Source organism: Magnolia sinica, chromosome 6 (genome assembly GCF_029962835.1).
Source record: "Magnolia sinica isolate HGM2019 chromosome 6, MsV1, whole genome shotgun sequence".
Taxonomy (NCBI): domain Eukaryota; kingdom Viridiplantae; phylum Streptophyta; class Magnoliopsida; order Magnoliales; family Magnoliaceae; genus Magnolia; species Magnolia sinica.
In genome coordinates this window covers 23,533,330-23,605,418 of record NC_080578.1, presented here as the reverse complement: position 1 = coordinate 23,605,418, position 72,089 = coordinate 23,533,330, and the positions used below count along the sequence as shown (strand labels likewise).

The 72,089-nt window shown below is 41.3% G+C and overlaps 1 protein-coding gene across 2 annotated transcripts; it reads right to left on the bottom strand.

Annotated features, from left to right (window-relative positions):
• Positions 1-33,762: 33,762 nt before the first annotated feature.
• LOC131248547 (uncharacterized) lies at positions 33,763-58,819 on the bottom strand. Of its 2 annotated transcripts, none has more exons than XM_058248871.1 (8): positions 58,318-58,816; positions 53,729-53,860; positions 53,019-53,142; positions 50,494-50,936; positions 39,286-39,362; positions 38,998-39,133; positions 35,113-35,316; positions 33,763-34,207 (listed from the first exon to the last, which is right to left on the bottom strand). In XM_058248871.1, the coding sequence occupies exons 1-8, from the start codon at positions 58,726-58,728 to the stop codon at positions 34,148-34,150; spliced, it is 1,587 nt and encodes a 528-aa protein (XP_058104854.1). In that variant the 5' UTR covers positions 58,729-58,816; the 3' UTR covers positions 33,763-34,147. The 2 variants fall into 2 exon arrangements, 1 of the variants encoding a protein (XP_058104854.1); XR_009172292.1 differs by lacking the exon at positions 33,763-34,207 and adding an exon at positions 38,600-38,899 and having other exon boundaries at positions 35,186-35,316; positions 58,318-58,819.
• Between the last annotated feature and the right edge of the window lie 13,270 nt (positions 58,820-72,089).

Genomic DNA, 72,089 nt, shown 5'->3' with positions numbered 1-72,089 from the left:
GGAATAGTCTAGCGCAAAAGCATAGACTTGGATTACAGCAAAAAATTATCGTTACTAGATTATGACTAAGGATTACCTCTACTCCCATGATAGAGCTAAGAGATGATAAGGAAAGAAAATTCAATTTGTTTGTTAGATTGGTATGAGACAACTTACTTTGCTCAACTTCTTGCTATTTATAGATCTTTATTGTAACTTCTCTTCAGGTGTTTCTGTTCTTTATTTCAACAGTTATAACAGCTAAACTTTTGACAACGATTATTTCATCTTCTTTATTCCATGTTGGTCTTCCAGATCCTTTTGTCTCTTTGTGTCTCTCTAACCATTCTTTTTCGCTTGACCGCTATTCGCCTCTTGGACTTCTCAATTGTGCCTCGTCATCAAATGACATGTACATCCAGTTCAGTGTCAGTTGTACTTTCATAAAAAGTGCTCCAAATATCTATAAAGATTTTCGCATGCTATTTCTTTCGTGTGTAATGACACGTGTCCTTTCCTCATTGCCTATTTCAGGAATAATCCAAAATAGGGTATAACACCTGTAGCCCTAAGGTTTGCAGGCCCATGTCTTAAAATGAGCTAGCGTAATGGATGGATGGAGCGAATATAACATACACTATCATGTTGGGCCCTGTAGAGATGTTAAAGCGTTAAGATTGTAGTATTTCTTCTTAGCCAGTCTTTTTCCAGGCCAAAAATTGACAGATTAATTAAGATTGTACTTGTTGTAGACTAATTCTGGTCGAACCAAGAGTAAAGGACACATGTCCTTATAGGGAACAATATAGCATGTGAAAGCTACGGTCGAGCTACTAGAGGCGGTCAAGCTGAAAAATAGGGCCGACCTAAACAGCCGACATGTGGTTGAAAAGTGAGTGGTGACCAAGAGACATGGAGCTTAGCCAAGAGAAGAGGAACAGTTAAAAGAGGAAACGTAACACGAAAATCATCTAGAGATAGGATCTTCAACTACCATAACCATTGATAATAAAGGAAGAAATCTGCGATAGAACTCTATAATATAGTAGAAAAAATCAACAAAGCGAATCATCACAATCCAACATACAATCAAATCAAAACAAATCTAACTTTTATCTTAGTTTATATAGGAGTAGCGGTAATTCTTAGTTATGGTTTTTAGTCGTAATTCAAATCTCTGTTCATACGTTGGATTTATCTTTTATCCAATATTAAGCAATTCTTTTATGAGATGCATTTTTGCAGTCGCTCCTAATGATCAATTGTGAGTTTTTTCTTTTGTCTGATTTCACTGGTTTATTTAAAAGTCATTTCTTGTGAAAGGCAAAGCTGTAATGACCCGAAAAATTCCGTGCAAAGACCCAAGTACTACCTCAAATTCGTTAGAAGGTATATGTGGTTAATTAGCGCTAAACTCGATTGCTTGTGAAATTAGTACCCATCACTTTAAATTTGATCTGCAAGACTCAAAACCTGCAGAATCGTTAGCGCTATGTTACCCTGAAATCTAGGATTCAACGCTAAATCCAATTGCTCTCAGGAGTACTTGGAAACTTTGTATCGGACCTGGACCGCGCATTGGAAGTCTGATAGCGATGATCTTAGATAATTATAATCATCTTGTTGGGCTTGACAATCACCTCAAAAATCAAGACCAGATGATGTCCTGAGACGATTTGCTTGAGTCCGGAGTAAAGAGTGTGAGAAAGGTGAGAAATTAAATATGAATTTATGAAATCTGAATCATATCGCTTTCGCACCGATTTTAAGCATTCTGACCGTTGGATTCTGACCCAAATTTACCCTCGGATCAGGGAAGATAGCCCAGGCATGTTATAGTGTCGGTGGACCAGATCGAGTTTCGGTGACCGTTGAATTGAAACTAGTCCGCCACGGCTGATCTGTAAATCCGATCGGTACAAAAACTTAGCCTGAACTAGATCCATGGTCAGTGAGCTTAAGTCTGACCGCACGTGGAAAAGGGACCACCAGAAGTGCTCCATTGGATCGAAATAGACCCGATTTGGTTATAACCTAAGTATAACTTGGCCCTGGGGCTATTTTCATCTATATTAGGCCTATATAAAGACCTTAAACCCTCACTCTCAAATTCCATACGAATTTTCTAAATCCTAGCTAAGAGAGAGAGAGAGAGAGAGAGGAAAAGAGAGAAAGTGAGAGAGAAGTTGGTAAATCATCTTGAGACTCTTCCCTGTTATTCTGCGTCCCTAAACCATCACTTCTGAATCATTATTCCGGCGATTCTAAGTTTATTCTTGGGTAAGTCAATCAAACCCTAACCTGTTTTAAAGTTTAGAATAGTCTAAGTGTTGATGTAGCTAATTTCATTCATGCCTTAGGTTATCTAGTCGCCATTGACGAAGACTTATCGTCTGAACCAGATCTGTTGCACATTTTCTGGTTTAAGGTACGGACTATATTCGTATAGGTTATGGTTTTCAAGGCTTTCAATGTCGGTTAACGGTTTTTTATTGTTGTGGGTGCAATTTCACATGCCAAATGCGATGTTTATTTTGCGTTCCTGATATATATGAGCTATATTGAGATTTGTGTATTATATGTATAGGTAGAAAATATCGTATACGTATGAAATACGAACATGTGTTTGTCATGATTAATTGTCATGTATTTGTGCTAGTTGTATGTGTATCAACTCCTTGGCAAAAAAATTGTTCAAATGTGAGTTATCACCAACATACGTCATGTAGGTTGGAATATGTAGTCTAAGTTTTTGTAAAAATGTCTGAATGATCAAGTGTGTAATATATTATCCTATTTATAGGCGTTGAGGAGAGATTCTCAACTATCTTATTGATGTGTATGATTTCCTACATGCAATTTACATTCTTTGTTGTTTAAATTCAAGCACTACTTATGTATAAATCCATGTTAAGTTGATATTCACCAAATGCTCACATACTGTATGATTAGAATTGTTGATCCATTACTGTTCTAAATTGCTGGTATGAATATCTGTTATACTTGAATGTGTTTGGGACTATGAAATAGTCCAGGAAATCGGTAATAAACCTTGTGTTCGTGGCCGAGGTTATTTTCACCACGTACGACGTGTTTGACGAACCCGAGTCGTATTAGGGTTGTCGGCAGTGGTTTGGCCACACGGAGTGTTTGTGCACTCTATGTCGTTCAACTCAACGTGCGCTTGTGCTAGTCGAGCTCGTCAAGTAACCCGATTGTCCTGGTGGATGTGCACCATGTATGGACGTTATTGTTTGAATCTGGGGTACCAAACTTACCAATGTAATCCCATTAACCATTGTACCTTAATCCGCTAAGACTCATGAGCCGGGCATGGTGGTATAAGACACCGTGGTCGAGCTGTCGGCCTACGCTGGGGTGACAAGCCTCCCCATAGTGACCAGTGAGCACACCAGACTCATGAGCCGATTATGGTGGTATGGGACACTATATTCGTGCTATCGACCTACATTGATTGGTGACGAGCCCTTTGTAGTGACCTCGAGCATACCTTGATACTGCATTGAGGCGACGAGCCTTAGGGTAGTAACTAAGGTATCATAGGTATGCATTAATTAGTGATGAGCCCTTTGCAGCGACCTAGAACCATATGATCGTATAAGATTGTCTAGGACTGACGACTCTAGAATAGATCACTGTGTGGAAATTGATATGAGGAAGATACCTTAGCTTCCCAAATCCTGCTATATGAAAAGACTAATAACAACTTGGTAATCATGTTCATGCACCGCATTGCATGTGCTTTGACGTCGTGGGCACTGTGGGAGGTTGTCATGCGTACCGTTAGATGAAGACGTTGAGGGAGTGCAGGCGAGAGCATGCATTATTTCTACATACATCCTTGCATTAACAAGAGTAATTAGGACGTGTTTGATTGTATTGCTTTATCATTACTGCTTGATTGATTTGATAACATGTTAACTTTTACTGTATAGTTCCACTGAGTTGATCACTCACTCCCACATTCTGGGACGGTGTTTCAACACCAACTAGACTATATCTTAGATGTAGATGATGATGTGACCCCCAAGGCAGAGCAGGAGTATGAGGATAACGAGGACGCGTTTTCTTTTATGCAGTTCTCAGGCAGGTTCATATGAGCCGTGTCCTGATCTACGGGGATTCTTGATTTTCTTTGTGATAGATGATTTCATTTTGATACTTATATTTTGAAGACAAATACTTGTAATTATGACCTAGCAGAGCATACATATCTCAGAGACTTATATAGATATACATATATATTTCTTTAAGTCTTCCGCTTGCAGATTTCACCTATCCCTGGATTATGTCTGTAGTTTGGCTTAATCTATTCCATATTTTATGCACTCATACAGACAACATACATCCATCATTACATATGTTGCATAAGTGATGTTTTAAAACTCGGGAGCTGAGTTATGCTTGACCCCCGAATTTCAGGGCATTACAAAAGCGCAACCCACTTTTGGAGAAAGAACTTCACCCTCTGATTATCGCATGATGATTACAAAATTATATAAGTGGTTGAGTAGGTGACCAATCTTCTCAGATTTTGGTCATATATGTTTATATTAGATATATCTGCTTATTTTACTGCTTGGGGTTAAAGTTTATCGGTTTGAATCAAGTCGCTATATTGATTCTGGCATGCCCGTAAATACCACACTTGATAGAAAACAAACTGAGTGCCAACAATTTTTGGCACACCTGGTGGGAATCAAACAACTGCTTAGTTGTCATACATATCATTTTGCACTGGCTGTGTAAAAACAACAATTTTTTGCATACCCGATTGGACTTTGATTATAATATACTTATTGGTGCATTAATCATGTGAAATCATGAGCTGAAGGGATAGTCATAATGCTTCCTTAGCTGCTAATGTTATTATAACTAACGAACCGGTTGTTGTTGCTCAAGAGGAAGAGTTGTATGTATAATAGGTGCCTGAGCAAGTGAACCTACCACCCAATCGAGTGCCTATTCCATCACCACCAAACCTATATAGGGCATCAACATCTTGGGTTAAATCTCTTGATATTATGTCAACGGGGATAGTGGAAGTTCAAAGAGGATTTCATTATTTTGCAGAATTATCATGTCTTCAAGCTGAACAGACATGATTTCAAATAGAAGCCTTTAATAAGTGGATGGTTAGCCATGCAAATAGCATGGACCGTGTGATGAATATGTTTGCGAAAGGATACCTGTTGTGCCTTAACAACAGGTCGACATTAGTTCTGGTTGAGAATCTAGCACCAATACCCCTGGCACAGCCAGTGCCACGAGCTCTCCCTTCACGACGAAACACGCCACCTATCCCTATTCCAGTGTAGAACGCAAAAAATTGACCTCACATGTGGATTTCAGGCATCTTGAGCATGAGAATAGGAACCTAATCCCTGAGGTTAGGAATTAAGGAATACTTAAGGGACAACCTTTGCCCAGGAATCAACCTTATAATGAGGAGCAATATTAGGTTGGTCCGGAACCACCTCTAATAGTTGCATAACAACATTAGGACCGTAATCAATTTGTACAACTAGTCTAAGAAGTAGCAGGCCAAGTTCTATGTTGTACTATTACCTCAGTCTACCATAAACCTTATTCAGAATGGATTGATTGACAATCTTTATTGCCGTGGCCAAGTTTGATGTTTTCGACCAAGACGGCCGAGTTTAACCAAAATGACCGACTTTAAGATTTTTCGATCAGGACGATTGTGTTCGACCAAGATGGCTGAATTTGTTATTTTTTTGACCAAAATAGCTAATTTTGCTATTTTTCAATTAAGATGACCGAATTCGACCAAGATTGTTGATTTTAATGTTTTTCAATCAAGAAAGACAACTTCAACAAAGATGACCGATTTTGATGTTTTTCGACTAAGATGGCCGAATTCGACCAAGGTCGTCGAATTTGCTGTTTTTCAATCAAGATGGTCGAGTTCGACTAAGAAGGCCGACTTTATTATTTTTTTGATCAAAATAGCCGAATTTAACTAAGATGGACGAATTTGATGTTTTTCAACCAGGATGGCCAATAGAGTTGGGCATGTCTGACCCGATCCGGTGGATCCATCCAGATCTGACCCGATTCGAACTGAACCAACGGCCTGGATCAGTGTGGTTCAAATAGGGTCAGTCTGATCCGACCGTTCATCGGATTGAGTTCGGTTCAATGCCAATCCAAACCGATCCGATCCGTAATCCGATCCGATCCGATCTGATCCACTTAGATCCGATCCGATCCGGTCATGTAGTATGAAGTTAAAATAGATTGAGAAATAAAGGGCTGAAGTATGGCTTCTACCACTCATTTTTCTCATGTGAAAACATCTCCCCTCTCATTCTATTTCTACCACTCATCTAATCCCACCAATAAAACAATGGCTGAGATGGCAGTACTGGCGCCTCCATCATCGGGAGAAATTAAAGATAAGAAGCAAGCCCAGATGGATGTGTTGAAGGTAGTGGCTATCCTTTTAACTGTGGTTTCAGCCATTGGGATTGGAGATATCTCTGTTGGGGTTGGGTTTTATGCATACCCAAACTAAAAATTTCTCTTGAAAGTCTACGCCATAGTGATTCTCACCACCTTTGAATTGGGAATGGGACTGCTTTTAATCTTTGTGGTACTTGTACAGGTGCCTACATCGGTTGTTATAGTTAAGAAGCTAGTGTGGGTAGTTGTTGCATTGGTTTACATTTCAAAATAGATCCAATCCGGTCAGTACTTCTACTTTTTCCATGGTATGGTCCACTTGAGCTTTGGATATGCATAAATTTTGGGTTCAACCACTAAAATGATCTAGAAAAACGAATGGACGGTGTGGATCAACCACATGCATTCACGATAGGCCCAGATGCATTCATGTTATATCACACCAACTATACAGCTATGTTGCCTGGATAAACTTCAAATTAGTTTCTTGTATCACATGCAAGCTATGACAAGTTGCAGGTTGAGTAGCCAGCGAGACTCCCTACTGAAGTGACGTCACCAGGTTCTGTGGGACCCACCATGATGTATGTGTTGTATCCACACCGTCCATCAATTTGTAGAGATCATTTAGGCCATGAGACAAAGAATGAGTCAAATCTAGATTTGGAGTGGACCTCCCCACAAAAAATAGTGGGAAGAGTCACTCCTACGGTTGAAACCTTCCTAAGGTCCATTATGATGTTTATCTGAGATACAACGTGTTCACAAGTTAAGACAGACATGAAAGAAGGGAAAACACAAATTTCAGTTTGATTGAAAACTTTTGTGGGCCTTAGAAAATTTTAATGGTGGGCGTCACTCTCTCCACTGTTTTCTGTGGTGGGGTCCATTTGAGCTTTGGATCTGACTCATTCTTTGACTCCTGCCCTAAATTGATATCTCCAAATGAATGGACGGTGCGGATACAACACATATATCATGGCGGGTCCCACAAAACTTGGTCACATTACTTCAGTAGGGAGTCTAACTACTCAACCTGTCAGTAGCTAATCTGCATCCCACATGCAAGCTACACAGGTGATAGGCTATTGTAGATACGTGTCGTGGGAAGACGGACGCGTACGCGCCTCGAGCTCCTAGTTGTACGTACGGCTCAAATGAGATCAAAGTTACATGGGCCCCACCATAACGTTTATTTTCCATCTGATCTGTTAATAATGTTAAAAATACATGGATGAAGTGGAAAAACAAATTTCATATTGATCCGAAACTTCTGTGATTTGAAAAAGGGTTTCAATGGTAAACGATCAATCCTCCACTGTTTTTTGCAGTGTGGTCCAACTGATCTTTAGATCTGTCTTATTTTACGGCTTAAGCCTTAAGACAAGCTCTTCAAATGGATGGACGGTTTGGATATAACACATACCTCATAGTTTGACCCAAAGAACTTGCCGACCTCAATACACCACCACCAGCCAATCCGCTTCCAGTTTATATCACCCACTTCTCTCTTTCGATCCGAACGGTACCCAACCTAATCCGATTCGGTTTTCCTGACCGAGTTAGACTCGGTTCGGGTCAGGGTAACAGTGCATCGGATCGGATCGAGTCAGATGACCCGGACTTGGTCCTGAAGCGGATCGAGTTCGGGTCAGGCCATGTAGAATTCGGACCGAGTTGAGTTAGACCCAATCCAATCCGACTCGGTCTGATGCCCAGCTCTAATGGCCGAGTTCAACCATGATAGTTGACTTTAATGTTTTCCGACCATGGTGACTGAATTTGATATTTTTTCAACCGAGATAGTAGAATTCAATCAAGATGGTCGAAATTGATGTTTTTGCTCAGTCGAACAGTTACATTTATTGCGCCAAAAGACAAATTAACGTCTCTTTAACCTTTTTAACTAAAGGTGGGGCAACATGGGGGTAATGTTGTAGCCTAATTCTGGCCGAACCAAGAGAAAATAATATGTGTCCTTGCTTGGAACAATGTAGCATGTGGAAGCTACAACCGAGCTATGAGAGGCAGTGGAGTCGAAAAATGAAGCCAAACTGTGAGAAGTGGCCAATATGTGGTTGAAGAGTGAGTGACAACTGAGAGACACATCTTGGCTGAGAGAAGAAGAACAATCAAAAGGAAAAATGTAATAAGAGAATGATCTCCAGAGAGGCTCTTTGACTATCATAACCATTTACAATAAAAGAAGAAACATCTGAAAGAAAGCTGCAACAAAACTCTATAAATAGTAGAGGAAATTAATAGAGAGGTGATTCTTGATTATAATTTTTAGTTGTAATTAAAATCTATGCTCATATGCTGAATTTGTCTTTTATCCAATATTAAGCGGTTCTTTCAAGGCATATATTCTTGCAATTGTGCCTAATGACCGATTGTGAGTGAAAAGCAAAGCATAACCCACTTTTAAAGAAAGAACCCCACCTTCCAATTATCACCTTATCATTACAAAATTATGCTAGTGGCTGAGTAGGTGACTGATATTTTCAAATTCTGGTCATATATGTTTATATTAGATGTATTTGCTTATTTCAACTCTTGGGATCAAAGTTAATCGGTTTAAATCGAGTCATTATATTGATTCTAGCACACTCGCACACACCACCACATGTAACAGAAAACAAACCAAGTGCCAACAGTGTGAGATTTATAGGGAGTGGCCCATCCATAATTGGATTCTAATAGATAAATGGTGTGGATCATAGGTACTTGGCCCCCCTAATAAACTGAAAACTCGAGTACACAGTGCCATTGTCCATTTTACTACAATGCAAGTTTGCCAAGCCGATATGAGTGTGAAGCCTGCCATCCACACGCAATCACACGTGCTAACATCCCAAAACATTGCCTATATCGACCACATTGTTCAGATCTTATGACCTAAATGGGCTGTTTCACTTCCCAGGTACAAGAAAAAAATGGAGAGCTAAAAAATAAAAATTAAAAATTAAAAAGTAATAGCATGAACCTTGCACCCACGAACCTTTTCCTGTTGCTGTCTAGAATTACAACTTGTTTATTCTGTGCACCGTGGCCCACCTGAGTAGAAGAACGGCTTGATTTTCAAGTTGTGAGATGAAACGTCTGCATGTCACGTATGCCACATTGGCATGTGGGTTTGTTCATGGGGCGCGCCCTGTTACCACCTTAAGCTTACAGTGGGTTGTATCAGAAAGATTTGGGGCCCACATATTGTATCACTTGGACCTGGGCTACAGCAAAAAGGAACGACCAAAGAGAGAATGCCCACCGTTGAATTTTATAAGGGCTACCTTAGTTTTTTTTTTTTTTTTGAACAAAAAAAAAAAAGCATTCTGAATTTTGGCATGACATCTCGCAGCGACTGGATAAAGGGTCTGAACGGCCTTGATTATATACAAAACAAGGTCGAAACCCCATGTTAATCAACGGTGGGCATTCGCATTCCCTGTCAGTATGTTCCGGTGGTGCGGCCAGCCTGGAGTTTTTGAGGTGATGCATCACGCATGTGACCTTACCGGACATCAACCTTGATGTAATAGCTCCCACTTTGAATAGAGAATATAGTATACTGGTGGGCCTATGTTCAGTGGGGCCCGCAAGTGGGCAAATGTAGCCGCTCGGGCAGCTACTTCCTCTCAGTATAAAACGAAAGAGGAATGGTTTAATAACCCTTAGGACCATCTAGAATTGTAGCCCTGGTCCCACACCTGAACATGAGTTGGCTTCTTCAGGAGTCGACTTATTTTTACTGATGATGACTGTTGTAATGTGCACAAGGGACCATTTGGGAGTATGTAATCAATGGTAATTGACATGAATCTATAGTAATTAATGCGTTTGAGAGTATTTCATGTGAATTGAAATTAGAAACCATTTTTTTAATCATATCAAAATTATGTAATTTTATTTCAATTATACTAATCCATAAGTAATAGTCATCTCTCTCTCTCTCTCTCTCTCTCCCTCCCTCCCTCCCTCCCTCCTCTAATGCATTTGAAATACATCTACACGGATTCTAATCAGTTTTGAGTCCGAGTTGTTATGCATATCGTGCTACCATGTATCTTGCAATTCACTCTCTTATTGCTTGATGTGTTAAATCTGTCTGTAACTAGGTTTGTCAATGGGATTGAGATTGAGAAATTTTTTACTTTTCTTTTATTTTGCTCATTGGATAGTTTCTAAGCCCAAATCAACATTATTGAAGGTGGCTTATATCTTATCGACAAACATCAAGGCATTCCAAATGATCAAAGTTCTCACCAACCCGCTTGCACAATTTTGAAGAATTATGAGTTTATATATATATATATTTCGTTTTTTAACCTAGTAAAAAGTTTGTAATCAAGAATTAGGGTACGGAAAATGTATCTAAAGCTTTTGGGGAGGAGGAAGTTTATATTTAAGGTTTTTATGATATTCGGATTGTATTCTTAATTAATAAGATCTTCTATCTTTTGCAAATATTGATTTTATAGTGGATTTATTGTTGATTTGTTTGGTGGTTTACTTTCATACGAGTGTTAGCACATAAAACTTTGTATTACGGTTATACTTTGTTTGATTATTACTTGGAGCCTCCACGCATCCCCGTCATCTCTCACTCTCTCCAACAATACATAATAAATGCAAGCTTCCAAATGCATTTATATGAATTCTAAATAATTATGACCTAGTTTTTATGCTATTTTCAGCGATTCCGAAAGAAAACCACAGCATTATCCATCATTCTCATACAATCAACTATGATGCGCTGGCATTTTTACATAAGATCACTATTTCATTGCACCCCACCATGGTTCCATTGACCCCACCAAGAAATCTCCTACTAGTCAAGTTAACTTTTCAGTTACTGGCCTACAAATAAACAGTTGGAAAGCGATACACCCAATGGCCCACACCTAATTTATAAAGAGGAGAAATATTCACATATATTACCTTCCGATCTAGGATATTTTCAACATCGGATCCCTACACGGTGTGAAAAAACACATCAACGGTCTGGATTGCCAGATTATGGACGGCACTCGTTGAAAATGAAAATGCACGTATGCTGCAGAAAACATGGGCTCGCGTGTACCATAGTTCCTCAACTGTTTTGGATTTCTGTATCAGCTGGCTTGGCAGTTGAAGTCAGAAGTTGAGCCGACCTAGCCGATGAATCGACCGACACGGAAGAGGAAGTGCGGGAGTGGCGGCGAGTAGCGGCCGTCAGATCAATGCTACGTGGCCCAGAACAGTGAGCCATCTACGCGACACGTGTCCTTGATGTGGACAGTGGGAATATTTGGGACCCCGAGAAAGAAGCGCGTGCGGGCCCACGTGCGCGTGCCCCTCTCAATTCCTACCCAACAAAGCAAAGAATCCGGGGGACGGGTTACGAAATTCCCTCCCTGACGTCATGTCATTGTCTTTCCGACGTGTACTGCACGCTGCGGAGGCGGATTGGGTGGTGACCCCAACGCAACCCTGGCTAGGTGGTGTTGGTGCTATGGGGCCCACAGTGATGTATGTGTTTCATCCACACCGTTCATTCGTTTTCCCAGCTCATTTTAGTACATGAACCCGAAATGAAGCAGATCAAAAGTTCAAGTGCACCACGCTATACGAAACATTGGTGACTGAACTCTTACCATTAAAAACTTCTTGTGGGCCACAAAATTTTTGGATGAAGCTGATATTAGTGTTTCCATTTCATCCAGATCAGTGTGACCTTATTAACGGGTTGGATGGGAAATAAACATTATAGTGGGCCTAAGGAAGGTTTCAACGGTGGATATCATTATCTACACTTCATGTGGCGTGGTCTACCTAAGCTTCAAATCTCCTTTATTACCGTAGAATAATTCAGCAAAATGGATTAACGGCAGTCTAAGGACGCGGATTGTTGGGGACTTAGATGGATATTGCTAACAAAAAAACTATCAAACATACGTTACTTAGGTTTTATTTTTCATAAGGGTCCGCAGTCTAATTAAATCCCGTCATGCCATGTGGCAACTTTAGGCTAATTAATCCAAGTTTATTATGTACTGATCCCAATATTGCTCTAGACCATTGAGTTTCGCAGGTAGATTTGAAAAACAAATTCCACTTGAGCGGGTATGATATCATCTACTCATGCCATTTATTTTAACAGGATGGTAGGAAGGAGCAGAATTGCAACATGTGCACAAGTAACAGCAATGTTATTGGTCAGGCCCATGTTAATAAGTCCAAGCATGGATAAGCCCCCAGGGTTGTTGAGCTCAAAAGTGCAAAAATAGTGTAGAGGCAAGATTTGGATAGATCTTAGGATCTCTCTCTTAAATTTTCTTTCCTAATATTAGTAAAGAAAAACCAGCGGTTGGAAAGTAATTTCATTGTTACTCAAGGTAAAATAACTATTTTTTTCTTATGAGGAGTGAAATTACTTATTTTATCACTTGTCAAAGTAAATTTGTGACTATATGTGCCCTTTAATGACTTAGATCATTCCACATAGCATATTTGTTATCCAAATTACTACAATAACCAGAAAATCGGACCAACCGATCTATGAATAGTGCCTACTCTCTTATTTCACAACAATAGATAAGAAGAGAAGAGAGGAGAGTAATAAACAATAGACAATAAGGATACCAGAGAGGGAAAGCAAGAGTGAGTTGAGTAGGAATTAAGTGTGAAGGTAGAGTAGAGAGTAGAGAAAGTGAGAGTATACCCTGTTCAAACCCTCTAACACGGTTTACGCTAGTATCTAAGCCATTTTTATTGTTCGAGATCGACAGAATAAGGTTAGAATCCAAGATCTACAATCATCTCCTCTTGAGGTGAGTGTCCTACCTATCTTTTCTTTCTTCCACATCTCTAGATGCACAGGCGACAATTCAACTATCCATTTATCTTTTCTATTTACACTTTTTATATCCTCATTCTCATACTCCATTTGCTTATATTTCGAGGGAGACTTGGTTGTGTGCTCCGCACCTTGTTGAATTTTTGGATCCTAATGTATCAGAAGTCAAATTTACTCGAACATTTTTTATTCTTTTTATCATCGGCATATTACATTTGTTTTCCTCTTTTTCTATAGCTATTATCTCCTCAAGGCCACCTTAGGTTAAGAAATTACGATTTATTTAAAGGTGATTTAAGTAGTCACTTATTAGTTAGTATTTCATAAACTATTGAATCATTAGCATAATGCATGTCCTTTTCTTACTTTTCTTGCAGCTACTACCTTCTCTAACTCACTTTAGATGGACACAATGTGATCTCCTTGATGGTAATTCGGAAATATGGTTATACTAGTTGGTTTCTTACATTGTTGGTAATCGTAAGTTAATTAGTATAAGGCATTTTGAAATTTCAAAGTTTTCCAAAAACTCTCAAATCCTATAAAATAAAAACAGCACACGAGTGCAAGCCATAGAAGGTGCCTAACCTCTTCCCTCAATATTACCAATGTCCTTATTAAGAATTTTCGATTGTAGACCTTATCCAAAAGTCATCTTAAGTCGGAAAGTTCTTGATTTCCTAACGCAAGACGATTCTACGAGTTTTGCCGACCATAAATTCTAAATTTGTATCGACTAATAACGACTCCAAGTATTTCAAACATATCATTCTAATTCCACTTCATATCCATCCAAATCCAAGTTAGCAAAGAGATTCATGAACTACATCCACAACCACATACCACCATAGAGAAGAAGCCAACAAACCCGGATTGCATGATTATCCCAATGCCACATAGCTTGGTGGTCTTAACATGTAGGGATTTGATTAGGTCAAGTGAGTGTGGTTAAGTACTCACTCAAGGCCCCGCAGACCTTGTTGGAAGTCCAAAGGGCTATTCAAGCCATGCCAGTTGATGGCGTCCCTGGCCCTGATGGATTTTTACCAGCGATTTTTTGCTTCTTGTGGGGACGTGGTGGCCCATGATATCCATAAAGCAGTGCTGTTTTTCTTCCAATGGGGTAATCTGCCAAGAGCCGTAACGACTACATCTCTGATTTGTCTTATCCCAAAGTCTTATTCGCCAAAGAGGTTCACTAAATTCCGACCAAGTAGTCTCTGTAATTACTTGTATGAGATTTTTGCCAAAATCATTGCTTCAAGGCTGAACCAAATCCTTCCTTCTCTGATTTCAAGGGAGCAAGGGGCCTTTGTCCCAGGCCGTTTCATATCTCAGAACATTGCGCTTAGTCAGGAACTATTTAGAGACATCTCCAGGATAGTTCGGGGTGGGAATATGGTGGTCAAACTAGATATGGAAAAGGCCTACGATAAGGCGGATTGGGGTTTTCTGAAGCAAGTTCTTCAGCATTTCAGGTTCAGCAATGCCTAGGTGGAGATGGTTGAAAAGTGTTAGGGTAATAATTGGTTCTCAGTTCTTATGAATGGGGATGCAAATGGATTCTTCAAATCGTCTAGAGGGCTGCGGCAGGGAGACCCGCTCTCCCCAGCCCTCTTCATTATCTTGGTTAAGGTTCTCAGCAGGGGTCTCAAATAGTTGTTGGACCAAGGCCGTTGCACGCCATTTAAGATCCAGAGGGGATGTCCTTCCATATCCCACCTCTTGTATGTCGATGATACTCTTCTTTTCCTAAATGGGGGACTCGCGTCCCTCCGTGCAACGAAAGATTTTTTGGACTCTTACCAGGCGGCGTCAGGTCAATGCATCAACCTCCATAAGAGTTCTTTTATATATTCAGACAAATTGCAAGCATCCAGGGTTAGAGCGATTGAGAGAACCATCGTAATTTCCAAGTCCTCCTCCCCTTTTACATACCTAAGAGTTCCTATATTAGTAGGCAGGCTGAAATCCAATGTTTTCCGACCTCTGATGGAGAGGATTGAAGGCAGAATTAGAGGATGGCAAGCCAGGATTCTCTCGCAAGCAGGCATAGCAGCTCTAATTATGCATGTTCTAACTAGCATCCCAATCTATTCTCTAGCAGCTACCCACGTCCCAATGCAAGTTCTGAATGCTCTAGAAGCGAGTTTCACTAATTTCTTTTAGGGTTGGTCGCAGGGTAAGAGGAAAGCACATTAGCTGAGTTGGAAGAGGCTTGCAGTCCCTACAGAAGAGGGTGGTTTGGGTTTCAGGAGATTGGAGGAAGTCATGAGGGCCTTTCGTATGAAGATGGAGTGGGGAATCTTGTTTTCCAAGAAGAACTATTTATGAGGCTCGTTCATAACTAGCAAATATTGTCAGGACATTGCGGCAGCAGGGTCCGCTCCATCTAGTAGTTTTGCGTCCCTGATGTGGAAGCGCATTCAGGCCCAGTTTCAGCAGATGTTTCCCATGGTCCAACAGATGATTGGGGAAGGAAGATGTAAGCTTTGGAAGGAGAATTGGACAGGGCTAGGCCCTCTTATTAGTCTGGCTAAGGGTCTCATCCCCGTGGATTTGTTGGAGATGGAGGTTAAGCAGTTTCTAGGCCCAACCGGTCCTCTTCCTCCATCAGCGGTCTACAAGTACCTACCTCAGGAGGTGCTCGATTTCATTTTTCAAGCTGGATTCTGTTTAGCTGATGGCCCTGATTCATTCTTCTGGCCTCTCTCCCCATCGGGAGCTTTCACAGTTCGATCTGTTAGGGACGTCGATAGAACTCCTCGCCCGCCCCTAGAATGGTCTAAGAAGATGTGGAACGCGAAGCTCCCACCCAGAATCTCCTTACTAGCTTGGAAGGTGATTTAGAATGCGGTTCCTGTAGATGGCGCGGTCCAAGCGCGTTGAGTCTAGATGGTTTCTGCGTGTGTCTGTTGCAGCAACAGTTCGGTTTCGTCTAAATCGGTGGAAACTGTTGTACATCTATTCATGGAAAGCTCGATGGCGCAAGCAGTTTGGGATCAGGTTGGTTCCATCTTTAGCGTTAATGTTATGCCTGCTTCCTCCATTTCAACAAGGTTTTCACAATGGAGCAGAGCCTTATCTGATAGAAAGTTGGACACTCAGAAGTTCCCCCCTTTCTGTATCTGCTGGGAGCTCTAGAAAGCCCAGAATGTAGCCAAGTTTGACGGTAGACAGGTCTCCATTCCTATTGTGATCTCCAAGGTAAATTGATGGTTGAGCTTCATCAATGGCGGCAGCAAGGTATATGTTGCCCCACCATCATCAATTCCCAATGTTTCTTCGTGTTTTGCTACTGCGGCTGCAACGACTTCTGCCCACTAGTCGATAGTCTATTGGTCCAGACTTTCTCCTATGTGGGCTAAGATCAACGTCAACGGATCCTCAGGAGGGAATCCGGGTCTCTCTAGAGGTGGGGGGATATGCAGGAAAGATAGAGGGGAGGTTCTATTTGCATTCGCTTGTGGTTACGGCCGCAATACCAGCACAGGTGCGGAGATCAGAGCTATCCATGACGGGCTTTCCCTCTGTCTAAACAAAGGCCTTGCTATGGTGGAGGTTGAATCCGATTCCCAATTAGTGGTAGATATTCTGAATGGTATATCCAGACTGGGGTGGAAATGGGACTATTGGCTAAGGAGGATTGAGAATCTCAAGTGTCGGGGCAAGTGAGTTTTGGGCAGACCTTCAAGGAGGTGAATTCACTGCCGACGCACTGGCCCAGCTGGGTAGTGAAATACAAGACGGCCATTTTTTCTCGTCGCTAGATGAGCTCCCTCCCCACGTGAGAGGGCTGATTTTCCTTAATAAAACCGGGCTCGGGGCGATTAGAGGTTTTTTTAAATGCCTCCCCTTTGTATGTAGTTTTTCGCTTTCTTGCTTAGGATCTCACGATGGATTTGCCTAGCCTTTTTTCTAGGCATTCACGAATGTATGTTGACTTCCGCATATATGATATGAATTCAAGGCCCCTAAGCCTTTTTGAAAAAAAAAAAAAAAAAGTACTCACTCAATCACCCTGATCCATATTTCAACTGGTAGACTGAGTGGAGATACCTCGTTTCAACACTTGAGATCTTGGCATCGATCCCTAGTGGGGGTAGCTAACAGTGGAGTGTGTGTACTGACATGGGTGTATACCAACAAGCTAACCCAAAAGAAAAAACAAAAACAAAGAAAAAAAAAAAATATGTACCCGCTCAACCCATCAACCTAAAAACTTTCAAATATATATGCTATGTGTGGAGTGCGATTTGGCTTAGGTGAGGCTATTATAATGTTAGTTAGATATCTAATCCGTAGTTAATCATGCACTTGACCTTACAGCTTAAAAACTTTCAAATATGCTCTGCGTAGGTGCCAATTGCCAGCGATTATAAGACGCTACCACGATATTCGTCAAATATCCACTCTATTTATCAGTTTTGTTGGCTAATGTTAGAACATAAGACAAAAAAAGAAGAAGATCCAAAATTGAAGTATACTACACGGCAAAAAAATGGGTGGGGGATTGAAGGGTTACAGTTGAAACAATCCTAATGTCATAGGAGTTTTGTATCAGGCTAATGTTTTGTGTTTTTAGCTCATGCCAGTGGGAATGACTCTGTGAACGGTTTGGATGGCATAGAAACATCAAGGTGGACCCCGTAAAGGTTTCAACGGTAGGTATTTCCGTTCCCACGCAGTCAACGTCGTTGTCGAGCCAGTGAACTTTCTGGCTAAATCTTACGCGTGCGCGAGATCCAAACCGTTCACATTGCCAGTTGTAATTACTCGTCTCGTAAAAACAGGACTGATCCACATGGTATGATGTAGAAAGGTTTGGCAGTTTACCGTCCGTTCCCTTTGAAAAATGGCAGCTGTCTACGGTGGGCCCACCTGATGAGCAGATCAGATATGGAACACGTGGCAAATGTCGCCACATGTGAGACAGAAAAGCAGACTGGCTACAGTGGAGTTAGCTCCCTTCTCTATCTACAATGCAAGAGTGACCGTAGATAGGGAGGAACACAGGCCGTCGTAGGCTTGGCATACATGTCCAAAAGTAAACGTCCAACGCACACGTTAAAGTGTGTACAATACTACTGTTCTAGTTTTAATGTTGTACAGGTGAAGGCCACTGTTCAGTGATCCAAACCATTGGTATTATGGGCCCACCGAGAATGACACGTACAAAAAAAAATCGAATGCTAACCCTTCGATAGGTGGCCAAGAAAGAAAATAAAGCAAACGGTTCGCTTTTATATATATAAAATAAATAAATAAAAATAAAAATAAAAAATAAAAACAATGTCCTATATGAATGATAGGAAACGGATTATTACATCCTGCCCACAGGGGCTTTATGTGCCCACAGTGGTGTATGGGTTTTATCCATGCTGTTCATTCATTTTATCTTTTTTCCATATCATTTTAGCTTATGAGCCCAAAAATGAAGCAAATCAAAAGCTTTAGTGAACCACGCCATAGGAAGCAGTGGGATAATGGCGCCCACCGTTGAAACGAGCCGAGTCGAGCTGATATTTTTAGCTCAACAAAAATTTCAAATTCAGTATGAGCTAAACCAAGCTTGACTTGACCCAAACCTAACTCAGTTCAAAACGATTCAACTGGAATCAAGTTAGATCACCGTCCACAGGATTTTGATTCATACCTTCATTATTTGTCATCGGCCCGATGAGAACCTGACTTTAATACCAATTGACGCGAGGATGAACGTGATGAGGATAACTACTCCGAATCCACGGAGCTTCTTTGGACTCTTTATAGAGACTTTTCGAATCCACGAGGGAAGAAAGCAGAAAATAAAAATAAATTCTAAAAAATTCGAAATTGATTAATTGATGAATAAAAACAAATTCACAACCCTTTAAATAGGAGTACCAAGCAATGGGAAAGAAATTAGAATCAAACTACAACTCAAACATCTAGAATCCGTGACTTACTATAAATAGTAAACTTTCTATTTATAAACGATCGTGATGTCTACTAGTGCGCAAGGTTTTCGGCCAAAAATAGTAAGCGTTCTATTTGGCTTCACCAAACCATTCTCCTAATTATTCTAAGCTCTTTTCACGTTGGGCACAACTTTAATAGCCCGACGGATGAAGAGTTATAATCAAACTAAAACTTACTATTTATAATAAAAATGAAATTAAAACAGGAAAACCATCATCGAACAAAGTTATTTACGCAATTCCGGGCTCTGAAACCCCAAGAAGACGGGTTGGTTGGCTTCAGTAGCTCGTTCTACCCCAAAATCATATATTTTACGTCAGATAACTCATTCCGAATTGCAAGATACGCCGGATTTAAGGTTCGATGGTCTGGATCACTTCTGTCGTCAACTGGGCCTTTTCTGATCCATCTTGGCCATGTAACTGTCCGCGACCCGCTCTACATCAGTCTCCTCCACTTCAAAAGAACTCGTCCTCGAGTTCTCGTCATGCTCTGGTTCATGATACTCGGTCAGGTCCGCGACATTAACAACATAAGCGTTGTCATTGATCTTTTGGATGATTGGTACCAGTCCAACCTTCTTATTTTTTAACTTGTTGTATGTCCCGGTCGGAAATCTCTCTTTGCGCAGATGGACCATAACTCGGTCGCCCACCTCGAACACTTTTTGTCGCCGATGCTTGTCCGCTTGTTCCTTGTACTTCTCATTCGAGGCATGTAGCTTGGTCCGCACTTTTGCATGGATGCCCATGATCTTATCTACCATATGTTCTGCTGCAATGCTTGTGCCTGGGTGCTTAGGCAGAGGGACCAAGTCAAGTGTGTGGCGAGACACTCGTCCGTAGATAATCTGGAACGGTGATCTCCCTGTCGAGCGGTTCACCATATTGTTGAATGCAAACTCTGCTTGAGAGAAGGCCAAATCCCACTGCTTCGATTTTTCTCCTGAAATACAGTGAAGGAGGTTTCCTAATGTGTGATTCACAACTTCGGTCTACCCATCAGTCTGTGAGTAGTAAGCACTGCTGAATTGAAGTCGTGTATCGAATCGATTCCATAAAGTCCGCCAAAAGTGGCTAATGAACTTCGTGTCACGATCGAAAGTAAAGGTCTTGGGGACCCTGTGTAGCCATACGACCTCCCTGAAAAATAGATTCACCATGTGTGTTGCATCGAGGGTCTTCTTACATGGGATAAAGTGCGCCATCTTTGAGAAACGATCTACCACCACGAACACTGAATCCATGCCGCGTTGTGTTCGTGGGAGACCAAGCACGAAGTCCATTGATAAATTCTCCCAAGGACCGTTAAGTACAGGTAATGGGGTGTAGAGGCCCGTATTCTGAGATTGCCCCTTGGAGGTCTGACAAACATGGCAACATTGTACGGCTTTTCCCACATCGCGTACTAATTGTGGCCAGTAATACCGCTCTTCTACAAGAGCTCACGTCTTATCTCACCCCAGGTGTCCACCAAGGCCACCTCAATGTAGCTCCTGAATAATCTGCTCCCTTAGAGAACTTTCGAGGATGCACAATCAATTCCGTTTGAAGAGAAAATCATCCTATATATGAAGGTCATTGGGGTGACCTTCTTGGCACTTCGCCCAAGCATCTTTGAAGTCCTCATCCTTGGCATACAGCTCCTTAAGACAGTCGAAGCCAACCATTTCCTTGCTCATCGTAACAAGTAGTGATGCACGACGACTAAATGCATCTGCCACCTTGTTCTGCTATTCTCACTTGTGCTTCAGAACGAACGTGAATTCTTATAAAAATGCAACTCATCTAACATGCACATGATTCACGTTAGTCTGACTATTAATAAACTTCAATGCTTGATGGTCAATGTACAGAATAAACTCTCTTTGAATCAGATAATGTCGCTAATGTCGCAACGCCTGAACAACTGTGTACAACTTAAGCTCATAAGTCAACTATTTCTTTCGGGCTTCGCTGAGCTTCTCGCTGTAGAAGGCTACTAGCCTGCATTCCTGTGATAATACTCAAATTCTGACATATGAAGCATCACACTCAACCTCAAACAACTTGTCGAAATTAGGAAGAACCAAAACCGGTATTGTAGACAACTGATGCTTGATCTCATGAAAGCTCTTGTCAGCTTTATCGGTCCACTGAAACGGTCTTTTTTAATGCAATCTATAATAGGTGTAACTATCATACTAAAATTTCCTATGAATTGACAATACAAGGTCACAAACCCGTGGAAACTCCTCACTTCATGAATGTTTATTGGGATCGGTCATTCCTTAATGGCTCACACATTTTCATCATCCACACAGATGTCCGTGGACGTTACAACAAATCTTAGGAACAACAAGTTGTTTGTTTAAAAACTACATTTTTTCAAGTTGAGGTACAACTTGTTAAATTATACGACCTACAGCACCTGCCTGAGATGTTCCATGTGCTGTCTCATCCTAACTGTATATCAGGATGTCATCAAAATATACTACCACAAATCGACTAGTAAACGATTTTAGGACTCGATTCATCAAACGTATAAAAGTGCTTAGTGTGTTCGATAAACTGAAAGGCATGACCAACCACTCATACAACCCTTCATTGGTCTTGAATGACATTTTCCACTCATTACTGGGTTAAATACGAATTTGATGGTACCTGCTCCTCAGGTTTAGCATAAGAACACCTTGGCCTCTTCTAGCATATGAGCATGTCATCTAACCACGATATTGAGAACCGATATTTGATGGTAATTTTATTGATTGCCCGGCTGTCGACACACATGCGTCAGCTTCCATCTTTTTTTGGTGTTAATAATGCTGGTACGACACATGGGCTCATGCTCTCTCTCAACAGATCCTTACAGATCAATTCCTCCACTTGCCCCTGAAGTATCTCACACTCCTTCAGACTCATCCGATAATGAGGGTGGTTGGGCAGGCTAGCCCCAGGGACGAGGTCTATGTAATGTTGGATGTCCCTCATGGGGAGCAATCCATCAGGTAAATTTTTAGGCCAGACTTCTTTGAATTCGTTTAGCAATAGTCTTAAACTTGGAGGGATGTTTAAGGGTTCCTCTTCCTCGCCCTTCCCCACTACAGCGTATACCTCGCCGGTTTCCTTGGATTCCTCCATAAAATCCCGAATGGTCAAGAGGGAACTCACCTCCACTTTAAAGGCTTCAGGGTGGTTCTCTGGTGCCATAGGGGCAATGATTATTTTTCAACTATCCTTGATGAATACGTAAACATTATCTCGTCCCCGATGGGTCGCATCACAGTCAGATTGTCAGGGTCGACCAAGTAGCATATGACAAGCTTCCATGTCGACCACGTCACAAAGTATTTGATCTTTATAATTTTTGCCAATTGAAAACGAGATAGTGCATTGTTTAGTTACCTTGGTCTCGTTCACCTTTTTTATCCAGCCAATTGAGTACGGGGAAAGATGCTTCGTCGTTGGTAGCTGCAACTTGTCCACCATCACTCTTGAGACGATGTTCTTGCTACTACCACTGTCTATGATCACATCACAGACCTTTTCGTTGACAGTGCACCGAGTACGAAATATATTGTGTCGTTGTAGATGTAATTCCTTTTGTGGGGTATTCAGTATTCATCTCACAATTAGAAATTCGCTATGATCCTCGCCCATCACTTCATCGCCACCTGCTATTTCTTCAGTGGTTTGTTCATGTTCATCAAAGTCATGGTCTTCTTCTGCAGCCTCATCTTCAGTGCCACCTTCGTTTATAGTCAAGTGTGCTGCGGGACGTTGAGGACAAGTGTTTAATAAGTGGCCTGGTTGGCCACATCGGTAACAATTGTTCGACCTTGGCCGAGCATAAGGATTTGGAATCCTACTCAGACCCGCTGTTGTAGGTGCTGCACGTTAAGGTCTGAATGAGCCGCTCCCCATATCACGGTTTGCGGTTGTAGGAGGTTGAGGACGTTAACCTACTGGATCTTTTCCTTATGCCAGCACTGGATCCTACGTGGGACCCACCATGGGGGGTCAAGTTGAAGGATATAAATGAGTAGGAGCTCTTGCGAGTTGTGTTTCTACCCTACCCACTAATTGAACTGCTTCATCCACTGTCCCGACTGGATACATCTGAACTCGGTCCTGAATTGTCGGTCGCAACCCACCTATAGATTGTGCCACCTTCTGTGAATCAGATTCTAACAGATTGTTTCGTGTAGCCAACCGCTGGAATTCTTCAGTGTAATCTATGACGGTTCGATTTCCTTATCGGTAATTTTGATATTGCTGGAATAATATCTGCTCATAATCACTGGGGAGAAATCGAGATCGAAGAAGACATCTCATCCGTGGCCATGATGAGATGGGCGCCTTGTTCTGGCGGGCTCGTGAGAGTTGTAATTATTTTCGCCATGCAGAAGCACCAGATTTTAATTTAAACGCTACCAATTTTACCCTTTTATGATCTGGCACGTCCATGTAATCAAAATATCTCTCTACTTCGGCTAGCCAATCGAGAAAATCTTCTATACGTAATAAACCGTTAAAACTATGAAGTTCAGCCTTACCTCAATAGTCTCTTTCAGCACGATCTACATGATCACCTCCATGGATTGGTCGTCGGGCAAAACCCTCATTAAGGTCCTCGTCGCTAGAGCTTGAATCATCTGGTGTAGCTCTACGGTTTGCCACTGGTAGTGCTCTACGAAATTGGGGTTGCGTCGTACAGCAACCACGAGTGGTGGAGCAACCATATGTGGTGGAGCAACCAAAGGTGGTGGAGCACTGCAAGACGGTCGAGAGTTGTCTGCAGCCCTTACATGTCAACCGACTCTCCCAATGGAAAACTTCTATTCTTTCTAAAAGATAACACGTCCTTGGATCATCGTCCAAAGGATTTTGGTTCATACCTTCATTATTTGTCATCGATCCGAGAGAAGTTCTCGCTCTGATACCAAATTGACGCGAGGATGAACGTGATGAGGATAACTATTCCGAATCCACGGAGCTTCTCTGGACTCCTCAGAGAGACTTTTCAAATCCACGAGGAAAGAAAACAGAAAATAGAAATAAATTCTAAGAAATTTGAAATTGATTAATTGATGAGTAAAACGAGTTCACAACCCTTTAAATAGGGGTACTAAGTAATAGGAAAGAAATTAGAATCAAACTACAACTCAAACTCCTAGAATCCGCGACTTACTATAGTTAGTGAACTTATTATTTATAGATGGTCACAATGTCTACTAGTGCGCAAGGTTTTCGGCCAAAAATAGTAAGTGTCCTATTTGGCTTCACCAAATTGTTCTCCTAATTATTCTAAGTTCTTTTCACGTTGGGCGCAACTCCTAAAGCCCAACGGATGAAGAGTTATAATCAAACCAAAACTTACTATTTATAGTAAAAACAAAAAAATAGGGAAACGACCGTCGATCTAGCGGTATTTTGCAAATACGGCTTGCCCAACCAGCGTAGCTGGGTTGGTTGGCTAAAGTAGCTCGTTCTTAGAACATAAGACAAAAAAAGAAGAAGATCAAAAATTGAAGTATACTACACGGCAAAAAAATGGGTGGGGGATTGAAGGGTTACAGTTGAAACAATCCTAATGTCATAGGAGTTTTGTATCAGGCTAATGTTTTGTGTTTTTAGCTCATGCCAGTGGGAATGACTCTGTGAACGGTTTGGATGGCATAGAAACATCAAGGTGGACCCCGTAAAGGTTTCAACGGTAGGTATTTCCGTTCCCACGCAGTCAACGTCGTTGTCGAGCCAGTGAACTTTCTGGCTAAATCTTACGCGTGCGCGAGATCCAAACCGTTCACATTGCCAGTTGTAATTACTCGTCTCGTAAAAACAGGACTGATCCACATGGTATGATGTAGAAAGGTTTGGCAGTTTACCGTCCGTTCCCTTTGAAAAATGGCAGCTGTCTACGGTGGGCCCACCTGATGAGCAGATCAGATATGGAACACGTGGCAAATGTCGCCACATGTGAGACAGAAAAGCAGACTGGCTACAGTGGAGTTAGCTCCCTTCTCTATCTACAATGCAAGAGTGACCGTAGATAGGGAGGAACACAGGCCGTCGTAGGCTTGGCATACATGTCCAAAAGTAAACGTCCAACGCACACGTTAAAGTGTGTACAATACTACTGTTCTAGTTTTAATGTTGTACAGGTGAAGGCCACTGTTCAGTGATCCAAACCATTGGTATTATGGGCCCACCGAGAATGACACGTACAAAAAAAAATCGAATGCTAACCCTTCGATAGGTGGCCAAGAAAGAAAATAAAGCAAACGGTTCGCTTTTATATATATAAAATAAATAAATAAAAATAAAAATAAAAAATAAAAACAATGTCCTATATGAATGATAGGAAACGGATTATTACATCCTGCCCACAGGGGCTTTATGTGCCCACAGTGGTGTATGGGTTTTATCCATGCTGTTCATTCATTTTATCTTTTTTCCATATCATTTTAGCTTATGAGCCCAAAAATGAAGCAAATCAAAAGCTTTAGTGAACCACGCCATAGGAAGCAAATCAAAAGCTTTAGTGAACCACGCCATAGGAAGCAGTGGGATAATGGCGCCCACCATTGAAACGAGCCGAGTCGAGCTGATATTTTTAGCTCAACAAAAATTTCAAATTCAGTATGAGCTAAACCAAGCTTGACTTGACCCAAACCTAACTCAGTTCAAAACGATTCAACTGGAATCAAGTTCACTTAATGTAAATATTTTGTAAATATGTATATATTTAAATAAATAATATAGATATTGTTGATGCAAAAATCTGATGCGCCCTTTCCAACATCCATTTACCTGCACAAGGAGGAAGTAAAAGAGACCTTAACCACAGCCGAGGACTCTCCGATGCCAAAGTCAGGACTAGGATCGTTTAGAAGGGTTTTAGGGTTAGATTTTTTGCGTACCTCCCATTGTTGAAGGTCTTCATAATTTATAGGAAAAGGAGGATCCCATCGTACCAGGATTCTTTTCCTGATTTATTGGAGATCTTGCGTGATTCAATTTTGAATCGCAGTCGATCCCGATATCTTTGGAATCGAGGATCTCTTCATTGGATTTTCGGGCGAGCGTTCCGCTTTGCACCACTTCCATTTCACTCGGATCAGGCCCAGCAAACTCAACTGATGAGCGAGTCTCGGCTGGCTACAAAAGGTAAAGCTTATTGCCCTCTATCGGATGAGATGACACCGATCCGTAACCAGTGTACTTTCTTAATCCAATTACTAACTTAGTAACCAACCATGAAATGGGTCAGTTTTATAGTCGGTCATGTGGCATCTAAGCTTCAGGCCTTAGTCGACCTCTTTGGATGTTGTTGCCTTGCTTACCGAATCAACTTTGTGCATCCCACAAATTCTGCCTCATGGCTCTGGACTTTATAAGCTTCAGTCAAGGTTTGCCTTTTATAAAGAGCTAAGTCTCTCCTTAAGGCTTTTTGTACGCTTTCCTCGATCAGGCCTGTTGCCTCGGGATCTTGGGTGGCGTTAGTAGAGTTGATCCATTCCATAGCCGAGCTTTCAAACTTGTACTATTTTCTTCCCAATAGATATTATATATTAAAAACTTTAAAATCTAAACTCAAACTCAAACTCGTAGGATCGAGCTCTAACTTGACTCAGAAAAATTGAGCTTGAATTTGACTTGAACTTAACTCAAGCTAACTTGAGTTAGTGGCCAAGCTGACCCAAGTCGGTCAGTCGGTAAGACCGGTCTAAGTCAAGTTTAAGATAATTAAAATAGCTTGTTGGCCGAGCCGTTGTGGGCCAAGCTCAATTCGGTTCAACTCGTGTAGAACTCTACCCTTTATATAGCCCAGTACAATGTTTATTCGCCATCCAACCTGTTCATAAAGTCTACATGGACCTGGACGAAGGGAAAACACAGATACCAACATCATCAACATTTCTACAGCTCCCAAGGAATTTTGAACGCTAGACATTCAATCCCCACTGTGGTCCACTTGAGCCTAGGATCTGCCTCATTTTTGCGCTTATATTCTAAAATAATTTGGAAAAAAATAGATGTATGACATATATAAAACCCCTACATCACGGTGGGTCCCACAGAGTCCTTCCTAACTCCTCAAGGCTACCCAATCGGCTTCCGGATACTAACCTTTTCAACTCAAGGGGACGCGCGGGGGAGAGCGGATTAGCCGTTCTTATTAGATGTTTCTCTAACCGTGTGGGGGCCATCTTGATGTACTTTTTGTATATCCATGCCGTCCATCTGATTTTTCATCTTATTTTAGATTACGTCCCAAACCTTAGGAAGATCAAAATCTTAAGTGGACCATACCTTTAGAAACAGTGATGAACAACCACTAAAAACTTTTTGTAGGCAAAAAAAGTTTTTAGATCAAGCTGATTTTTATATTTTCTCTTCATCCAAATCTTCTTGACATTATTAACAGGTTGTATTGCAAATAATAATTACAAAAACCTTACAATGGCCCTCTAGAATTTTTAATGATGAGTCTCAAACCCCACTCTTTCCTACGGTGGGGTCTACCTGAGATTTGGATCTGCATAATTGTTGATACCCCATCCTAAAATGACAGGGATAAACAGATGGACGGCGTGATATACAACACATCATCAAGGTGGATCCTACGGTCAGGATAACACCGACTAAGCTGTTACCCTAATCCGCTCTTTAAATCATTTTAAGTATGTGAGCTCAAAAATGAGGTAGATTCAAGGTTAGTGGACCACACAGCAGGACTTGAATACCCATCATCAAAATTTTCTTGGGTGCCACATAAGTTTTCCTCACTTCAGGTCTACGTGGCCTTATGAACAGCTTAGATGGAAAATAAACATCACAGTGGGCCCTAGGAAAGTTTCAACGGTGGCCATCACTATAACCACTACTTCTTGTGGTGTGGTCCACTTGAGCCTTGGATCTAATTCATTTTTTGGGCTCATGCCATAAAATGATCTGCAAAATAGATGGACGGTGTGGATAAAACACATACTTCATAGTGGCCCCATAGGCCCCATAAGCAACAAATATACAACTAAGAACGAAAATAAAGCAGCCATTCACATTCAACCATTGAAATGGCAAATTTTCTAAATTGAGGATCTTTTAAATTTGGGTATTGGAAAAATGGGCCATCCAAACGAGGCCCATCAATCAACTGTTCAGATAAACGTGCGCCTGCAGACTAGTGGAGAAATTGTACAATGACTATTATATTTGTGGCATCAGTGGCCCACAAATCGACAGTGAAAATGAAAAGAAAGTCAACAGCCAACAGTCGATTACTTAATAGGGTGGGATCATCAAATGATCATATAAGTGGGGCCCATGGCTTGATGATCCAGACTGTTGATATGATGACCCACCATGGAAATGGATGGCCCAAAAATCTCCCAGCCCTAACTCTTCAATGGCATGGCTTAATAAAATCTGTCTCTGTCTGTAATCTTTCTTATATTCTTTCATGATTATTACATTCGATATAATCTTAGACTCCGACGGGTATTATCATTGCATAAGATTTTAAGTGTCCCATCACATGACTTTCCCTTAGACTCTGGTTTTTTTTTTTTTTTTTGGGTTCGTTCCTTCTCCCTGCTACAGGGCTTTGTAGTTAAGCTTAACCTACAACACCATGTATGGGACCTACCATGATGTTTGCATGACATCTAATCCATCCATCATGTCAAGTACTCATGGCCCAAAAATCAGACAATTTAAAATTTTGGTGGGTCACACAATAGATAAGAGTTGAAATGGAGTACCAACCACTAAAAATTAAAATCTGCTCAATTGTATTAAATGTGGACCAAGTTCTGTAATTACCATCCAATCCATTCAGAAGATTAGCCCCACCAGTATGAATGGCACCCCAAATGTCAGGCAGATCCAAAATTCAAGTGGACAACACCAGGTGATTTTATAGATTTTCAGTATGATTTTACATGGTGTGGCCCACCTGAGTTTGGATGGGCCTGATTTTTTGGGAGCCAAGGAGAACATGAGGGTCTTACATGATGGGTGGATTGGATGTCATGCATACATTAAGGTGGCCCCACACATCGCACTGTATATTAAGATTAACCTACCAAGCTTTGTAGTGAATCCTGCCTCATTATCTATTTTTTTATGGATGAAAGTATGCTTAGTTCTGGAACGTTTGCAAATAATAATTTTATTGCAATGTAGGACTTAATATTCAAAGGATCCTCCACACTCAGTTTTCCAGTTTGTGGAAGTAGGGTACATGATTCAGTGATCCAGACCCTAGGTCTGTTGGGTCCCATGCCCTAAAAATGAGTTTGGACGATCCTAGCACTCCAATATTGGGTCTTTTGAATTATCTATTTTAGGCACAAAAAAAAAACAAAAAATAGAGAGGGTAAGATTGTTTAAAGGTGATTTTCAAGGCATGGCCTATCCAATGCGAGGCCCGTCAGATCAATGGTATGGATCGCTGAACCAAGGGCCCCACTGCATACTGTTTGACTTTGATTGAGGGTCATCAATCGTCTTATAATTCCTCGTGTAGAAGAGTGTCGGTTTCTATATGGAGAAATGATCAGCTACCAGCAACGGTACCGAAACTTGTGGTACCTTACAATCTTTCCTGCCCACGTGACACTTCTGTAGGGAATCTGTACAGTGAAAACAATAGGCCCCACCACAAGGATCAATCCTCTTGAAAATCACAGCAAGCCGCTCATTTGGAGGGCCACACCAGTATGTTGATTTAGACCGTTGGTTGTTCGTTGATTCCAATACTGTAGCACACCTGATGAGTTGAACTGATTCTTTCTGCATCTGAAATTATCAAAAGGGCCATGGACTACAAAAATGTGACGTGTAGCTGAAATATATGGAGGCGTGCATGCGAAGTGGGGCAGTTGTAGGACAATCGGAGCAGTTGAGATGGTGGGCCACCTTATACCAAAGATCTATGACCATCCTTATCCTTGAATTCTTTCAAGTTGAATGTAGACCATTCTGCTGTTATTTGTTCTAACTCTTCCCTTGACCGAAAGGACTGCAGGTAAGAATCCTGTTCCGTGACGTTGTGATTGTTGAGATACAGCTCCTAACTATGGTGGCCCATCAGATCAACAGTCACAATCAAAGTGCGCCTTTATGCAAAGAAGATGCTGGAGATGTACCATTGGGTGATCCAAACATTCATATGGTGGGCCCATGTGGATAGGGACGCCGTAAATGTGATTGAGATTAGAGGTAGGCACGGTGACTCGTTCAGACCCAATTCGATCCGAACTGAGTGGGTGAGTCCATCCAAACTGAATAGACTTCGTCCAATGCCAACTCAAAGCAAGTTCACGTCACCCAGTAACTCTCGACTTGAATCGACCCAGAATCTAACTTGGTACTCGATCTGAAACTTGACTTGTGTGTGCGTAGGGGTGTACATCGGGTAGAGCTGGCCTCAGCTCGACTCGAATTTAGCTCCACTCAGTCCTCGAGCCTGTCTGGCCAGCTCGGCCCGGTTTGTTCAGCAGCTCGGGCCGAGTTCAAGCCAAGATTGAGCCGAGTTTGCCATTGAGGCATTTTCCACAAACACCTGAACTGTCATCTTCAAAATCTCATTGTATTTGAGATAGCAGTAATGGTTTTACAGGTATTTTATCAAACACCTTCTAAGCAATATAAAAATTAAGAAAAAAAATGGTGTTGATTTCATATACATCCCTTCCTTGCCACCAGCCATACTTCTTTGAGTCATTTCATCAAATACTTGGTGAGCAACATCAATATCAAAGTAAACAAGTCACCGAATTGGTTCAATCCAAGTTTGATTCAAGTTGGGTTCGCTCCGAGTCAAGTCGAGTTAGGGCCAGCTCAAACTCATTTTCGAGCTCAAAAAATCAGCTCGAACTCAACTTCGAACCGAGTCGAATCGAGTTGAGCAAGCTAACCGAGCTAGCTCGGTACGTGTACACCCCCATGTGTGCATGTGTGTGTAGAGAGAGAGTCATACTCACCTGCGCACATGCACACCTTCGCACACGTGTCATGGGTGTCTAATTCGAACGGTCTATATGATGTGGAATCCCATGAAACCGCAAGGGACAAATTTCCCCCGATCTAAAATTCTGATGGGCCATAGAAAAGAGAAATGCAAATCAAGGGAGAAATCTGTTATGGCCCACCAAAGTTTTGGATAGAAGTAAAAATTGGGCCGAGGAGTTTCATGAGGTGCTACTTCACGTGGACCGTTTAGATTTTGGAGTCACATCATATATGATGAGTTCTCAAAAAAGTTCGTACCAGTACCGTGTGAACTGGTGCGCAGTTGAGCGTGCGCGCACACACACACACATATATATATAGGAAAAGGTTCTGAGCGGTCGAGCTCATGGGAACTTCCGATGAGGTCAAGTTGTGTAGGCTCCACCGTGATGTGTGTTGAACATTTACCCCATCAGTCAGATGCACCATTCCATGGTCGGCCTAGAGCTTAAAAATCAAGTCAATCCCTGACTTGTATTAGCCACACCACATACAAAAGTTGAGAGGGGTTACCCTCCATTAAGACATTCGTAATCATTTGTTGGGTCCACCAAGATATATTTCACAAATCCAGCCCATCCATTATATGTGTCTTGGATGATTTTAGATGGTATGGCCCACCTAAGTTCCGTATACGGCTGATTTGTGGGATATCCCATAATTTAAAGGGGACCCATCAAATGCACATTGTTGATGTTTGACACGCATCACGGTGAGGCCCACACAGCTCGACCTCATGGGAAGTTTTTTTTTTGTTTTTTAGGTTAGCTTGTTAAGTACACACCCATGTCGACACACATTCCCATGAGCTATATATATATATATATATATATATATATATATATATATATATATATATATATATATATATATATATATAAGGTAAGGCCCATAAGGTAAGGTACTATGTGCTTGACCTCACGAATCCGTCCCATGAGGTCGAGCTGTGTGGGCCCCACCGTAATGCGTTTCAAACATCTACCCTATCAGTCAGATGCACCATTTCATCATGGGCCTAGGTCTCAAAATTCAAGTCAATCTGTGACTTTTGTGGGCCACACCACATACAGAAGTGGGGAGGGGTTACCCTCCATTAAAAAATTCATAATCCTTTGTTGGACCCACCGAGATGTGGTTTGCAAATCCATCCCATCCATTATGTGTGTCCCACTTGTATGAGGGTTTAGACCAAGTTTCAGCAGCATTCAAAACTCAGGTGGGCCCCACCAAGTGCTTTTATGTTTTAATGGTGTCTTCACATGATTTTAGATGGTATGGTCCACCTGAGTTCCGTATACGGTTGATTTTTGGGATATCTCATAATTTAGAGGGCACCCATCAAATGCACGGTGTTAATAGTCGACACGCATCACGGTGGGGCCCACACAGCTCGACCTCACGGGAGCTTATCGTGAGGTTGAGCGCATAGTACCTTTTCCCTATATATATATATATATATATATATATATATATATATATCAGCTAGACGTCATCTCATATCCGAAACGTTAAATCTCATATCTAAGATGACGTGTAGCTGATGGAGAGGCTACAATTCTGGCTAAGTGCACGTAGATTTTGAATTGTGATTTTAGCCGGTGGATACCAGCAGCACCACACTTGACTCAACCCAACTTGGTACTTGTGACTAAGTCAGACTCCGTCCAACTTAGTCCAGGCCAGAGCCAGACTCGGATCAGATCAGGCATGCTGGACTCAGTGCTGGACTCAGTACTGGGTCGAGTCAAGTTTGGATCAGGTCTATTTCAAAAGTGGATGAAGTCACGTCAGCCCTAAATCGGACCGACTGGACTCATGCCCAGCTGTAACTGGGATCATGCAATTTTAACCATCCAAGTACACCTTTCCCGTGGACTATGGATTAGTGACTCTTTTCTAACCATCCATTTGCAGGTCCCCAATCAAACGGTTAGGATCATCGAATCATGAGAAAGTGGATTATGTCTCATTGGACCCACCAAATGCTTGCCTGGCAAAGAACTGTATCATAAGTAAACAATTCCTAGTTGAACGAATGAACAAATGTGAAATAAAGATGTTATGGTAATCTCAAAACCCATCCTTTAGAGCCGTTGGATACGAGTTATTAGCCCCACCCGCAATACCTTTTTCAGGCCATTGGATGCAGTGGCCCATCCACCCCATCATCCCCATCGTTTCTCGCCTGATCCCTCTTTCACTTGGGAAAAACTGCCATTGCCGACGGCAATCCAAGCCGCTAAATCGGGTTATTATCATCAGAGATTTATACATGCATGACCCAGTCCTTTGTCTGAGACCTCTTCACTTAAAAATAGTGCATCCAGTTTCAGCCAGTCCCTGATTCCCATGAAAGGCAACTAATATGAACAGCTGAAATCACACAATGCCCTCACATTCATGAATCGACATGGACATGTGGGACAGCGACACACGACGTGACGCCGTCACTGTACATGACAATATTCATCAATGCAAAAGTCCGACGGGCATCATCATTCACATCCAATCAGAAAGATTCTTCCACATGCACTGAGCAACTTGCAAACCCACCCTCTCCATTTCTTGTTCATTTAGCAAGTCAAGCACAAGTTTCAGGACGCAAACAAGCCAGGGCATGATTGTGCCCATCCATACACAGCATGCATGTCATGGGTGTCACCATACCCTTGCCAGGATGGATATGTCAGCATCAGTCGGCTCATACAAGCAAGCCATGAAATGGTAATAGAAATTTAGAAGCTGAAGAAACACTACATTCTGCGTGTACACATCCACCCCATGACGACTCATCGTTCCCTCCAGTTTCCAATGCGTGACTGCATCTCTTCTTTCCTGGTGTAACCGATGGTCGAATCTCTAAAGTTTGAGGTTGTGGCTCTTTCATCCTAACCACAGCAGCAAGACAGTCCAAACCCAGTTCAGACTACTCATTTAGCTTGCACACGTCAATAAACTTCTGGACTGCATTATGGTATTGGGTTCCCTGTAAGACATGGATAGACAAACACACTTACAAATAACATAACAGAAATGACCATGAGGAGGAACGGTACCAAATGGATGGGGGCTATCGATGGGCCAGGCCAGGGATGTGCGAAATTGAATATTTGAATAGGTGGCCCAGATCAGTTCAAAATCTGTGCCCAATCCAACCCAAGCCCTGCCCATTGACAGCTCTATAATGGAAGGTTGCTTTGATTCCCAGAAATCCAGGATGTTGAGAAAACATTCCTTGAGTATTAGTAAAGATGCCTGTGGAAAACGACATATCTTCCGTCGTGTTGCATGTTCAGGTGATGTCAGTTTAGCGAGGATAACGACCGTGAAGTGTTGCATGTTCAGGTGATGTCAGTTTAGCGAGGATTACGACAGTGAAATACGGTTGAAGATGACAAGTATTTTCTGTTTCAAAATGACACGGCTACCTTGCTCATATGTCCAAAAGCACCGAGTCATTTTCTGTTATAACCTGAGAACCATTTGTTTTTTTAGAGCAAACAGTTGTGACAGTCAGGAAAATGAGGTGTGTATGGTTTAAGACTCGAAGCCGGGTCCGTACTTCTTCATCTTAGCCTTCAAAAGAGGAAGGCTAATTGTGCACAAGTTTCCATGTGGGCGTGTGCCAGATGTATATGGGTTTTGAGTAACTAGGATCATCTGATTTGCCTGATTTTTAGGTGCTGCCATAAATGGCAAGGCCTGTTGGATTAGGCAGGGTCTTGTACACCTCTGTTGGTACGTGTTCCAAATACAAGCAAAGAGTCATTTGCAATAGGCATTCCTCCCTTGAAAATGCCAACTGATCTTCGGCACGATTCTGTTATCCAAAACTAAGGAAGAGCAAGAAAGGTAGAAGGAACTATCAACAGTATCACATTAGTGGCTTACCTCCCAATAAAGTTGGTTGCAATCAGTGCACTGCCAAAATTCGAAATTTCGGTCATACAGGCAATCAGGAATTACTTGAAATCCCTTAGCAGCTGCAATAGCTTCCTCGGTTGTTAGCGGCTTCTGGATGAACCTTCCATTGCATTTGGTGCATCTCGACATTAGCTGGTCCTCATCAATCTTCAACTGAAAAGTCTCAATTACCTGCGCAAGGCAAACATGTAAAATCAGCCGCGCCTAAATATTTTTAGTTTAAACCAAAAACAGGATGAAATTTTAAATTAATGGTAGGACCCAAAAAAAAAAAAAAAAAGGTTTTATGGAATAAACAAGTAAGAATATTTTTTAGAAGGATACAGAATTCCCTGCCAAAGGCCAGAGAGAGAGAGAGAAACAAGATTAAGGCACCCAGTCCCTTAAACACAAAGTAACCCTATAGATAACCCGGAGAGTCGAGCTGCCCTTATTCCTAAACCAATGATCATTCCTCTCTGCTCACACGCACCAAAGGACATCCAACAGAGAATGGAATTGATGCGAGGGGTATCTTGGTGTGACTCCAAGGATGCATCGTATCTCCACGTTGGCATAGGGTGGTCCACAAGATGGGGTCTGTGAGATGCAGAATGGCCACAGGGTGCGGGGTGGGGCCCATTGTGAGACCGTGTGATTCGGGGACCTGTGCAACACGAGGGCTGCCTACGGGGCGGTCTCACCTAGGTTTTCCTGGGAGGGCCTGCACATGAGGATAAATCGATCCTTCCCCATCAACTTTGGAGCTTTTGGTACGTTGGTCGGTTGTCTGCTATCAAAATAGTATTAGAGCGAGAGCCCAAGGATCGAGTCTCGTAACCGGCATGAGTAGATGATGCGGGGACCTCTTAGTGTGACTCCAAAGATGCACCGTATCTCCACACTGGGGTGGGGTGGCCTACAGGGTGAGGTTTGTGAGATGCAGAATGGCCACTTAGTGGGGCCCACTATGAAAGCGTGTGATTCGGGGACCCGTGCGATGAGGGGGTTGCCCACAGAAAGGTCTTGTTTAGGAGTTTCCGTGGCCCGCGAGGTGGGGTTTATGAAATGCAGAATGGCCATAGGGTGGGACCTACTATGGGACCGTGTGATTCGAGGACCCGTGCGACACGGGAGTTGCCCACGAGGTGGTCTCGCCCACTGTGGGACCGTGTGATTCGGGGACCTGTGTGACACAGGGGTTGCCCACGAGGAGGTCTCACCTAGGTTTTCCTAGGAGGGCCTGCATATAGGGATAAATTGGTCCCCATCAGCTTTGGAGCTTTTGGTGCATTGGTTGGTGGTCCTCTAATCAGGAACCATTTGGATTTCCTCTTACTTTTCCAGCCATCCAAAAACCAACGACGGAAGAGCCCGTCTATCAATGCCAGCATCACCCAAGACAAGTTAGAAGACTAAAAAATGTTGCTCCAATCCTCCCTGACAAACATACAATGGATGAACACATGATCCACTGATTCTGCATCTTGAAGGCAAAGGAGGCAAACATTAAGAGAATCATAGCTCACTTGTGAAGGTTGTCAATTGTCAGGATGTGATTTTTACCAACTAACCAGACACAAGCAGCCACTTTAAAAGGGGCTCTGATGGCCCAAACATGGGCTGTATGACAATCAACCATTAAAGTGGAAGAATATGAAATTTGGGAGTACGAAGATTTCACCGAGAAAGTCCCCGAAGAGTGATACCTCCAAACCAGAGAATCAGCCAATGGGCATGAACCCCCTACAGACTGGAAAGGAAGTGAAACAATTCCTCGACCTCCCCATCACGCAGGTCGCACCGGCAAGGGGAAAGCCACACTCCCCTTTCCCCAAGACTCGAAAAACAATCAGCAACAAAAACCTCTCGAGACTGGAACAGGTGGCGGCAAGATTTGGAAAAGCACTTCAAGAGGGACCTCCCTACACTATCTTCCTAAAACCTTATACAAGTACCATCCCCAAGCACAAAACCCAACCCAGTTGAACTAAGGAAGCTTCCTTGGCAATGGACTTCCAAATATGAGACGCACGATACAGGGAGGACTCCTTGGTAAATAAAATACGTTTTCTTCCATACATAAATTTAAAGAAATCCGCCCGTTGTCAATCTGCACTTACATGTTATGAGAGTATCTTCTGGAATTAATTGTGGAGATGGCGGAGGAAGAGTCAGTTAATCACCTGTTTATTCACTGCCCTCTCATAGGCCAGATTTGGTCTTGTTTTCTTTCCTGGTTCAATCTTTCGTGGGCCCTCCCCAATTCGACGGGTCAGCTACTTATGGCCTGGCATGGGGTTTCCTTTCGTAAGCAGAAATCTATTATCTGGAGATTATCTCTTGCGGCTATTTGGTGGGCGGTGTGGGAAGAGAGGAATGGGAGATGTTTTAGAGGGGAGTCTAAAGGGTGGGAATCCATTATGCAAAGGGTTTAGTTCTATATTTTCGAATGGGGTTCTATTGTTATTCCTCTAAAAGATTGTAATGTTCTTTTGTATGGAGCTAACTGACTCGCTATCTCAGCGGGCTGATTGTTCCCTGTTTCTCTTTTAATGAAAGTTTCTGTTATCTCTCAAAAAAAAAAAAAATTTGTGGAGATGCATTTGCAAATGTACATGTTAACATCACTTTTAAATTTTATGGAATTGGTTTGTCATTGGAATTCTTTCACAACCTGAATTTTCAAACAACCTTCCTGATGGTATCGAGATAAATTCCATTGGTCCACTTATTTCATCATTTATGGTTTCTCATAACCACTCTCTGGTTTGGATATACCTTACAAAAACAATGCAAGCTCCACTTTTTTGGCGTAGAATTCAAACATGAGTTGTCAAGGGGTTTGAACGAGTGCATAAGTTGATATATAAAAATAGTGCAAACAGCTTTTAATATTTCATTAAACCTGCAAAGATTAAATTCAGTGAAAATAACTGCAATAAGAAAAAAACAAAGAAAGAAACAACACCAGGAAAGAAATGCAGAGACCTTCATATAATGAAAGCACATGCAAGATATGAACCATGTAGAGAGGTACATGTAGAGTTGAATTCAGCATATCAAATTATAGACACTCGGATAGCAGTTGAGCATGGTTAGGTGTGATTTTCAAATATATGTTCAGATTTTAGGAAGGGACTGCACCACAAAGAGCTGATATCTTGATGTTAGTGCTTATATTTCTTGATTTCTTCAGAGAACAGTAATTGAGTTATTGTTGCTTTCTTTTGCAATATAACCATAGAGGGTATTAGAATCCTATCGCGCACACAACAGCACATAAACCCAAACAAGAATTTTTAAGCTTGCAATGCTGGGCAAACTCAACTACATTTGGGCTGCCGATGGTGCAATTCTTCCAAGGAAAAATATCTTTGTAAAGAACTACAGATGCATTTTACATTTGCCTGTTAAAGCTTCACATCCATGACGTAAGATAATAATTGTTTTGTATAAAATGAGCTTTGCTAACCCCACACATGAGTATAGCCAACCCCTCTACACACGGCCATGTGTGCCAAGCTGCAATTTTTGTGGAATACCCGAGCTCTCCGTCAGGGTTGGTGATCCCTTGGCCCCAAAATCAGGTGAGCCCACTCATCAGGTGGACCATCGCTTGCAAAAGAAATGGATAAAGACAAAACTTCGCAAGTTTCAAAGCCATAAATTTCTTACATACGTCACGTGGCTGCTTGATGAGCAGACCTGCATGAACTTTGAGGCAAGGAATCCTAGTGCAGCTCACCTGATAAATAGCTTGGATGTCGCATATCTGCCATGTTGGCGTATGTGGTTGGGCCATAGACGAGTGTTGGTGTTAGTAAATTCTTCAAGTCCAGAAAATGTTCAGTGTATATTTAACGAATATACCTCAAGTAGTTGATCATTCTTAAGAAGACTTTTCACCCTGTACACTTGATTCCCTATTAGATACTGGTGTTTAAGCAGCTTAGCGTCCCGCGTCAAGAGCACCCTTCCTTCTTTGTGTGCCTTATCTAGTAACTGCCTAAAGCCCATCCAGTGGGTTAAAAGAAAATCAAAACAATGAAGAAAAATAAAAAATAAAAAATCATACATTTCATATGCAACAGTAGCGCTCACTACAAACGATTAAAGAGTTTAGAACAAATCATTCAAATGTTTCATATGAGAACGCACCTTGGTTCAGGCCTTTTTGAAGATGGAATTGCAGCATCAATTCCAACACATCGTAGATGTTTTGCCAAGCCTTCCACCTACAGAAACATTCCATTCAACTCATGAATTTATGTTGAGTCAATTTCTTCAATGCTACAGTTAGATGCAATTCTGAAAACAGCTATATATCTCTATAGCAATGCTCAATAAAGAAAAGTTCATATTTTTAGATTTTTACTCCAAAAGTTAGAAAGCAAATAGCATATTTAGAATTCTGTAGAAGTAAAAGGAAATAGAAAAGAGAGAAATGAGATGGAGAAAGCGAATGGAAAGAGAATAAATTAGGGCTACACGCCTTTACTCTCTCTGTTTTATATTAGATATAAAAAAATTCCACAACTACCCCTCAATTATGATATGACACTTTAATTAAGTGTACCTAATTGACTAAAATAAAGAGAAACAGGGACTAAACCTAAGACTAGGTCAGCTTGGCTGTACCACTATATGGCCCATTATTTCACTCATACAATATGGCTCACATCCACAGTCATTAATACTCCCCCTCAAGCTAGAGCATAGCTATCGTTGGTGCCTAGCTTGCAATAAATGTGTAGATTAACTGCGGCCATGAGCTTTGGTAAACACATCAACAAGTTGATCCTGAGACAAAACAAGCAGTGTAAAATTTTTACCAGTACCAACCTTCTCACATATGAAATAACAATCGGCTTCAATATGCTTGGTTCTCATGATAAACTGGATTGTTTGCAATATGGAAGACCGCTTGATTATCGCAAAATAACTACATTGATAGTCTCACTACAAAACCCATTTCATGCAACAGTTTCTTGATCTATATGAGCTCACAAGTGGTATGAGCCATCACCCTATATTCAACTCCAATGCTTTATCGGGCTACAACACTTTGTTTCTTACTCTTCCACGTGACTAATTTTTCCCACAAATGTACAATAACTAGTAGACCGCCTATCAGTAAGGGAACCTACCCAATCTGCATCAGAATGCCTTGTAACTTGAAGATGATTATTCCTTTATATAAAATTTCTTGGCCCAATGCTCTACTTAAAAATCTCGCAAAATCTGAACAACCGTATCCACGTGAGGCACACTAGGAGAACTCATAAGTTGACTTAACATACTCACAGCATATGATATATAGTGATTGTTAGGTGGATTAGTTTTCCGACCAATCTTCTATACTTTCCTGGGTCCTCAGCTGCATGTCCCCGATCACTGACTAGTTTATGATTTAGATCCACTGGTGTATCAACTGGTTTAGTACTAAGAAGGCTAGTTTCTGTGAGCAAATTCAAACATTTCCTTTGATATAGCATCTCTCTAACACAAGAAAATATTGAAGATGATCCAAAATTTTCATTAGGAAGTGATGTTAATGATGATTCTTGAGATCCTCAATTCCTTTACCCCCACTGTCGTAAACACAACATCATCTACATATACAACTAAAACAATCAGACCCGGGGTGCTTCTTCATATGAAGACGGAAAGATCAACATGACTTTGATCAAACCGTGGGCCAACACAACTTTACTGAATTTATCAAACCATGATGCAGTTGCAGTGACTGCTCCATCCCATAAGTCACCTTACTCATTTAAGAAACCTTATTTGACTCTCCCAAAGCAACAAACCAGGCGATTGATCCATATAGACTCCTCTACGAGGTCACCATGAAGAAAGCCATTTTTAATATCAAGTTGAAAGAGGGGCCATAGATAATTATATCAATAGAGAATAACGCAAATGGAATTAAGCTTGGTGATTGGAGAGCACGTTTAGGTATAGTCGATGACAAGAGTCTGAGTATATCCCTTAGCAGCTAAGTGAGCTTTCAATCATTCAATTGTGCCATTAGGCCTAAATCTAATAGTATACACCCATCGACAACTAGCAGTGCATTTACCAGCGGAAAGACTAGTTAGCTCCCAAGTTCATTATAATAAAGTGTAGCCATTTCTTCTTCCATAGCCTGCTTCCACTCCTTACGTGACAAGGCTTCCTGGTATGACTTAGGAATTGAATAAAATAATAAAGACGGCTAATCTGCGAAATGTGGGAGATAAACACTAAAAAGAAACAAATTTAGGAATAGAATGATCAGTATTAATGCAAGGGCAATTTCACACTGGGCTCGAGTGGGATCGCTTGTTGGATGCAGGGGCACACTCGGGGTGGGTGACCCATGCGATTTGGGGTCCACGGGGGAGGTCTCGTGTTCGAGACTCCTTTCCAGGGGTGAGTAATGCGCATTTCACACCGGGCTCGAGTGGAGTAGCCCGTGGGATGTGCGGACACACTCGGGGTGGGCGGCCCATGTGATTTGGGGCTCACGAAGGGGGTTTGGCCGAGGTCCTAACCCATGAGATGTGGGGCCTGAGCTATGAGATAAAGGAATTAATTCGCCATACTCTAACAGTTCGAGCTTTTAGAGCAAGTGGTTAATTGTCCTGCATCAAATTGGTATCAAAGCGGGAGGTCTCGTGTTCGAGACTCCTCACCAGGGGTGATTAATGCAGGGGCATTTTCACACTGGGCTCGAGTGGGGTCGCTTATTGGATGCAGGGGCACACTCGGGGTGGGTGACCCATGCGATTTGGGGTCCACAGGGGAGGTCTCGTGTTCGAGACTCCTTACCAGGGGTGAATAATGCGCATTTCACACCGGGCTCGAGTGGAGTAGCCCGTGGGATGTGCGGACACACTCGGGGTGGGCAGCCCATGTGATTTGGGGCCCACGAAGGGGGTTCGGCCGAGTTCCTAACCCATGAGATGTGGAGCCTGGGCTATGAGATAAAGGAATTAATTCGCCATACTCTAACAGTTCGAGCTTTTAGAGCAAGTGGTTAATTGTCCTGCATCAAGTATACACAAGCTTATCTTTCCTCGGAGCATTAGGGATATCATACAAATTAAGCGATATAGGTGGAGTGACCAGATCAACAACCTCGAAAGAAGATTCATTTTCACCGTGAGTAGACTTTGAGTGTAGGTGCAACAGGAATGGATGAACCAGTGGGAGGAGGCAATTGGATTGTAGCTTCTTCAACAAAGATAAGCACAAGTTGATGGTGAAGTTTCCAAGTCAAGAGATCTACTATCATTTGAGGAGAATGGAGTGCAATTAAACAATGTAACATCAACACAAATAAATTACCTTCAAAGACGAGAACTGCAACACATGTAACTCCTTTGTGTTATAGAATACCCAAGAAAAGTACATTTAACTGATCTAGGATCTAACTTATCATGACCCTATTCCAACTAATGAACGACACATAAACACTCAAAAACCTTAGGGGGCAAAGAGAACAATGGAACGCCTAGAAATAAAATTACATGCGGCGACTGAACCATTAAGACAGTAGAGGGCATTCTCTTGATCAGACAACATGCTGTTAAAACTACATCGCTCCAAAAACTTTTTAGGACATTCATATGAATCAACGAGTCACATGTCATCTCAAGCAAGTTATGATTTTTTCCATCCTACAACACCATTTTGTTGTGGAGTGCGAGCACACCATGTTTGTGTAGAATACCCTTTTCAAATAATACAAGTTAAAAGAATTGGTTATGCACTTAGCATTATTTGAACGAAACACAAACAATTTGAGGTTAAATTGATTTTGTACTTTCATATGAAATATCTTAAAAATAAAGAACAATTCATATCCATCTTTCAGTAAATAAAGTCAAGTCATTCTTAAAAAATCATCAACATAGGTAATAAAATATTTATATCTGATGAAGATAATAAAATATTTATATCCTAATGAACTAGAGACTCGAACACATCCCCAAACATTTGAATGAATCAAAGCAAATGGAAGTAGACTATGCTTTTCCACACATTGTGGAAAAGTGACTCGATGATGTTTACTTACTCACACACTTTACATTCTAAATAACACTTGAGAATATTTAAGGACGGATGACCAAGACAACAATGCCACCAATAAGGAGAGATGTTGTTTATGCTATTGCTCAGATTACTTCACAATCAAGATAATAAAGCTCGTTATGTTCGTGTCCTTTGCCAATCTTCCTCTTCATCTTCAGATCTTGGAAAATACAGTGTGAAGGATAGAAAGGCACCGAGCAGTTAAGTTATTTTATGAGTTTACCAATGGACACAGGCTATAAGGAAATTTAGATAGAGAACATATGGCAATGAAAAAAAAAAACCTTGGATGAACAATACCAACTCCACACATTTTGGATTGAATGCCATCTGTCAAAGTGATCGACGAACTTGACAATAACGTATCAATAGAAGAAAACCCGTCATATGGTCAGACACCCCAGAGTCAATGACCCATGTAGCAAAGGACTTGGACCCTAAACAAGTCATTCCTAAATTCATGAATGTCGATCTTCCTCTTCTCGGCTCCAGATTCACTTGGTCCAATGGTAAAATGAATCCCTCTCATCTAGATTGGACAAATTCTTAGTCTATTCGGATTGGCTGGAAGGGTCCCCTTTCGTCTCTCAGACCGTTCTTCTGAGAACAACTTTAGAACAAAGCCCGATAATGTCGTCGTTTGATGAATTATAATTGGAGTCCAAAACCCTTCAGATTCGAATCCTCTTGGTTAAATATTAATGGCTTCTTTCAGTTGGTATCAGATTGGTGGGGTGGTTTTCAGGTTGCAGGATTCGCAGGATATAGGCTGTGCAACAAATTCAGAATACTAAAGGACAAGTTAAGGCAGTGGAATTAGGAAGTCCTTTCTTTCTAAAGGGACTCGGAAACAGACTCGATTAAGGTAGAATTGCAAGCGATAGATGTTGGAGCTGAAGATGGCCTCATGTCGACTGAGATCCTATTCAAAAGAATCCAGCTCATCCAGTCTTTGTCTGCCAGGGCGCTTGATAATGAAATTGCCTGGAAACAAAGATCCCGCACCAAGTGGCTTAAGGATGGGGATAAAAACTCGAAATACTTCCATAGTATAGCCAGTATGCATGCTAGAAATAACAAAATCAGCAATATCATAGTAAATGGTTGTCGTATCAAAGATAAAGATGAAATTGCAGAGGAAGCAATAGCACATTTCAGCTCCTTGCTTAGTGAAGATCGATGGGATAGACCGCGGCTGGACCACCTTCGGATGGATTGTCTGCTAACTGAAGATGTTGATGCCTTAGAAGCTCCATTTTCTGTGGAAGAAGTGAGGCCAGCGGTGGACTCCTTAGGCATCGACAAGGCACCAGGCCCTAACGGTTTCCCTATTTGCTTCTATATCTTTTTCTGGGAGGTGATCAAAAAAGATATTATGCTCTTCTTCAAAGAGTTTCATGAAAGAGGTAAATTATCTAAAGGCTTGGGGGCCTCCTTCATTGCGCTAATCCCTAAAGTCCCGAGTGAAAGTTCCTTCAAAGATTTCAGACCTATAAGCCTGATAGGGGGCCCCTACAAAATTCTGGCAAAAGTCATGGCTTCCCGTTTGAAGATTATCATTGGGAAGATTATATCCGGCCACCAGAGCGTGTTTATTCCAGGGATACAGATCATCGACTATGCGCTTATTGTTAATGAATGCTTGGATTCTAGTCATAAAGATGGTTCGAAATCTATTTTCTATAAGCTGGATATTGAAAAGGCCTACGACCATGTGGATTGGAATTTTCTTCAATATATGATGGGGCGTATGGGTTTTGGAGACAAATGGCGTGGATGGATTGGAGAGTGTTTAAGTTCGGCCCATGTCTCCATCCTCCTAAATGGGACCCCGAAAGGCTTTTTCAAGAGCCCCAGAGGCATCCGCTAGGGGGACTCGCTGTCCCCCTTTGTCTTTCTCATTGTGGGAGAAGCCCTTTCCAGAATGATTCAGTCAGGTCAAGAAGGGGGCATTTTATGCAGCATCAGAATGAGAGGTATGTCTACTCCGATCTCCCATATCCAATACGCAGACGATACTCTGATTTTTAGCGAAGCAGACCCTGTCAAGGTTGGTAATGTTTGCACCACGATTCGTTGTTTCGAGGCGGTGTCGAGTCTAAGGATCAATTTGGCTAAATCTAAAATGTTTGGGGTTAATTTGAAGGTAGAGGAGGTTAGTATATTTGCTGATTCTTTTGGGTGCTCCTCGGTTTCGCTTTCGGTCTCCTTTGTTAGTCTCCCGTTATGTTTGGGCTCCCCTCCTAAATTCCTTTGGGATAAGGCCATTAATAGGTTTGAAAGCTACCTGGCTAGATGGAAATGTAGATATCTTTCTTTGGGGGGGCCGCATCACTCTTATTAAGGCAGCTCAAACCTGCGCGTTTATTTCATGTCCCTTTTCAAATGCTCAGCCTCTGTTTTGGCTAAGCTTGAAAGATTAGGACGAGACTTCCTTTAGAATGGCAAGGAAGAAAAAAAGAAGTTCCACCTCGTCCAATGGCATCAAGTTTGCAAGCTGTTCAAAGGAGGAAGAGCGGGGATAAAAGACCTCAAGAGGATAAATAAAGCCCTCCTAGGGAGATGGATTTGGAGACTTGGGACCGAGGACGATAGCCTTTGGAATAAGATTATCAAAGGAAAATATGACGGGTCTATCGATGGTTGGTGGACCAAGGACTCTTCTTGCTATAGCGCCTCAGCCCTTTGGAAGGGGATCCTATCTTTGAAGAAGGACGTGCTCACAGGCATCGGCTTCATCCTAAGTAATAGAGTCAATATCCGGTTTTGGGAAGATATATGGGTGGGAGATGCACCTTTGAAAGACGACTTCCCAAATATTTTCCGTCTTGTCCCCAACCCTGCTATCCACGTTGCTAACTGTCTCTCTATCTCGGCCAATAAGATTGAGTGGAAAGTCGACTGTAGGAGGAATCTTCAGGATTGGGAGGTCGAAGAGTACATGGGCCTTCTTGAGCGCATTTATCGAGGCATGCCAAACATCCATAGCCCAAACAAATTATACTGGAAGGCGGATAAATCCAGCAAGTTCTCAGTTAAATCGCTTTACTCTCTATTGGGCCATGAGCTGGCCTCTTTTGATGATCATCCATCTTTCCAATTCTAGAAATACTCGGTCCCCCCTAAACCTGCAACTTTTGCTTGGTCGGTGGGGACCAAGAGGATTCTCACGGTGGATAACTTGAGAAAAAGGGGAATGCCCATAGTCAATATCTGCCTCTGCTGTATGAAGAATGAAGAATCTATTGATCGTTTGCTGCTTTTCTGCCCTTTCATCACTCGGATTTGGTCAGAATTTCTCAATTGCTTCAATATTAAGTGGTGTTTTCCTGGTTCTATTAGCCTTCTCCTTAAAGCCTGGCATGGGGTTAGAATGGGCAAGCATAAGACGCGCTTGTGGAGAATGGCAATCATTGCCATATGGCGGTCGGTTTGGGAAGAAAGAAACGATAGATGCTTTAGGGGCATTTCACACTCGGATGCGGTTATAGCCAGCAAGGCTAAGCGGCTATTGATCGAATGGGCTGTTCATTTAGTGGGTCTAAAGGATGTTGATTTTCTTTATATATATATATAGTGACTTTTCAAAAAAAAAAAAGATTGTAGTAGGAGTAGCAACAAAAATATGTTAATTCTTTAATTACTTGGAATGCTCATCTTGGATCAGTGCAACTACGTCGCTAGATGAACTTGGTTGTTGAGTTGTAGGAGTAGAACTAGTAGAACAAGGCCCACTACTCTCTTCAAAATAAAATGCCTGATTTGCTCAAGCTGGCCTCCCATGAAGATCCCAACATTTTTTTAACAGTGTGATTTGTAAGCCCATGGCAAGTACACTAAGTCCACGAGCTCCTTTTGCATCACCACGACCACCTTTGTTACCTTAGCACCATGACCACCACTCCGCCTCATCCAGCAAATGATGCCAAAGCATAATTATTGTTGACTCCACTAATAGAGCCAAGAGATATAAGTTGAAGGTAAGTATAAACTTCATTTCGAGATGGAACATTGATGAGGACATCACGTACGTCTTTGCGTACATACTAGAGCAAGAGGCGGGCCCCAGTTTCTCTGTGGCTAGGCGAGTATCTGTGTTGAAGACCCCATAGTGCATGTACAAGCATTTGAAAGACCCCACACTGGGAGCACATGGCTTGCTTTAAGGAGTGATTTGGACCATTAGATTTGAGGGACGCAACAATCGAACCATTGGATCGTGTGGATTACATGATCGGACCGTTGATCATGGACCATTCTTGTCATCATAGGACATATATGTTTTAAGATCTAGTTTTATGTTTAATTCATGTTTTGGACACTTTGTGAGTGGTTTTATATATATTTTCCTTAGACTAAGGTTATTTTAGTTAAAAGACATAAAATAGGGAATAGTTTGTAATTTTCTAAAGTTCTTGAGACTATATAAGAGAGGGTTGGCCTCTCTTATGGTGTTTTTGCTCATTTAAAAAATAAAAATAAAAAAAAATCTCTTTCTTTTCTTTAATCTCCATGAGATCTGAAGAATTCTTCTATGTGATTTGGAAGAGAGATTGGTGCGAGGCCAATCTTCCATAAACAAGAGCACGAGGTTCTCATCTATCTGTTTTGAGTTTCTTCTTTACAAGGTATTTGTTACAACTTTTGATTTCTCCCATCCAGAATCCTCATAAACCCTTCCAAATTCTTCCAATCTTTCTCCTTCATCGTTCCTACATCAAACCTAACCTTGGCACATAAAACCCTACCTACAAACCCACACGTGCGACCGAATGGCCACGCGTGTGAGCCCATAGGGCTGGCTGTACGGTCCCCCTTCATCCCTTTTGTTTCCCTCTTTTCCCATAAAAATCCTCTCCATTCCCACATCCAAACCCAAACCCTAATACCCAATACCAAAAATCCCCAATTTCAACAATTTTTCCAAACCCTAATTCCCAAATTCCCTTCATTCATCTCAAATCCCTAGCCACCAACCATCCAAAACTCTAATTCCTCTCTAGTTAAAACCTAAATAACCAATCCCTTTACCCAATTAAACCATAATTTCAGGTTTTTCCCAATTTCCCTAAACCCTAGCCTTACCCACACCCAAATCTACATAGCCCTAGGTAGTTTTAGATTTTCCTTTTAAGTTAGGATAATCCCCATACTATTTGGATGTTCCTACATCCATTAGATCCTAGTTTCACGTATTTAATATCATGCGGGACGTATGCTTGTCAATTTAGGTTTGAACTTTTCATAACTTTTTCTTGGAATCATGGAATGTGAGATGATACTTAGCATGCTTGTGATTTTTAATTATTTAAATTAATTTGCTGATTGATCTCTCACATTATTTGAGGTCATGCATTGGTCCTACATCAAACATCCTTACTACCAAAAATCTGCGTACGCACTTAATCGAATTATAGTTGTAAGCATTTAGTCATACGGAACTCCTCACGTTATTGACATTGTTTCTCCAGATCACTAGTAAGTGGTTAATACACATTCAAATCCTCATAAATTCTTTCAGGTTTTGAATAATATTCACAAAGAGACTTATATATATATATATATATATATATATATATATATAAAAGAGAGATTTTTTATCAAATGAATACGTATCTCATAAAGCATCCTACACCCCATTCACATTATCTAGAGACATTACATTCCCACTAACAGATGTTTCCATACTATTCCGCAACCACGTCATGATCTGAGCATTTTCCTAGATCCACCAATTGCATGTGCTATCACTTTCATCTAGTTTCTCCATGGTCAGATATTTTAATTTGCCATTGGCCATTAAAAAAAACACTTTAATTGATTTAGACCACCGGAGATATTTGCTTTATTTAGTTTTATAGAAGTCATTTGAAGTACTAGAAAATCAGATGAATTTAGGAACCTAAATCTTTGATCACCCTTCATCTCCATTAGATGAAGAAATTAAAGAGAATATCACAGTGCTTACATGAATGAGGGTTGACTTCCAAATATAAGAACGCTCTAACTGCATGCTCCACATAATGTACACGCTACACTTGACGTAACAATCAACCCATAGGTTCCAACCGAACACGAGAAGAGCAACAATCATGAAAACAGCATTCACCCTCTCACACGCAGACTATTACAAAGGCCTAGCAAAAACAAAAAACAAAGAAGAAGAAGAAGAAGAAGAAGAAGAAGAAGAAACCCTAGGTTTCTTAGAAAACTTTCAGCATAAGAGAGATACGATGGGCAAAAAGGAAAAGAAATAAGGAGTATATGAGATAGAAGAAATTGAAGAGAAAAAAGTTGTGTAAATCAGAATGAAATTCGCTCTGATACCATGTAGAATTGTATAGAAATGAAAAGTAATAGAAAAGAAAAAGAAAAAGAGATGGTGAAAGAGAATGGAGAGAATAAATTACGGCTTCACGCCCCTACTTTTTCTCTTTTATATTAAATCAAAAAAGCAAAAATCTCAAAACTACCCCTCACTTACAACATGACGTTTTAATACTAAATGTACCTAACTGAATTAAATAAAGAGAAACTGAGACTAAACTCAAGACTACGTGGGCCATACCACTACATGACCCCTTATTTCACTCATCCAGGAGGGCCATACAGTTGTTCCACATCCACAGTCATTAACAAGAATTGAGGAACTGCTAGATTGAACATGGTTCAAAGAAAAAGAACTTTCCAACAGAGCTTTGCCAAGCACACATGCATGGGCAATAAAGCTCATGTACTTGCAACACGTGCCAGAGTGGCACAATATGTCATAATCGAATCAGTCCATCAGAAAGGCAACACTATATTGATGCCCTAGCCCACGAATCGGGTTGATCCACTGGCCAGGTGACCCACAGCTTGCAAAATAAATGTACAGCTATGAAAACCTTGGCTGAAGTTTGCTTATCCACCCACCTGTTTCCAACATCGGGGCTCACATGCTGAGTAGACCAGATTTGTTTTTTTAGGAAAACATGTGCAAGGTCAGACCAACCCGATGGATGGATTGCATCTCACACCTATTTGCCATTCTGGCACATGTGTGGCACGTACATGAGCTTTATTGCATGCATGTGCACTTAGCAAAGCTCCTTTCCAGCAAATGTATGACTAAAAAGGAAATGAAAGAGCAAATCATGTCAAAACAATGAATAATTATATTAATTTTCTCACTATAAAACCAGAAATCTTGTGTTTCAAAATAATGTTGTAAGTTCCAACATGTAGGAACCAGTGTGGACATTATACGCATGATTATAAAAACATGGAAAGAAAACCACTTACCATCACATCACATAGAAACTTAGGGCATCCATCGCCGCCGAAGGACGAATCCCATGGTGGGGGGCCTTGCCAGTCGCTGCAATCTTTAGAACACTCTTTTTTAGAATTTGAACCCAGAGAAGCCTTTCTTCTTGCCTTCCGTTTTGAGGTCCTAGGCTTTCTATCTGACTCTTTCAGCAATATTCTTTCACCATATTTTCTGATAATTTTCAAGAGAGTATCATCGAAAGGAAGTGCATTTCTATGTGAATAACAAGAAGGGGGTTTCACTACAGAATGAACCCTTAGATGACTTTCGCAAACAGTAGATTTGACCATTTCTGATGCTTCACAAGCCTTGAGCCTTAAAATATTACCAGATACATCTGGCTTCTCAAGAATCTCTTTCAAACCAAGAGACTCGTTTGAGAAATGCAATTTAGGAATGTCTTGTGAAGATTTGCCTGCAAGATGCCACCAAAAAAATTCCTTTATGTGCTTGCGGAACCCACAAAAGTAGTTGTCTTTTCTATCTTTTTAACAAGAACATACATAAATATATCATGTCTCAAATTGAAATGCTAGTAGCCCATTGAGAATCTTTCCAAGGGAAGGCACGACTACATATGCATGTGTGAGTTAGTCATTTGACTAACTAACACAACACAAGCTCCAGATTTCTTCTACAGTAGATTTCTACTATTCTCTTCTACAGTAGATTTCTACTATTCAAGCCTCCTAATTAGGCAGCTAACAAAGCAAAATCAATAAGCCAGCCATACAATAAAATCTCATTAGATCTCTCTTATCCATTGAGCACCTTTCTTGATTACTCTTCTATTTTTCTAATAAGCCATTAATTGTACTTGATATTAAGAACCTTCATTCTTTGTACGCCTTGAGACTACTCATCTCTTATCCTTGAGATGAGTAGTCTCAAGGCGCCTTTGAAATGAATAAAATTTCTAGATATTGTTTTCTACTTTTTTTGTGATTTTTGTGCTTAGCTTGGAGGTGCCTACATTTGAGCCAATTCTTCTCATCAGCCGAGTATGCCACATTGCTGCATGCATGGCGTACATGGATGAGATCAAGACCATTCACTTGATGGGTCTAATAGCGAATGAGCATTAGCCCAAAAATCACAATGTTTGTATGAACATAGCCCTTTAATTGGTAGCCTACAAATGGACATCAAATGGTAAATCAATGAAGCTCACATTCATTGAGAGAAAGTTCATTCGTTGGATGGTTGGCATAGTTGGATCAAAGTATATTTTGGTTACCGCAGGATGCCTGGTTAGGATCCCCATACAAATGTTCCACACAAATAGTACACAGTGTAGAGTTAGTAGATCAGCTCCAAGGGTTCTAATCAATTAAAAGGGCATTTTAGGTAAGTTAAGGTGAAGCTGCATGGTAGGCCAAACCATGGTCCTCTCCTCACCAAAATGGGGGAGGGGGGAGAGAAATTCTACTTTCTACCACCATTGCTCCTTCCCTCTCCCAAAACTTGCAAGCCATTGTCAAGTAAGTCAACGGTCTTTTTACAGGGAGAGGCATGAGACCCTTTCCACTGTTTTGATTGGGTGTTGCATCCGCATGTGGTTTGTTATTTACATTTGAAATGGAATTTGTTCAAAGTTCAATTTAGATTCACGTGAAAAAAGGAGATATATTCGAGTTTTTCTTTTCCATCTATACACACTAGTTGCTGGAAATTAGTTTTTTTCTGTATTAGTCCTGCATCACGGACAAACTACAAAGATGCAATAGCCAGAAAATCCATCCAACACAGTATCTTTGGATGTAATTCTGCCACATAACATAACCATTACTCCCAACATAAATAATCAAGTTAAACATGTTAAGCACATGGATGCCCCATTCTGATTCGAAGAAGAAGAAGAGGAAGAAGATTAGAAGAATATGATCTTATTAATTGCTTATCCATGCATGAAGATTATATACAACATCACCAAAATAACATGAAAGAGTGACAAAATATGCTCAAAATCCAAGATTTGTAAGCTTTAGCACTGAATTGAAGTCTTCTCCATTTTTTACACTGCCATAGAGTCGCATTATTACCAAATTAATTATGAGGCCGAATACTGTATTTGTTCCCAACAGGAAACTTCTGTGTTCAGAACTTAGTTTGCAGATGTGGGGAACATGGTTGCTCTATCCAAGCCATTGATCTGACAGCCCCCATCATCGATGGATCATTCCTCCAAAATCTCCCAAATTGGAAGATCCTAGCCATCAGATCTTTGGTTTGGCCATGCATTTCTTTTGACCATAATTTGCATGCCAAGCGCCAACAACGGGAAGGTTCGAGTTGACCAATTGAGAGAATATTCCAAGAATGGTCCGTCCATGATGGAGGCAGTTAGATAAATGGCTTGGATAGACCATGGGCCCTACATCTACAGAATAAGTTCCAAACCGGGAGGTTCCATGTTAGAAACAAATAGGGAACTCAGCCTCATAAATTATTAACAACCCAATCCAATAGAAGTTCAATTCAATAATCAAACCCAGACCTTGATTGAGAAGCTTGCACTGAAAGATGCTAAATATTTCGAGCAGGCAGTATGCATCGGCTGCTGCATATGATATCTGCTCTTCAGTTAGAGGACGGCGCGACCAGTCACTACATTGAAGTTCCTGGAAGCAGATAACCTAAATCAGACCTATTTGTCAAAACAGTTATGGGGAAACTAACATTAACTTGTCATCTAAACCTTAAATAAATGGATAGCTACAAGGCAGCATATAATTCATGAAGATCAGAGATGACATGCATTCTTCATTCTTGGTTTTCGAATAGGTGTGGAGAAGCAAAATGAATACAACAAGTCGGTAAAAAATAATGATGGGCATTTAATATACCTTTACTTCACAGACAAAAATCAGTGCACATTGGGAATCTAATTTATACTTTATCTTTTATTCACACTCAGCTCTGACGCCTCTGAGAAGAAAAATAAATACCATGTTTTGGTACCACATAGATACAAGTTGAATCTATGCAACAGAATCTAGAGTGAATGATAAAATTGCAGAACTCCAGAAACAAACCTATAAACAATACATATTGGAAATTTAATAGCAAACATGTTGATAGATAAAAAATAGTGAGGGAACCAAAATAACTTAGAATTGTATACATATTTAGAAAACATCAACCTCACCATATTAGCATTGTTACAGACCTCAAAAAGATAAAAGTCAGTGTCTCAGGGGACCAAACCTTTGAAAGAGAAACCCTGAGCACTTCTTCGCATATTGCTGCCAAGCTTTTGGTTTCCTTCGGCAGCTTTTTTCCAACATGTTTGTTTTGTAGATGATAGTATATGTTTGTAATATCCAAGTAAGGTTCTGCCTGCAGTACAAAATTAGATGATAGTATATGTTTGTAATATCCAAGTAAGGTTCGGCCTGCAGTACAAAATAAAATAAGAACTGTTGCTTGTAACAAGTATATATCCACAAGAATATCCATATATAATAAATTAGTAATCAAAGTTAGATGCCTCAATTTTTGGCAGAAGTCCATTCACTTGTGATCTTCAGTTTAGGCATATTGCCCTAAAGGTTTATCTCACCTTGGAACATATATACATGGTTTGCAAGCCCAACACACCTCTACTTGCAGACACACATGCTAACTTGGCATGCAAGTCTGTGTCATGTGGGATCCACCTTGTAGATCATCTTCCGTAAGATCAGGCACCTTGAAATCATCTACCATAAATCAGATTGTTAATCAATCAGGTAGATAGCACATGTATGGAAACTATTGGCAGCCTACTAAAAGGGCAACTTTGGCTAGGCTGTCAGTTGTTTTCATAAATTTGCCACCTACCTGATAATTAAACCACCTGAGGTTTTAGACGATGAGCTAATGGTAAACCTAATATACACTGCTATTAGCACATGTAGCTGCAAGTCGAGGAGCGTGTGATGGTGGGGGAAAAATCTGCATACACATATGAGGAATGATCATATACAAGTAATTGTAACATGGCCTACGGCATGGGACACATGGGCAGTCCCAATCAACAATTTGGAAACTCCATTCATGCCAGACCACTCTTTGTACACCAAGGTGCAAATATCACACCAATAGGATAATCATAAAGATTCAATCAGATAGTGGATGGTCAGATTCATGCAAAGAAAAATACTTCCTTTAATTCCAAGTAATCCATTTTGTGCAGCCAACCCTGGATTGCTTATGATTCTGTAGAATCCCTTTACTCAGATGAATAGTTGATAGCCATTGTTCAGATGGTTACGATTGTCCAATAGGACTGTTTTCTTTCTTTCTTTCTTGCCTTTTCTTTTCTTTTCTTTTCTTTTTTTTTTTACTTTTTTTTTTTTTGGCACCATGGACTGCATAAAATGGTTTGTCCTATGCAACTAGTTGCAAACTAGCTCTATTTTACAACTAGTTGTATATGATAATTCCTCCATGCATATTTATATATGTACATGATAATAATATTATTATTATGTGTATAATATTATACTATACAATATACATATCATGTATGTAGTTAATAGTTTCCAGCTGAAATTATTGAGATGGATGAGCGGCAAGATGAGGAAGGTTAGAATTAGAAATGAATGCATTTGAGGGAACTTAGGAGTAGCACCAATAGGTAATAACATGAGGGAAGGTATGCCTAGATGATTTGGTCATGTGCAACGGAGACCAAGAACTGTGCCCGTTAGGAGTGAGTTGGTGCAAGGGAAAGGGGAAGGCCCAAAAGGACGTGGGTGGAGGTAGTTAGAAAAGCCTTGATGACCAATGGTCACTCAAGTTTATGGGCCTTGATGGAGTGGAATGGTAGAACAAGATTCATGTAGCCAACCCCAACTAATGGGGATAATGCTTAGATGATGATGATGAATTTCCAGCATTAAAACTAAATGAACAGTAAGTTACAGCCCTAAAATGCCTTTCATTTATTTGCTAAATACTCCTTAGGTTATAGCAAACCCCTTCTGTTGTGTGTACTGTTTATGCACTGGCATAAACATGTACGCTGTCATGCGTAGAGTGCTAAGGTATTGTGGATAATGTGGACAATTGGAATTGGTATTTTGGTCATTCCAGTAGGTTAGACTTAGTTGTATAGACTAGGCAGATACCTGGTCCAGGGGCATAAAGGCCATTGAACAATTAATCCACAATTCCGCATGTATAAAGTATGAACGCCCTTTGTGATGCAGCCATGGATGAGCTCCCCCAATCACATTACTCATGGGATTCATCGCCTTTTTCCTCAAAAAAAACAAAAAAGGGTTTATAGTCGCTGCAATAACATGCTACAGTATTAGTTAAGGTCTACTTAAAGAGTCTTTTTTAACAATAAAATGGATGGCTGAGATTTAGATGAAGCTGTAGCTTAAGAAGAGAACAAGCTCCACAAGGCCTCCCAGATTGGGGTAACCAGGAAGGTGGTGGTCAATGAGGAGATGTTGTTGAACCTGTATGATTGGATTTTGGTAAAGGGAGGATGGACAGAACTGAAAGTTCTCAAGCTACACAGCCAAGTTCTCCTTGTCTTCAAAAAGGTCCAGAGGAATTCTGCTCACAGGGAACCTAACAGCAATTCTTCCTTGGTCTGGAAACAGAACCCTCGGAGGGTCAGGAGGTATGGATTAAGCTGTTAGGAAATCTTCTTCACGCTTTATTTTGGGAACATTTCTGGAGTTAGGATCTCGCTACGGGAAAGTTCTCGAAATAGATCCTCTCCCATTACAGGGGCGAACACATTAGGGTAAAAATTTATAAAGTAAAATGGACATGTTGAAAGAGAGGAGGGAGATCAAGGTGAGGGAAGAAGTGTTCCAGATTCTTGCTGTGGTGGAGAAAATGGCCAGGGAAGAGATCAGCCAGGTTGCCTTGCCAGAGGAAGAATGATCCGTCCACTCTGTGAAGCTTCAGAGGGAAAACAGCTATATTTTCACATAATCAACCAAGAATCTTAACAGAATCAACACAAGAAAAAACATCAGCCTTGCCTCCAAAGGTGATGCCAAGATTATAATAACTGAGAGCCTAAGTTCTGTTGGGGTTTTGTTCGGGGCCTTTAAATACACTTTATCAGCTGGCATTTGGCATAGTTTTTTGTTCCCTACATTATTGCTGACTTTTGAGCCTTTTTTTTTTTTTTTCAGAATTTTCAACTCTGTTGTAGTTTGGCTATCATATCATTGATCTTCCTTCTCTATTAACCATTCTAGTGAATATCACCTATTTCTCCTGATTCGTTCCCCCTGGAGTCTTCATCAGATATGGATCATGTGTCAGAGCTTTTCTCGAGAGTTGATCTTCTCTTTGAGAGATAGAAAGAGGCGCAAACAGTACTCTGGTATGTCATATGTGCAGATGTTGAAGTGTCCCAGGCCCAGGTGGAGGGGAGGGATTCAATTCTCCTGAAGGACCCACAGATTTGTGGAGAAAAGCTTAATGAAACCAATTAAGCACATTAACAACGGTGAGCACAGTAATATTGGGATGGGAAACAAGTGTAAGACAGATCGATCAGCCGAAGGCATTCTGTGCGCGGAGATGGAAAGTACTACGGTGGCTCGCACCGTTCCACAGGGAAGGTTGCCGCTTACCCTTGAAACGGTGAAATTCTAGTATTCCTCTCAAGGGGGCACCAGAGATAAATAACGTTTTTCAGAATTTTCAACTCTAATGTGAGTTTCGCTATCATCTGCTTTACTTCTTGCTCTATTCTGGTCTCTGGATTTTGCTTGTTTGAGATTGTCAGCGAATTAGAGGACAGAGTTCTACAATCAGCCCTAGATTGCACCATTTTGGCTCCATAACACAATCATATTAATTAGAAAGCTCTAAGCACTCTTCTAGATTCCACTCAATCTCTATTGTAGATTTCCAATCCAAGTACCCATTTTCAGTATTACTTCTATCACTCAACTCTCATAAAAATAATGACAATAATGTCTAAGAAAATGCAAATGTGGGATGTTCAGCAGCCAAGCTAAGACATCACATGAACAAAGTGTTTGGATGCACAAGCAAACTGGATTGCAAACATTCAGGTTAATCAACAGGATATGAGAAGACTCGATGACATTTTCCTCCTATTCATAATGAGGAAGTATCCCTCAATTTGCAATATGTTTCTTTCAAGATCAACGTGAGAGTTGTGCGATGGTGATGCAGAGCCAAGACCCTTGAATATTAATGCTGAGAAAAGAAAACACAATTTAGCCATTACCACCACACCAGATTACGGTTGAAATCCAATTCCATCGCACATCCAAACGAACCCAAATAAAATGACAAAACCAAACAACGGCAATCAACAAAAATTCAAATTCCAGAGGTGGGTATGCTCAATTTACATATATCAGATTCATGAATTGCAATACACTACCACCACACATCCAAATGCATCCAAACCGAAACGACAAAACAAAGCAAAGACAATCAAGACAGAAAACCACTCAACAGTGCTCCAACACATCAAAATTCCATGTGCAGGAAAAAAAAGCAGAAATGATATATAAAATAACACATTAAATGCTTAAAGATAAGGATGTGTTTGTTGCATCAAAATCATAATATTTTGCACCAAAATAGACTGATTAGTCATGAAATAACTTCAAAATTCATGATATTCAGTGCAACCAAACACACCTTAATGCATTTCTGATTTTGTATTAGAAAACTAATACAAAATTACATATAATAGCTTAAAAATTCAAATTCCACAGATGGGTAAGCTCAATTTCCATGTGAAAAAAATAATAATAAAAATCTGAATTTGAATGAATAAGAGACGGAAGATATACCTTTTCAAAGCCAGGATCGCAGCCTTGAGAGCAGAAAGTCGATGAAAGGTAGATCAAATCCTGCTTGAATCTAAATCCCAATTTGAGAATATCGGGGGAGACGAACATGTCCCTCAGCAGCTCCCAAATAGAAGGGAGAGGAATCGATTGCAGGTCGAGTAGGAAAACCAGGGAATCGTTCCTTGACTCGGTGTCGCCACCGAGTTGACCCGGGACTAAGAAGGCGAGTTGGAGGATGGAGACGGGAGGGAAAGAAGGGGAGTTTGGGGTGCGGAAGGGTTTCCATTCGGCGTCTAATCCAACGGTGGAGGAGTGACCTAAAGCCCAGCGTAGGAGAGAGAATTCGTCCGACTCGATTGACGAAATGAAATGGGGCTTGGTTTTGAGGGTGGGGTTTTGGTTCGATCCCATGGATCGGTTCGTTGGTGTTGGGTTTGCAGTGGATTCGTCCGACGCGGGGTGGCGGTTGTGAAGACGCTGGTCCGGCACATTTTAGCGGAAAACAATAAAATAAACCAATGAGAAAAAACATTGATACTCTGGCAGAACATGACAGATGATACGCAGGCACTTATAAAACAACATATTGGAATACAAGTAATTCAAATTAAAGGTAAAGACTATTTTTCCAGCGTTAGATGTATCATGAACCAAAAAAACCACGATTTCTTGTTTGGCTGAATGCCCGATTGGTGGACGGTTAATGTACATTCGGAATACTTACTGCGTGTTTGGTCGATGGAATTAAATGCTATTGAATTGTATTAGATGGGATTAACATCATTACTGCACAATGATTGCATGTATGGAAATACCATATTATTTAAGCCATCCAATTCCATGTTTGGAATAAAAATCTTGCTGCGGGGAAATAATGGATTAAGCAAAATCCTGTTTGGTGGACCATGGAGTTGTAATTAACACTATCACAACAGATATTGCCCACTTGTACACATATAACCACAACGTCATGGGTGTCATGGATAAACACTTGTATTAATATGGGACCCATCAAGGTTTAAATAGTACAACTAATAGGGTCAAGGAATGCTTACATTGGACTCAGCTCAAACTCAAATCCAAAAAAATGAATTTGTAAAATAAATATATCTTTTGATGGGCATATGTGGCCCAGCCTAATCCAAATCCAAGTTTTAAAAAATTTGTAAAGTAGAGATAGGTTTTGAAAGGGTGGGTGACTGATGTTGGGCATTCTATGCCCTAAGGTCAAGAGAGAGAGAGGAAGAAGGATGAAAGTTTTGCTGTTGAGAAGGCTACCATTACAACGGTTGAAGGCCCCAATGCTGGAATGGCAACAAGGGCCCCACTGCTGAAATAGCAACGAGGGCTTGGTAGATGATAATGGTAGGCTAGAGGTGAGGGATAGACAAGGAAAGAGAGAAGTACTTTATTCTAGTTGGGCTTGAGTCCTTACCTCAGTGGCAGACTGCAGGGTTTAACACGGGTCTTGGGTTCGATACCCATAGGTGGTGAAATCCCACTACGGCATGCGTGTGGGTGTGTGTGTCTAGTGCACGTGTTAAAAAAATAAAAATAAAAAAAAAATAAAAAAATACTTTATTTTAGTTCCATACTTTTTCAATCAAAAGTTATAATCAATTAGAGTTGCCGGCTTAGGTATGCCTGCTGTGGTGTTTACGTGAAATCCACCCTAACTACTGGGTGTGTCATCCTGTGTTAGGGTGGGCCCAAAATTCAGCCCCATTCATGTTTTGAGTGATATAGGCAATTGAAAATGATGTAAATGACAACGCTCATCTTCCGAATTGTTTCCTTTCATATGGCCCATCTAAATAATGGATGAGCCTAATGTTTGAATATTAGGCTTAAGTTTTGGTGTGGTATCTAATGTTGGAGTGGATTATATAATCATTACGGGGTAATGCTCTCTCTCTAAATTGTTCCACTCGGTGTGGCCCACCTGAATCACATATGGGCTTAATGTTTTGGATCTAAGGCTTAAATTTTTGTATAGCATATAATGGTTGCAATGAATTTTATATAGTCATCACAGTAGGTCTTGTAAAAATAAAGGTAAAATATCTTTTTCCCAATTGTTTCCTTTGATGTATTGTAGCTCAATCACATGTTAGCCTATGTGTTGGCCTTAGTCCTAACCTATGATTGTGCATCAAACACTAAGAGCAAAATTCACATACACATTATAGGGGGACCGCTAAAAATCAAGGGCTGGGTGTCCTACACGAGCAATTTCTATTGATATATTAAAAAAGGGTTTTCAGGTAGGCAAACCCTTAATTTTTACGAGGCCTACCACGGGCGCACGTAATTAAGGTGGTGCCGCACCAGCATGTAGTGTTTGAGAGAGGTTTCCATCCTTGATTTTCATATGGCTCACCATGATAATTATATGAAATCTACTCCAACCTTTAGATACCACGCCAAAACACAGGTCTTAGACCAAAAAATTAGAGCTACACGTGGTTTAGGTGACCCACACCAAAGGAAATAGTTTGAAGGGTGAACATTACCATGTATACTGTTTTAACTGTGCGGTCCACCTTAATAATAGATGGGGCTAATTTTTGGTTCCTAAGCCTAGCATAGGGTGACACACCTAGTTGTTGGGGGTGGATTTCATGTTAACATCACAACGGGTCTACCCAAGTTAGCCACCTTTTCCTTCCTTTCCCTTATTTATCAACACTAATCAATCATTACTCAACTGCATTTCTATTTTTTATTACAAAAATTTCCTTGTAAATAATAATAGGCTGTTATAGACAGTCCAAGCCCAACCTGATTAAAAATGGGTGTGAATTTTAACAGAAATTTACCACTGTACAACCCATTTACCTTTTTAAGCCCACTTCTTTTTACCTCACTAGAATAAGCCCCAGATGTACGGACGACTTGCCAAAGGTCAGAAATGCCCTTACTTTTTCATAAACTTGATTTCTGAAAGCTATGGTTAGACCTATAGCTACGGATTATAATCGTAGCCATTGTTAGCATAATCCATAGCCATAGAGGGACTGTCCCGAGGGGCGCCAGTTCCCCCTAAAGCTGGGCATCGGACCAAGTTGGCTCGGATTTGGCCCAACTCGACCAGGTCCAGATTTTACATGGCCCAACCCGAACTCGGACTGAACTAGGACCGAGTCTGAGTCAGCTGACTCGGTCCGACCTGAACATGTGTTGGTCTGAACCGATCCGAGTCCGACTCGGTCAGGAAAACCGAGTTGGATCGGATTGTGCAAGGTTCAGATCGGATTGCTAAATTTTCATATGTACTATTTCAAATCCCAAAAAATGAAATAAAAGGGTGCGTGAATTTATATTCCAGTGGTAGTATCAACCCAAGAAGTGTAGAATTTCATGATATTCTTGTGTTTGAGTGTCTTCAAGAGATGGATTTCACGATAGAGCCTCTCAAGGTCTTAAGGGCTCTGAAGGAAGTCATACAGTTTCACCTGGTTCCAAGCAACCTCAATACCTTCATATTCATCAAAACCTCTATACCTGCAACAAAACCCCACCCCAAAAAAGTACCCACATGAGGAAAACCACACAGTTTCCTGAAATACAAAAAAGGGTTATTGGATAACTTGAGGAGAAGGCCATACACTGTCTTGGAAGCTCCTTTGCCAAGGATTTCATTGTACTGTAACAACAACAGAAATTTCTCAACCGAAAAGAAAGAAAGAAAGAAAAAGGACTGAAAAGTAATAGAAATATAAAATATAAAAATATAACAATAACCTTCCATATCTTCCAGTGGGATCAACTTCAACAAACTCAGAGTAATCTGGTTCAGGTGGTGTACTAAGACCTATCATTCTCTTTTTTCTAGAAAATCATTTCCAAATTAAAAACCCATGGAGAATATTAGAAGAAGGAAGATATCACTTTAGATTCAGAGAGAAATAGTAGAGAGAAAGAGAAGCGGCAGAGAGAGAGAGAGAGAGAGAGATGGGTTATCAAAAGACAAGGCTTTCCAACTCATGTACAATGCAAAAGGTCTGAGACGGGTATGGACCATCACACCACGACAAAATTAAGACAAGAACAGGGAAACCCTTCTTCCTCTCTCTTGTTTTCCTCCATTTCCAAACAGACTCCCTCTCTCTCTCTCTTCTGGATGTTTGTAACAGAGGCTGGAGGTCCAAAATCGTAGCGATTTTCTCTAAAGTTTAAATGGAAATAATACCTGTGAAAACCCAGCAGAAGTCCACATTAATCCACAGTGGACTTCCACAGCTTATGGGTAAGAGAAACCTCCCGTGATCAAGCGACGAGCGTCGAAGAAGAAGAGGAGAGGAAGAACCGAAGAAGATTTCACACGTTCTCGTTCGGGTGGGAGAGTTTTGGGGAAAAAAATGAGCTAAGGTAAAAAGAGGGAGAGGTTTGGGGGAAAAAATGAGCTAGGGTAAGAAAAGAGGGTTAGGTTTGGGTGAAAAAATGGTATTTATAGTATAGTCGACGTTGCTCCGAGTCGGGTCTGTTCGGACCCATTCGGTCTGGATCTGTCCGGATACAGTACTATCCGAACCCGACTCAAAATAATATCAAATCTACACCATCAGAATCGATCAAGCCCGATCTAGACCTTCGGTTCTTTTCGGAACGATACCGTGTAACACCCCGAATTTTTGCCTATATATATATATATATTCCTTTAGTCTTCCGCTTGCATATTTTACCGGTCCCTGAACTATGTTTGCAGTTTTGGCTTAATCTACTTCATGTTTTATGCACTAATACAGACAACATACATTCATCATTACATATGTTGCATAAGTGATGTTTTGGAACTCGAGAGCCAAGATATGCTCGACCCCCGATTTTCAAGGCGTTACATACCAAGTCAGGTCTGGTCGGGTCGGATCCACCGGATCGGGCCCAAGTTGTGTGTGTGTGTGTGTGTGTGTGTGTAGGGAAAAGGTACTATGCGCTCGACCTCACGAGTCCGTCCCATGAGGTCGAGCTGTGTGGGCCCCACCGTGATACGTTTCGAACATCTACCCCATCAGTCAGATGCACCATTCCATCGTGGGCCTAGGTCTCAAAAATCAAGTCAATCCATGACTTGTGTGGGCCACACCACATACACAAGTGAAGAGGGGTCGTGCACCATTAAAACATTCATAACCATTTTTTGGGCCCACCGAAATGTGGTTTGCAAATCTAGCCCATCCATTATGTGTGTCCCACTTGGATGAGGGTTCAGACCAAGTTTCAGATGCATGCAAATTTCATGTGGGCCCCACCAAGTGCTTTTATATGTTTTAACGGTGTCTTCACATGATTTTACATGGTATGGCCCACCTGAGTTCCGTATACGGCTGATTTTTGGGATATCCCATAATTTAAAGGGAACCCATCAAATGCACGGTGTTGATGGTCGACACGCATCATGGTGGGGCCCACACAACTCGACCTCACGGGAGCTTATTGTGAGGTCGAGCGCATAGTACCTTTTCCCATATATAATTTTTTTTTTTACATGGAGAACTTTATTCTACCTACAATTTTCTCTAGCACATTTATATAAATATGTATATATAAGCACATAAAATTTTTTCTCTCTCTCTTTTTCATTTCTTTCTTTATTCATTTAATAAGAATATCTTCTAAACCAAAATTAGTTACTTGACGTACCCTATATGATTTTGGGGTAGGAGAAGCTACTTTAGCCAACTAACCTAATTATTTTTCAAGATTCCATCAGGTCGATAGTTGAAAATCCATTTCATTCACTTCACGGTCAATTTCATTCATTTAATTTACTTTACGATCAATTCCATGCATTTCACGGTCAATCCTAGCGATTCCCCTTCACTTCACAGTCAATTCCCTTCACTTCACGGTCAATTTCGTGCATTTCACGATCAATTCCCTTCATTTCACGGTCAATTCCATGCATTTCATGATCAATTCCCTTTACTTCATGGCCAATTCAATGCATTTTCACAGTCAATTCCCTTCATTTCACGATCAATTCCATGCATTTCATGATCAATTCCAGCGATTCCCCTTCACTTCACGATCAATTCCATGCATTTCACGGTCAATTCAATGCATTTCCCGGTCAATTCCCTTCACTTCAAGGTCATCTCCATGCATTTCACGGTCAATTCCGCCGATTCCCCTTCACTTCACAGTCAATTCCATGCATTTCACGGTCAACTTCCCTTTACTTCACGGTTAATTCAATGCATTTCACGATCAATTCCCTTTACTTTACGGTCAGTTCAATGCATTTCACAATCAATTCGCATCACTTCACGATCATTTCCATGCATTTCACAGTCAATTCGCTTCACTTCACGGCCATTCCATGCATTTCATGGTCAATTCCCTTCACTTCATGGTCAATTCCATGCATTTCATGGTCAATTTCATGCATTTCACAGTTAATTCTGGCGATTCCCCTTCACTTCATGGTCAATTCCATGCATTTCACGGTCAATTCCCTTTACTTCACGGTCAATTCAATGCATTTCACGGTCAATTCCCTTCACTTCACTGTCATTTCCATGCATTTTATGGTCAATCCCAGCGATTCCCCTTCACTTCATGGTCAATTCCATGTATTTTACGGTCAATTCCCTTCACTTCACGGTCAATCCCCGTGCATTTCATGATCAATTCCCTTCATTTCATGGTCAATTCCATGCATTTCACAATCAATTCCGGCAATTCCCCTTCACTTCACAATCAATTCCATGCATTTCACGATTAATTCCCTTTACTACACTGTCAATTCAATGCATTTCACAGTCAATTCTTTTCATTTCACGGTCAATTCCCTACATTTCACGATCAATTCTGGCAATTGCCCTTCACTTCACGGTCAATTCCATGCATTTCACGGTCAATTCCCTTCACTTCACAATCATTTTCATGCATTTCATGGTCAATTACAGTGATTCCCCTTCACTTCAAGGTCAATTCCATGCATTTCACGGTCAATTCCCTTTGCTTCACGGTCAATTCAATGCATTTCACGATCAATTCCCTTTACTTCATGACCATTTCAATGCATTTCATGGTCAATTCACTTCACTTCACGGTCATTTCCATGCATTTCACGGTCAATTCGCTTTACTTCACGGTCATTCCATACATTTCACGGTCAATTCCCTTCACTTCATGGTCAATTCCATGCATTTCATGGTCAATTTCCTTCATTTCACAGTCAATTCCATGCATTTCACGGTCAATTCCCTTTACTTCACGGTCAATTCAATGCATTTCATGGTCAATTCCCTTTACTTCACAGTCATTTCAATGCATTTCACGGTCAATTCACTTCACTTCACGGTTAATTCCATGCATTTCATGGTCAATTCCCTTTACTTCATGGTCAACTCAATGCATTTCACGGTCAATTCCCTTTACTTCACGGTCATTTCAATGCATTTCACGGTCATTTCAATGCATTTCACGGCCTATTCGTTTCACTTCATGGTCAATTTCCTTTACTTCACGGTCAATTCAATCCATTTTAAACATTGGAGCTGACGGGGACGTGGAAGAAGGAGCATAACCACGATATGCCGCAGGAGCATGTTCCAAGGTTCGGTGCTCTGCTATCCTACCATATCATTGGGTAGTCAGTTGCCGTGAAGATCACGCATGTGATTGCAACGTGGGGGATGCTGATGATCTTACTCCATGCCCTTCTGCTACTCTCCCAGTAGCTGCTGTCAGAGATGCCAACCCGAGCGTTGATCTTGCACCCATCCAGGCCATAGACACGACACATGGCCCTTTTGTACCTTCTCCACCGCCGCACCCTATATCCCGAGACAAGAGACATCATTCTTTCAGGATGGAGTCGTCTAAACGTGGCCCTCTCTCTGTCACGCGGCCGTGCGAAGCAAGTCTCCTTCCTATACGGATGGCAGAAGCGGACAAGTGGTTGTCTATTAAATCAACAAGTCACCCTCTCCATTATTCCTTGCTGTCTCGTCCGCGGCCCGAGGACATAGCTTTGCTGGGGTCTCGCCACGGGGCAATCTCCTCTCAACACGTGGATTTTCATGCATTAAACCTAAGGAATGCTACCCATCTTTGCTTACCAGGTCCGGATCCGGATTGGGTCCAACACAGTCTTAAGCTTCTTACCGCTAAAGAAAACCTGCAACCTGTATCCCACCCTATTCCGAAATATTCTTCACTTCCTCATAACCTTTGCAACTTTCTCAGTGAATCTCTGCCCTTAGCCTTCCCGACATCGACCCTTCCCTCTATCGTGAGAGACATCATGTCTAAAATAGATGATAGCAGTCTCTCCGACAACCAACCCCTTTCACCCCCTCCTACATCCCCTTCCTTCTCCGTTCGACAAACTCTCGACTGGTCTGAGCTGGGCCCCATGATCCTTTTTCAGGAAGATTCCTCCGTCGAGATTATAAACGCTAAGCCTCTTCAGATGTGTGCAGATTTTCCTCCTCAGCTCACAGACACTGCTAACTCTAATCTTGGAGCAGGAAAGAGTAGAGAAGAAATTTTCAACAAAATCCAGAACAAGAAGTGAATTAGAGATGCAGTGGGTCACATAGGGAGATCCCTGGGACTGTCATTTGGAGATAGAACAGAAGATTATGTTGCGCTCTTCCAATTCATTGAAAACAGAGGTAGGCCGATTCCTCCTCAGCGCCCTTCAACGAACATCACCCCTAGATCTTCCAGCAAATGGGAGCTTCAGAGACTTCAACCAACCTCAGAAATGGGTTGTACTGCTAAGGCGCGTCACTAGCGCACGGGTTCTCAGGGAAGATCAGTGGACCAATGAGAATCCTCTCTTAGAATGTTAGAGGGCTAGGCTCCAAACAAAAGAGGGGCCTTATTAAGAAATCTATCAGTATGAGAGATCCGGATGTTTTGTGTCTGTAAGAAACCAAGGTCTCAATTTTTAAGGATGTTATTCTGTCTACGATCTGGATCGCAAAGGACGCAAAATGGGTCACGCTTAATGCTTCAGGTAGCTCTGGTGGGATTCTTGTTGCCTGGAAATTGTCGAAATGGGAGCTGTTGTCTTCAGTAATTGGGTCCTATTCAGTTACTACCATTCTCAAAGATAAGTCTTCTTCTTTTACTTGTCTTATATCAGCAGTTTACGGTCCAAATGCGGACCTTTCTCGATCAGAATTTTGGGAAGAACTCACAAATATGAGGCAGTCATTTACAGGTGCGTGTTCTTTGTTGGGGATTTCAACGTCGTTATGTTTGCAGAAGAGCACTCTTGCAACAGGAGAAAGTCCCAAGCTATGGAAGCCTTTTCTGATTGGATTCAGTCTCATAAGTTGGTTGATCTACCCCTCTTGGGGGCTAAATTCACTTGGACCAACTACCGTCGCTGCCCTATCCAATCCAGGCTCAACTGCTTCCTCTTGTTCGTTGAATGGCTGGAGATGTTCTTGATGGCTTCCTAATTGGCCCTTCCTGGAACTACCTCGGACCATTGCCCGATTCTCCTGTCGATGGACAACCAGAGTTGGGGTCCAAAACCGTTTACATTCAACTCTTCCTGGATTTCTATCCCTGGGTTTTCTCAACTCACTGAAGAGTGGTGGCCGTCGTTCCAGCCTAAGGGTTTTGCGGGCCACAAACTGTTATGCAAGCTCAAATTACTGAGGGCGAAATTGAAGGATTGGAAAACTAATGTTCTCGCCAAGCAGGAATCAGAGTTGAGCGATCTTTTTGCTGAGCTCCAACATATTGATTCAGAGGTGGAAGATTCTATGCCGTCTTCAGATCATCTGGGAAGGCGCATTCAGATAATTCAAATATATAGCAGCCAGGGCGTTGGAAGATGAGACTTTGTGGAAACTAAAATCTAGAGGGAAGTGGATTTCTGAAGGCGATAAGAACACCAAATATTTCCATAAAATAGCCAATATGAGGGCTCGGGTGAAGGCTATTCATTCAATCACAGTCAATGACATCCAAACAGAGGATAAATAAGAGATCATCGATCTTGCCATCAATCACTTCAGTTCTCTCCTCTCTTCAGATGGGTGGGTTAGACCAGGCCTCGATCGTATTGATTTCAAGTCCCTCATCGCTGAAGAAGCTAACTCATTGGAGTCTCCTTTTACTAAGGAAGAAATTAAATCTGCAGTGGATTCCCTTGGAAGGGATAAATCCCCTGGCCCCAATGGATTCCCTATGGCGTTCTTCCAATCCTTTTGGGAAACCATAAAGTGTGACGTGATGGAGTTCATAGCCGAATTTCATGAAACAGGGAGGCTCTCGAAAGGGTTGGGAGCTTCTTTCATTGCTTTAATCCCAGAGATGGCAGGCGCTACCTCTTTTTCAGATTACAGACCCATCGGTCTCATTGGAGGCCCATATAATATCCTTGCCAAGGTTCTCTCTTCCAAGCTAGCCAAAGTAATGGGGAACCTTATCTCTATTAACCAAAGCGCGTTCATTAGAGGTAGACAGATTGTCGACTGCGCTTTAATTGCCAACGAAGTGCTCCATTCCTATTACGTCTCTGGAAAGAAGGCTGTTTTCTGTAAGTTGGATATTGAAAAAACTTATGATCATGTGTACTGGGGCTTTCTTCAGTATCTCATGGGCCGGATGGGATTTGGTCCCAAATGGAGAAATTGGATCGCAGCCTGCATTGGCTCTGCTCATATCTCTATTCTCCTCAACGGTACTCCTTTTGGTTTCTTCAAGAGTTCTAGGGGGCTCAGGCAGGGTGACCCTTTATCCCCTCTCCTTTTCCTTATAATTGGGGAGGCTCCTTCTTAGATGTTGTCTAAAGGTCAAGAGGAAAATATCATTAGAGGCATTCTCATGCCTGGAGTGCCAACGCCCATATCACACATTCAGTTCGCTGATGATACTTTAATCATCTCTGAGGCAAATCAGATGTATATTGACAACCTCAATACAGCTCTTCGATGTTTTGAAGTTGTTTCAGGTATGAGAGTCAATATGGCCAAATCCAAGCTTTATGGAGTAAATTTATCTGAAGATGAGTCAGCTAGCTACGATATGGCTTTGGGGTGTTCTTCGGGTTCTTTTCCCTCTTCCTTCGTTGGTCTCCCCCTTCTCATCAGCCCTCCTCCTAAATCGATATGGGACAGGATAGTGGACAAGATTCATAAGGCTCTAGTGAGGTGGAAATGCAGGTACCTCTCGATAGGTGGTCGTATGATGCTTATCAAGGCCGTCCTATCAAGTCTCCCTATATATCTGATGTCTTTGTACAGATGCCCATCATCCATGATTGCGGCCATTGACAAATTGAGACGTGATTTTCTTTGGTGTGGGACAGACAACCAAAGAAAGCTTCACCCACTCCATTGGAACGAGGTTTGAAAATAGTACAAAGAGGGAGGCACAAACATAAAAAATCTGAAGATCATGAATAAAGCCTTGTTAGGAAAATGGATTTGGCATTTGGGGATTGAAGGGGATTCCTTGTGGATTTCCATTATCAAAGGTAAATATGGGCAATCGCCCTGTGGTTGGTGGACAAGCAATATGGCTATTTACAGAGCCTCTCCTCTATGGAAGGGGATCATTCGTATGAAAGAGGAAATGCTCAATCTCATCTCTTATCATCTTGGAAATGGCACGTCTATTCGCTTTTGGGAAGACCGATGGATTGGTGAAACTCCCCTTAAATCCTGATACACTAACATTTATCGTCTGAGTTCAGCTAGGAATGCTTTGGTGGCAGACTGCTGCTCTCTTTCAAATGACCAAGTGGTCTGGAATTTACTTGCTTCAGAAACCTTAACGACTGGAAAATTCCTGAGTATATTGATCTCCTTCACGAGATATCTCAAGCAAAGCCAGACCCAGCTTCTTAGGATACTCTCTCTTAGCCCAGCGACAAGTCCAGCGTTTTTTCGGTCCGATCATTTTACTCTCAACTCGCTTCCTCTGAACATCCTTCTACCTCAGTTGCCCCTTTTATATGGAAGTATGCGGTTCCCCTTAAATACAACTGTTTTGGCTAGCTTGTTGGTAAGAACAGAAATCTGACAATCGATAATCTCAAGAAAAGAGGTATGAACATCGTTAGCATATGCCTCTGCTGTATGAAAGCAGAGGAAACGTGGACCACCTCTTGCTTCATTACACGTTCATCAACCAGATTTGGTCGGAATTCCTGTCTCGGTTCAACATTTGCTGGTGTAACCCGATCTAGGCTCATACTCAGTTGCTCTCTTGGCATGAGGTTCGAATGAGTAAAGCTAGACGAAGCATTTGGAGGATGGTGATCCTTGCAATTTGGTGGTCAGTTTGGAAGGAGAGGAATAACAGATGCTTTAATGACATATTGTCTTCGGTCAAAAATGTCTGGCTTAGGGCTAAAAATCTTTTTTTTCGAATGGGTGCGTAATGTAAAAGGGCTGTCTCAAGACAAACTCTTGTTTCTTGGTTGTTAGGTTCCCTGCTATCTCAGCAAGGTCCTTTTCTTTTTTTCTTTCTTTTAATATAATCCTCAGTTATCCATAAAAAATCAATGCATTTCACGGTCAATTCCCTTTACTTCACGGTCGTTTCAATGCATTTCATGGTCAATTCCCTTCATTTCACGGTCAATTCCATGCATTTCACGGTCAATTCTGGTGATTCCCCTTCACTTCACAGTCAAATCCCTTTACTTCATGGTCAATTCAATGCATTTCATGGTCAATTCCCTTCACTTCATGGTCATTTCCAGGCATTTCACGGTTAATTCACTTCAGTTCACGGTCGTTTCCATGCATTTAAACCCATGTAGTTAATCACTATGGAAGATGTTAATATTTGTGAATTTCATGTTCGGCTCAATAAATTTCATGTTAGGCTCGCTCAATTTCACATTAGGCTCGCTTAGTTTCACGTTAGGTTCGTTGAATTTCACGTTAGGCTCGTTGAATTGCAGTGATAGATGGAAAAACCTAGAAAATTATTGCAAAGATGAGGTCGACCCCGTTCCCCCTCAAAGCTCTCTGGGCCATACCTGAGTTATAGATTTATCCTGTGATTTTGGTTTCCACCCAAACTTGTTGAGGAAATTATAGATTCTTAATATATAACGATTCCAGGAATTTAACATTAGACCCTTCGAAATTATCTCACATACGTCCTCTGCATTGACCTTCATGCCTATTACTTTCAATGGGTCCCGGTACAAAGAAGAAGTAGAGCCCAAACAGCTTTCAGCCGAACGGGGTCAATGTAACACCCCGGGTTTTCAGGGGCCGTGTAGGAACTCGGCTCCCAAATTTCCAGGTGCCATGAGTGCCCTAATGGGCTTTAAATTTTAATTACATTCGGATGATCTCATAAACAATGGAGAGTTTAGCAAGACATGCAGCGTAAGTAAATCATAAAGAAGTATCGAGTGTCACTAATTATAAAAGTATCTAAACCACAATCTCAAGTCATCTAAATAGGGAACTAGTTTCACCCATACATGACCCAAGGTGACTAGAGCCCTGGCTCATACCCTGTAGTAGCCCGAACTCAAACTAAAAGGATCTGCTGAAAGTTTGGAAGTAGAGAAGCTCCTTAACCTCATCCATGCTCAACTAGCTCGACTCGTCGAGCTCCGCCTCACTTGCATCTAGTAAAGGGTCTGGTTAGTATTTTAAAACACCATCTTAGAGTGAGAGTGAGTAGCTAACTCAGTGGTTACTATTAGCCTTAAGTTATAACAAGCAACAATTATATGATGAATTTAATGAAAGACATACATTCACAGATTTCAAACTAGTCTTGTTAATGCATATGCATGTATCATGATATGATGCATGACCTCGCAA

What these genes read in the sequence shown, in the direction of transcription:
- LOC131248547 (XM_058248871.1), bottom strand. Translation starts at nt 58,728, where the DNA reads ATGGGATCGAACCAAAACCCCACCCTCAAAACCAAGCCCCATTTCATT. An exon ending in TCAGGGTTTCTCTTTCAAAG is followed by an intron (nt 53,143 to 53,728) that starts GTTTGGTCCCCT and finishes ATCTGCTTCCAG; the next exon opens with GAACTTCAATGTAGTGACTG. An exon ending in AGAATGATCAACTACTTGAG is followed by an intron (nt 35,317 to 38,997) that starts GTATATTCGTTA and finishes TGCCTTGCGCAG; the next exon opens with GTAATTGAGACTTTTCAGTT.